The sequence below is a fragment of the Lepisosteus platostomus genome, chromosome 2 (genome assembly GCF_059453375.1).
Source record: "Lepisosteus platostomus isolate fLepPlt1 chromosome 2, fLepPlt1.hap1, whole genome shotgun sequence".
Taxonomy (NCBI): domain Eukaryota; kingdom Metazoa; phylum Chordata; class Actinopteri; order Semionotiformes; family Lepisosteidae; genus Lepisosteus; species Lepisosteus platostomus.
In genome coordinates, this window is record NC_142612.1 from 58,662,871 (window position 1) to 58,734,959 (window position 72,089).

The 72,089-nt window shown below is 36.0% G+C and overlaps 1 protein-coding gene across 4 annotated transcripts; it reads right to left on the bottom strand.

Annotated features, from left to right (window-relative positions):
- Positions 1–426: 426 nt before the first annotated feature.
- glra2 (glycine receptor, alpha 2) lies at positions 427–39,431 on the bottom strand. 4 transcript variants are annotated; one of them, XM_088609501.1, is made up of 10 exons: positions 38,868–39,431; positions 35,003–35,139; positions 27,782–27,849; positions 23,404–23,627; positions 13,704–13,786; positions 11,073–11,210; positions 10,716–10,930; positions 5,348–5,497; positions 4,251–4,364; positions 427–2,070 (listed from the first exon to the last, which is right to left on the bottom strand). In XM_088609501.1, the coding sequence occupies exons 1-10, from the start codon at positions 38,933–38,935 to the stop codon at positions 1,792–1,794; spliced, it is 1,476 nt and encodes a 491-aa protein (XP_088465627.1). In that variant the 5' UTR covers positions 38,936–39,431; the 3' UTR covers positions 427–1,791. The 4 variants fall into 4 exon arrangements, with proteins under 4 accessions (XP_088465627.1, XP_088465626.1, XP_088465632.1 ...); XM_088609500.1 differs by lacking the exon at positions 27,782–27,849 and adding an exon at positions 27,634–27,701 and having other exon boundaries at positions 38,868–39,430; XM_088609506.1 differs by lacking the exons at positions 4,251–4,364; positions 27,782–27,849 and adding an exon at positions 27,634–27,701 and having other exon boundaries at positions 38,868–39,428.
- Between the last annotated feature and the right edge of the window lie 32,658 nt (positions 39,432–72,089).

Genomic DNA, 72,089 nt, shown 5'->3' on the forward strand with positions numbered 1-72,089 from the left:
AGAGAATGATTTATTCAGCGCAGTAATGCTGAGGTTCTGCAGGGTTTCTAATTTTCTCATATTAAGTGTGAAACACTCTATATGGGCTCTCAATAGCCATGCACACATCAATTTACTGAGGACCACTTCACACTTTCACTCAACATGGCTGAAGTCCTTAGAAATCTGTACCCTAAGCTAAGCTCAGTGAAACTGTCCGACAATTATCCTCTCTTCACAGGCATGTGCAGTTATATCAGTCAGCTTTTGGTATGATGACATTTTCCAAACTATACTAAGAGATAAATGCAGTAAATAATACCATGATTGTTATCACTACTGGAATGGCCCAGCCACGGTATGCTGTCATTTACACATAATTCAGAGCAAATCTCCAGTAGGATTACAAGTTACAATATGAAATGAAATAAGTGAAACAGTCAAAAATCATGTTGCACATTTAGCTTTATTGAAGTATAACAAAGAAGAGCTGTTCAAAATAAATGCTTTAGAGAATAAAACTGTGTAACACTGTGATGTCTTTCAGGTCCCATTTACATGTTATTGTTCCCTTTCTTGTTTTCTGTGTGAAAGTCTTCAGTAAGAAATACTGTATGAAATACAACCATGTTAAACACATACTGTTGGCACTGAAGGGATTGACGTAATATGCAATCACAAAACATGATCAAATTTTAAATAGATTGATGTCTTCTTTAAAATGTTAGTTACTGAAGGAGTTATAAATCTGGAGTTTGTAAACATTGTTACACCAAATCTACCTACAAAAGCTATTAATTGCAACTACACCAATAAAAAACTATGTAGCTGGAATGCTAATCCAATGCTAGTTTGAACTGCACCACCTAAAGACATTTTAATACAGTGGTGCAAAAATGCACAGAAGGTTTTTCATTGTTTGGCACCTTTAGATGCATTGTAAAGAAAGCAAAAAAAAAAATAGAAAAAGCAAGCGCACTGATTCATAACAGAAGTTATGAATAACACGAGTAGTTTTGAAAAAAAAGTTACAGCTAAAATCCAAAATTAGGCAATTTTGTGTATTCACAAGCTACATTACACATCATCAAAAACCTTTAGGTAGTATTCTAATTTCAGACTTTAGCTATAACAAGGGTAGAGTAAGTACTGGTTAAAGAATGTAAGGTTTCATCTTAACAAAACTTCCTTCAAAACTTCAAAAACAGTCTAAATCATAAGCTCCCCTGAAATACCATATAACTGTATAAATTTATTTTTCTTCATTATTATTAAATTGATTCAATACACAAAAAGTACTCCCTGTTTAGCCTTTACTACTTACACATCAATGGAATGTAACTCAGTGAGTATGTAGTACAAAGAGAAAGGCAGTAATATCTGGTAAAATTTGGTCCATTCTTGACTATGTTTTACTTTAGATCACTAAAAACAGTTTAACATGTTGTGTCACCAAAACAATTTTGCAGCATTCAATAACAACAAAAATAGAATTAGGTTCTGAGTTAATCTTTTTGTTTCCCTTTTAACTGAGCTGTGTACTTTCGTCTGAGTCTGTGTTTCGATTTTGGAAGAACTCATTTTCCATCGAGAATGTTTGGCAAAACATATTGCACTGTCCCAGTCAATGTTTACTGATGCTTTCCATCGAGGCTGAACTTGTCTTCCAGGAGGTGGAGACCATTCGAGAAGCAATACGATCTCTGAAATTGTTCACTTATTTATGAAATGTTTGTTTGTTTGTTTGTTTGTTTGTTTGTTTGTTTTGTTTTTTGGCAATGAAAGTTCAAGAGATCCACCCAGAAAAGCCAGCTACTCTTTGTGGATATCCTCATGTCTTATTATTTTATATGTAATCCAGTAAAATATATTAAAAATTAAGAATGCTAAAGGAAAGGCAGCCCTAGATATAGTGTCGATCCTTTTAGCTCTGTCGACAAACTTCTTTTTAATTGTTTCTGTATCCTTGGGTGGAAGAGGAGTAGGGTTAGCTGGTGGTGCTTTTACCGCGGTGCCGTCTTTCACCTGCAGACAATGACCCATGCCATAACCGGAGAAGTTGAAACGGCTCTCGCGCACCACGTCGTCGTCCTAGCAATGCAACCAGAAAGAAAAACAAGCATGAGCTCAGCAGCTGTACAGTTAGTGTACTGCAATCTTTCGTTTGTGTTTTCTAAGGCAGCTTTACCCAACCGAAATCTGAGGACCCCTGGTGGTCTAGTGAAGCTACTACATGGACTCTGCGGAAAACAATAACGTAATTTGGAATCAAATTCAAGTCGGAACCTGTCATCCCAGCAGCCTGACATCCCATCTTGGTACTCTTCGAAGCATGACTGGACCTCTCATGAAGGTACTTAATATACATCTGTACAGGCATGGCTGAGCTTCGCAAATATATTTTCTGAGATAATGAATACAAATTTCCTTGCTAATCTGGCTACATGACAAATGTTTACAGATTATTCCTTTGATACCATGTTAAATTCCATATATAATAGAGTGTAACTAACAGATCTTAGTGTGTGGTGGTCTGCCAAATGTCTGGAAATTGAAAAGGGCTAACACTCTTCAAAAAAGGCTGGGGACTGCTAACCTGGAAGTCGCAAGCCAGTTTGCGCAGGACCCACTGCAGAAAAAGCTCTTAGAATTTAATGGAACAATGTTTAATCTCGCGACCTGACATTTCCCCATATAATGTACCATATTCATAATGCTAGTGGATTAGTTGTAGTGGGATTTTCTTATTTAAGCACTGCTGAGCTTAACACGACTTTGTTAATCTAACCAAAAACGCCTTTTACGGATTTCCTATGCTGTAGGTACCAAAGCACAGTGCTTTCACTATTGCTGCGATTAGAATATGTCTTAGGATGCAAACTTTACAATACTGTGTACTCTGAGCACTTGGAACAAGCCCGCCTTTTTTATTTTGCATTATACGCAGTTTAATATTCAGGGCAGTTGTATAATAGAGTGATAATGGTGAGTGCGCCACAATGCCACTATGTGTTGCTTCAAAGACAGTGAAAACTGCACAAATTAACTTTCGAGTCATTAAATCCTAATTACCCTCCCATCCCCATCTCTTAAAGATGTCCTTCAATGTCCTCCTAAAGGAAGGCTGGCCCAATGCAGGCATTAGACTTGGATATTTTCTGAAAAGGGAATTCAAGCTGCTGTATAGTAAAGTATCTGATTTTCAGAACTCAGGGGCATTGAAAATGCATCATAATCAGTGCTTCCAAGCCTTTCGCGGGTTTTGGGGGGGAAATAAAAAAATGGCAATATATACAGCATATTGGTTAGAAATGACTAGTTTTTCAGGGAAAAAATGGCAATAAATAAAGCATATTGGTTAGAAATATTAAAGTAAGAGACTGCGGCATTCAAATTTAACCAGCGGCGGAGCACTCAGTGGAGATCGGAAAAAAAAAGATGGCATTTAAGTGTAAACGAGTTCAGCATCTTTTCAAGGAGTGTTTTTAAGTGATGTTAAAATTTTCTCATCACTTGGTCTCCTGGTGCCTGGACGCCTGTCCCTGAATGAGACGTCTCTACCCGATGAGCTTCAGAGCCCTCGTTTTGAGCGGCTTGATCTGAGTTAACATTAGCCATACAGTACATCTGTTCATCCCTTCACTGAAGCCTCAGTGAACAGACTCTGCCAATGCCCTGACATGACCTGTTGTGCTTTAGATAATCTAGGAAGAGAAAAAGGAAAGGTTATAGGGTCTTCATAAGAGTGTGTAATGCAATTACAATTCTTCATTGCTCATGTTGTATACTGTAGGCACAGAAAACTGTTTTTCCTGTTTATAGTTGTCGACACTGTGAAAGAGTTTTACAATCCTTCAAATATATTGGAATATAATTTCTGCAGGTCTTCAGTTTGAATCGAACTGGTTTTGGAAAACTAAAACTGCCAACCCCCCCCCAATGTTTTGTGAAATAAATTAATTCACAGTGTTCGTTTCAGCATGCACTTCATTGAAACTGTGCCCAGAACTGCGTGCTGAGGCTGCTTGGACATTTAATAGGAAAAGGAAAGACTTCCCGGTGCCAGGGTGCATTGACAGAGCACGTGGGAATAAAACAGGGTAAATAAACGATGAATGTAAAAGAGGACACAAAAATGATAAACTCTTAGGGATAGCAGTTGCTGTGCGACACTCATCCACAAGACATGACACGGATCAGCCCAATGCCATAGCCAGCAAGCTTGGGCTACATGGCATCATGCGGTGTGCCGTGTGTTTCAGTGCTTTTACCCTTGAGCTTGCATTGCAGATTTGATTCAAAGCTCCACAGGTCGACGGCTCTTTGCTCTGCAAACCGTTCGTGCGGCGTACAGATTGAACGCTCTCATTGCCAACAACCAATTCCTGTCCCCAGAATTGCAGACCAGACAGCAGCCGAGAGATTGAGAACAGCAAATTGATTAAACAAAAAAAAAATGAGCTAGTTAGAGTGAAAGAGAGAGAGCATGCAAAATAATAATATAAGGATACAGTAAAAGAGTAATGGAAGGTGGAATTTATGGAAAAGAGATGGCTTAGCTGTAATTTTGTTGTTGTTTTTTTTAAAACGTGTCAGAGCAGGACACTTGCATGTTTCCAGTGTTTTGTCCCTCTACTCTTTATACAAGAGAAAAATATTAAGGTTTACAATGAGTTAGAAAATCGCAACTGCTCTATTATAGCATTGGCAATAAACACATAATTTTAAAAATAAATGTAAATCTGTCTGCTTCATAGCTCTTAAAATATTTGCAGTGTACAGTATTTATTAACCTCTTATAAGGAGTGATCAAACTCTGATTTGGTCATGTCTTTTACAGTGTAGTATGTTTGTCATCAAAACGTGAAAATGGTGTGAGTGTTTATACCTTTTGATTTTTCAATTTAAATTATGTATCTTCAATTCCCCAATGTCATTTTCAATACATTATACTGTTTTGCTTTATTAATTAATTTTATTGCTTTAGTTCAGAGGAAACTAGGTGTGATTTAAACAAAGAGGGCTTAATTGTAAATTAGATATCAGGAAAACTTCACTACAAAACAGTTTCTGAAGAGCAACAGTAAGTACTGGATTTATAAAATATAATACATTTTGCCTAGTGAAAGAAACTTCATCAGTGACTGTTCTAGAGAAAAATTCAGTTGAATTAAGTTTGGTTGAAATTTTAACATAAACTTGTAATGTCTAACTTTACCACTTATGTTCATCAGTGTTGTCTTTCATTTACTATCAACACACAAAAGGAATGGACATGAAAATGATTAAAAACCAAATTTTTGTCCAGACAGCAAAACCATTTTCCAAAGTATGAGCTGCCCCAACAGCTCACGCTTTGCACAATCACCTTGTTCTGTCTTCTCTGTCTTCTTCTGAGACGGAGGAACTCTTTCTGTTGCCTTGAGACAAAGTTGACTCCAGCATATTCCAGCAAGGCAGCAAACACAAACAGCAGGCACACGGCCATCCAAATGTCGATGGCCTTCACGTAGGAAACCTGAGCAGAAAACAGAATGATAACCCTTTCCAGGAGTAGGGATTAAAAGAAATATTACTTAATGCTTAATGCTTCACTACAGTTCCAAATCACATGGATAGAAGGGTTACATGTCTGGGCCTATCAAAATAAATTCCAAATTCAAACATCAAGGTTGAACCAACATAATGTTTTCATAGTAGTACAGGTTTCTTATACTAAGAAATGGACAGTTTAGTCCAGTGGGAAGAGTGCTACCTACAAGCTCACCAGCTCCACCACATACACTAGATTCCTCTAATTATGGTTATTAAATTTACTTTCCATTGTTCTTAAGTATAGATCACTGTTTTACCATTAAAATATTTAGAAGTTAATGTAGGGAATTGATTTCCCATGTCAGTTCAATATCTAATACCACATCTTTGGGGGTTTGGGTACTCTTTTTAATTTACATATTGCTGAAGAGTTTTCTCTGTAGTACAGATCATGGCTGCTACCCAGGGGTTTTCTCCTCAGTAACTAAGACAGAATACAGATTTGCTAAATTGGCACATCTCAGCGGACACACTTTCCCTAAGGGCACATGACACAGCATTGAATCAGACATTCTCTGAAGAAGTATGTCAAGTTGGATTGACAGAGAATGAAGTCTGTATTTAAATAATTCAGTCTCTCTCTGCTTATTTCCAGTTCGAGAAGAGGAAGAAAAAAAGTCCACAATCACATATTGTAATACATGAGATGATATCTATTGCAAAACATAAGCTTGGATCTTCCATCCATCAGGCACTGATAGGAGCCAGTACATAACCTTTCTTTAATAAACTTTCTTCATGTCCCTAGTCAGAAATTAATTCTAGGTGGTATCCTGTTATCTGCTGTTTCTCTGTGTCTTGCATATCTACAGTAGATGGCCAGACAGATAGACTAAGTTTGCAATAAAAAAGCTTTTTAACTTCAGCTAATATCTAAAATGAGCTAGTGTTTGTCTGGTAATATTTTTTACACTTTCTTAAAAATATATTAATTGAAATAAACAGCATCTGAATTCATTTCAGTACTGGCTTCACAGATCCTGATTAGCACTAATCTAGGACAACTTAATAATTGTTAAGTCAGATGATATAGAATTAGCGTCATTCAGGATAGATGAAATAAGGCCTTCCTGTAAATGCTCCATACTACCAGTCACAATATTGTCTTCCTAATATTACTGTATGCAAGCACTTCTGAGTGGCTCCACCACTATATGCTTGTTTGGATTTTGTGTTGAATCCTGTGGTCCACACGGGCTACATAATCAAGATGGTGCTGTTTAATGGTGAAGTCTGGCATATATCTCTCCTGTTTATCACGAGCTGACTCTGACCGGGATTCCCTGGTAGAGTGGCCAAGCACTGGCAGGCCTGGGGAGGATTGAGTTGACATGGGTTTGGCACTCAGCAGAGACTCCTGTCACTTTCAAGCTTGCAGTGCTGTCGGTGAGGGTTGTGGTGGTCAACATGTTGGCCACTCTGTCCTTGTGAGGCGCTGTGGAGCTTGCAGTATTTCAATGACAAATGGCTCTGACAGGTAGGCTGTCTACAGCTCCTCTCTCCCCCAGTGAAGTGATTCTCCCTGTACATTGGAAGGGTTGTAGTGCTAAGAGGAACTGGTTAACCACATTGGAAGAGAGTCAACACACGAAAACAATTTAATTCCAGTTTTATGCTGTACGTGCAGTACATGAAGAATAGACATATTACCAAGTGTAAAAAGGAAATATGTTAGAGAGGGACAAAGCCCAGAGCCCACCAATCTCCTGCTCCGAAGGAACAAATACTGTATGGCATGGCCTATTTGTCTTCCCAGAGTTTCAGCTCAAGTGCTAATACTGCTGCCGATGCAGTAGCCCTCTGGCTCTTGTCATAGAGGGGTTCCAGGTGCCCTGTCCACATGTCCAAATCTTCCCTTCCGGCCTCATTCCATTTACCTCAAGTGTATTGCTTGTTGGGGTTTTTACACATATCCTAAATTAACCTCTTCACTCACGTTGACTCAGATTTAACTCTCTTTGCCTGAATTGAAATATATTAAACCTTGACAAAATCTTAAAATGTTTCTATCTCTGGAGGGTTTGCAATTCCTTGCAAGCATGAGAACCTCTCTCCTCGTGATCCTTAGCAACCCTGTGAACGCTATGGTGGAATTTTAATTAGGACCTTCTGCAAAATGATCATCACATCTCACGGGTGAGGAATGTGTCCGAGCATACTGTACATACAATATGTACTGTACATGTCTTGCTGTGGATCAGAATGTTGATGTTGAAAGCATTATCGGTTTTTGCTTTTATTCATTGTGTTTTCATAATTAGTAAAGTAACAATCTCTCCTAAATTAAAATCTGATGTTATGCATTTTTTTTAATTATCGCTCGGAGAAAAGAATCTCTACGACTTAATTTCAAGACGCAGATAATATTAAAAGTAAAGTTCTTCTTTCTGTCCCACATTTGAATTTTCTTTCTGTGGGATAATTCTTATTAGAAAGACTGAAGAGCACTTTACCAAATTACCACTTCTTGAATGCAAGCGAAGACTGAGGCATCAATGTGACATAATTATTTTAGAAAAGATGTGTTGTTTACAAAGAATGTAGTCAGTAATTTATGTCAGTAATTAAAGAGGTTTATGAATCCCTTACAAGCAATTTAACATGACTACGGAGCTTATTACCATCTAATCTAAATAAACTTTGAACACAATCTCTTTGAAAGTTTGAAAGTGACTGTGAGAGAATAATAACATCTAACTACATTAAAGCACAAGCACCAAATTATTTGAAAATATTACATGAAAAAATAAAATTGAGCTTGCAATAAAAGCAGCATCCCTCCCACAGCACAGTTGAAATAAAAGCTTATTTTTCTCATTAATGAGATTGAGGTGTAAATGCAGAAACAGTCACTTCGAATTAGGGTTCATTTGAAGTGCTTTAACGGTTTTAATCAACGTTCTTTGATGATAATAACGTAAGTGAATTGAATGAGTAAATAAAAGCTCAAAATCAAACTGCATCTTTATAGCTCCCTGGGTATCAAATAAAGTCACACAAATATTATTTCTTTAACTTTGTACAGTGTCTTTGATTTTATATCCACTGGGCATTAAGTAGAATAGGAAAATATATCCCCAATAGAATGGAAAAGCAAAATTGTATTCGGTTTTTAGATTCTTACAGTAAATATAATGCAAAACATCTTTATTTAAATGAATTATTGATGTTTGTGGTGTGAGTGATGTGAATTTTAAAGCTTAAAAGTTGATTATTATTTAACTTAAAGATGTTTAAATCCCCCAAAACTCAAGTGGGAAAAAGCTGGAACATTTCCTCTGATAATTAAAATAATCATCCTTGTAAACAGTTTCTGTTTTGTAGCATCTCATTTGAAGAAAAAATATTGGCCCATTGATCAAGTGCCCAAGAATGATTCAAAGTTACTGAGGTTTTCCACAAAGTGCTTGTACGTTTCATGGGTCAGTTATGTCACATTAGCCTTATCAATACATGTTGCAATTAAATAATTTACGATACTATTACAGTTTAATTCAGTGGTGCTGTTTGCTATTTGAGCACTATTGGAGCAGTAATTCGTCTCATTACAGGAGCAAACAGTAAGGAGATTTATAGAGTGAGCTGAAAGCCTCTGAACTTCCAGGTGTCAGAACCTCATTTCCCCACAGGTACTCATGAATTGAACAGGGGTATTTAAATATATGAAATAAAAACTTTGAATAATCTGAAACTCAATGGGCAACAAAACATATTCATACTGCAAATTCTTGTATGGCCTGAAGCATGTGTTTAAACAAACAAAAAAACAACCTTTCAGCTGAATGGTTTAACATCCCTCTCTTACTCTAATTATAGTAAGGTGCACTGATTACAAAAAAAGCATTACCACAGGCAATAGATTAAATGAAAAATAAAAGTGAAAATCAAGCTGAGAGTCTGCCTGCTGTTGTGCTTCAAGAAATGCAAACATACTAGACATTTTGCAGAAGGTGACATAGCGTCTAGATAAATTAAATTTCTTGCATATATCATTTTGGACCTTACAGAGATCATTATAACACATATTAAGGATTTCGCAAGGGGTAGAAAGTCCAATATAAGCAAAGTCTAAGATGAAAGACAGACAGACAGGGATAAGCCTAGGTCATCTGCTACATTTGCACTCCATGTTACTAAGGGTAAATAATCAAGATTCACTAGATCACTACTGAAAAAAAATTAAAATTCATAGCGTTAAAATTAATAGTCTGTCCCATGTTATAACAGGGTGATGCAGTGAATTGTGTGAGCTGAAAGTTAGACTATTAGACCAGTTGAATGCATTCAAACAAACAGTATGGACAACAGTACACCTCATGCAACAGGTATATGAAAAATTATTTATTCCCTTGGATCTTTCAGTAAATCACTTTGTAGTTTTGAGTTGTTTTGTGTTGTTTTTAATAAGTTTTATACGGGGGAGAAAAAGACACAAGGCCATGACTCTGAATGAATCCATTCCGAGTTTCACAAGATAATATCATCTGCACATCAGACACGACAAGCCGTGCAGAACAAAAGGCTGTGGACCCAGGCTGTCACATTCGCTGTCCCTAAGGAGACTGCTGCCAGAGCAGCCTGCTGCTGGAAGCTACTTTAATGAAAACCCTCAGCAAAGACGTCACGCTGTAAGGTGTCTTTTGCCATGGCAACCCCCGTTCTCAGAATGCATTTATCTGCACTTTGAATTAGGCAGTATTGACAAAAACAGTAAAAATCAGAGGTGAATGTTTATCGCAGCTAAATTTTAAAGACTAATTTCATGGTTTCTGACTGCGCTTGAATTTTTGACTGTTTACCCAGTGTATAAAAGGTCAAATTAAAGTCATTAAAGCTCTCTATATTATAAAATCTGATTTAACTTAAAAAAATCTATTTTTTTCCTGCCATTCAGAAGCTGAAGATATACAGTAAAATATTGCCTTCATTCCATGCATCCCTTAAGCACTTAGTGCAGTGAAAAAGGTCCTTCCTAATCGGACGTTTGCCTTTGTTTTTTTTTTTTGACATATCAGACCAGAACTAGACCTAAGAAAAACAATAAATGAGAAGGAGGGAGTCCATGCAGCTGTCACAGGAGTGCCCCTGGTCATGTGAAATTGCTTCCTTTAACAAATGAACCCAGCCGCAGCCACTTCTACCTTTGGAAGCGATGCTCTGGAGCCTGAGCTCTGCGTGGTCATGGTGAGTACAGTGGTGATGCCCAGAGCCACTCTAGCTGGTGCTGCATCCATGTTGATCCAGAAAGACACCCAGGACAGAATGACGATCAGCAGGCTGGGAATGTACATTTGGATCAAATAGTAACCCATCTGTCGCTCGAGGTGAAACTTGACTTCAATGCAAGTAAACTTTCCTGAAATAAAAAACAATATATAAACTGTACATGTACAACAGGGAGTTAAAACAGTGTCGCAGTTTCGTGCAAGCAGCCTTTTTTTCCAACCTGCCAATATGATTTTTTCACATGAGGGGAAAAACTGACGAGTGTCCTGTACCTGTATTGTAATGCTTTGTGCAGTACCCAAGCTCTTTTTCGTCCTTCAGAATGAACTGAGGCAGGGTTAACCCATCCGCCACCTGCACAGGACCTTCATTCAGCCACTCAAAGATCAAATCATTCATTGTGTAGCCGACTGCAAGAAATAAAAAAGGGCAGAACTCTTCTTTTTTTTTATTCTGCATTTTTGAAATCCAATAAATCCAGTAAAAATGAGACCATGACAGAGCACAACGAAACCAGCGGAAATCATCAGTGTTAGAAATGAAGATATGATGTCGCCCCTGTAAAATACATTAAAAAGTCATTGTTTAAGACATTAGTGTGTAATTAGTACCGGCAACCTACATTTGCTGCAATTGAATAGTCTGCGATTAGAAGCCCTGCTTCAGTCACAAAGATCTCCATTGTTAGTGATCGCCCCATGACAAGCCCAGAAAATCACAGCAAGGTCCAGCTGTCACACAGGCCTTAATGGGAGCCAGCTGCCCTTATGGAAACTGGTAAACATGAATGTGCCTTTCAGGAGGACTAAAACATCCACAGATGATGAAATAGTGAAGCCATCACATGGTTTCACATGGGTCTCATATGGTGAGGTACTATTTCTGTAACATTCTGTAGTGGGTGTTTTCTGTCACTCCTTGTGTGTCTGGTACCCCGGGGCTGGAGGGCTTAGTTTAGTAGCTGGGTACTGAGTACCTCTCCACAGAATGTGAATCGGCTGCCACTGTCACTGGCCCTACCGTTTGGTATCTTCTTTGTAAACATGAGTCTGTGCACAAACAGGATTGAGCAGAATTCCACAGGTCTGCTTATTTGCTTGACATCTACTGTACAGTGCTCAAATATTTTATTATCATTAAAAGATTATCAGCAGATGGAGACAAGTGTCCGGGGTCTTTAAAGATATGGATACTAAGTGACAAGAGTCAGAGGAATAAGTACAGATTAAAAAAACTGATGTTCCTAATGTACTTATGCATCATTGGCAAAAACGTGTAGCCTTCTTTGGTGTATTATGCTAGAGTTACAGTACATCAAACTCTAATGTAAGGCGCACCACATTACTAAAAGATGAAAAAAGTCATGCAGAATTATTAAGACCCTTCAAATATTCATATCTTGTATTTGAAATCTGAATCAGCAAAATGTAAGTTTTTCTTCTTCATAAATTGACTTCTTTCTTATGCTTTTTTCAGAGCCTTGACATTTCTGAATAGCTGGATAGCTTTACATTTTGACCTTTTATTTCAGTGTCTGTGTCAGTGTCAGTGGATTAGATTTTGGATCCCACATTTTATTTAAATTCACACTAATCTGCATACCAGCACCCTTATTCCAAAACTGAAAACAATTGCAAGAGGGCAGTTCAAATAAAATCTTAAAGGAAGCAAAAAAAAACAACAAAAAACAATAAAAAAAATAAAGAAAAACAATTTTAAAACAATTTGCTACTAATATAAACATAATCATGTCTCGAGCTAATTCATATATAATGATTCTGAATGTTGAGTATGAGCTTGTGGGTAAATTATCCATAATTCATTGATTGTGGAGTGGATAGTTTTCCATGGCATGCAGAAAACAAGGACCTGTGTGATGTGGATATTATAATGTTTTTTTTAAGAAACAAAGGTGAGTGATTGTTAAAGAGCAAGTTACCACAGCTGACTACTGTCGATCACTGAATATCTTATCTTGATGCAGAGAAAACACAGCAGCTTTTCTTGACCTTTGTAATGATCAGGAACTAAATTAGCCACTGCTGGAGTCCAGGCTTAATCTGCCTGAGAAGATAATATTTCTGCTGTGTTCACTTTGAGATTGAGTTAAGAACACTTTGGCCTACAGTAATTTTACAGACCTAGTGTTTCTTTAAACAACCAATAAATCTTTGAGAAGACACTTGTCAGTAGATGATGAATTCTGCTTTTACTGCTTTCACACATCAACAAAATGTTCTCATTAAACACAAATGTTCTCCTACTCATGATTAAAGGCTGATTGTTGACAATTGTTAAGTGTGGCAATTTTGTAAGTGGGACAAGTGAAAATAAATGACAGATTTGGGTCCCTTAACATCTATTGTGACCATATAAATAGTAAGAAATTCCCTCTGACATTGTTAAGTGTATTGTATATTTTCTAAGATGAATGATAGGAAGAGACTGGAACCTCATAATTAGCAATGACAGTATGATCTCCCAGACTAATATTCGGTTGCAGATGGAACATTCAAGAGAAAGAACAGCATTAAAAATAAAGCAAAAGCAGTTCTGTATTTTACTGCTCATTAAATGTCCATCTTATTGCTTGTCAATTACTTCTACATACTGTTAATACGATTATGGTTGTCTTTGATTTAAAGCATTATTTTATATTATGCATCAACAATGATTAATACTAGTATGTGTCTGTCTGTATGTGTCTGTCTATCACATTTCATTTCCCATTGAGCAGTTTACAGTCTTCATGAGACAATGATGGAATACACAAAGATGATATGAAGTGCTGTATTCAAAATAACAGAACTACTAAAACAAAAGTTTAAATTTCAACTGTCTTGGCCCTTCTTTTACATTTTTCTGACTATAACAAAAAGCAAAAAAAAATGGTAATAGCTTACAGCTCTCTAGTTGCATTGCACAGGTCTGAACATCCATCGGGAAGTTTTTCAAGTCCATTGGACAAGACAGGATAAGAGTCAACCTTAAAAAAGTCCAATCATAAATACTGTGTTAACAAACTATATAGAGAATTGCAGTTAATCAGAGCATTGAACATCCTTAAACAAGAATGGAACTGTTAACACATCATTATCACACACATTATTTTACATAACAAAAAGATCCACAATGGAAACACATTTCTGTACATGATAATCAAAAACTCAGCTAGCATGTAAAACCTGCTGATCCCTACAGTATATTCAATTCAGTCAAAACATTATTAACTACTACATGTTAGAGTGGTTTTTAGAAACACATTTTTTATTTAAATGCCCAAGGCATTTTACAGGGAAGATACCATTAATGGAACAAGTAATAGGTTTATTCCACGCTGAAAAGAGAAGAAAGAAAACACAACGTCTGCTCACGCCTGAAGAAGGCTCCAAGGCCAAAACATTGTGTTTTCTTTCTTCTCTTTTCAGCAAGGAATAAACCTATTACTTGTTCCTTTGCAGCCTACGCATGCTGACGCAACTACCCACCTGAGCTACAGATACCACTCATTATTGCTTTGAATTAAATATACAGTCTGTGGAAATCTAAAACAAAAACTGACTGGATTTAGTTTTTGTCGGCGCAACAGTGTTCCTAAGGTTCAAGTTCTGAATATGTAACTGGAAGGTGGGGCTCTCCAGTTATACTCTTGAACTTTACTCAGATGGTAGCAGTAAAGTGTTCAGTTGTACACAGTACATGAACACATATGTAAACTGCTGGATACAAAAGTGTCTGCTGAATAAAAAAAAAACAATAATTACTTTCAGAAAAATAGAAGGATAGAATACTTGTCACATCAATGTACTGCAACAGCTCTGAACTCAAATGATGAAATTCAGAAATGTCATAGACTGTAAACATACAGTAACTCCAACAGTGACACCTAACAGAGGTATAACCCGTTTGTTTAAGAAATTTTTAAAGCACAGGGAAAAGAGACAACAAGTAGTAAGTGAATAGTCATCACAGTGAAGTGCAGTACCACTGACATCTGATTTACAGTAGGATCACTAATCTTCAGAATTTGTGTCAGTTATGTACTGTATACATAGCATTTTCAGGGGTAATGAAACAAATATGAGTGAATCTTGTTACACACAGCATATTCCCCATTAGAGTTCACAACCATGTAAGGCAAAGCTCCCAATTCAAGGTTTTCCAGGGTTATCTTTAATAAACCTCATTTTCTCCCCTGAAATATTTATCCTTATATCACATTTATTTCCTTTAGTGAGATGGGGCAGGTTATTTTCACAGGTGGAAAGTAGCCACTATATCTGAAGCTAGCATAGTTGTTCATTCCAGTTTCCTCATTCCTCTTTTTTCTAAATAAAGAAAGAAAAAAAATCACACTGAAAATATATTGTAGATTATCAGTGGATAGCCTTTAATATAAATAAGAGTGATCATGTAGGACCAAGTACTGTTGCTTTATTTCACAAAAAAAAGGCAAAGTTAAAATTCAAGAATTGTTTAAAATACAAGTCACAAACATTTATGAAGATGGGGAATTGTGTCCAATATGCTAATATAAATCATAGACAAATACCTACACAATGCTGCTGTTTAACCAGAACTATCCTCTTATTTGCCTGCAGGACTCCTGACAATTTAAAAGACTACACCAAAACAAACATATGATTTACTAGCCAAGAAAAATGGATGCATGTGCCAAACAACAAGTGAAATAAGGATCTCAGTGTTAGCATAGAGACAAATGTTTGAAAGATGTGTTTTTCAATTTGTTCTAATACTGTCTCCACTTCAAGCACAACAAGTCTAATAAATACAAGTGATAATTGCACACATCCTCCAGTAATACAAATCCAGCCATTGTGGCTTGGACGTTTGGACACATAGCTGGCAATCTGGTCTGCAGAATTCCAGTCTTCACACATTTGCCTAACCAGTGATTATTGATGAGAACTGATTCCCTATATCCACCCATCAGAAATCCACAACTACAATTACCCCACTCCAGTACAAAACAGTAATATGAATTAGTTTAAAAAAACACATAATCAATACTTAATTTAGCTACAGAACATGAATCTTTTGAAAGACTAGTATGTTTGAAAGGATTTCAACATACTCTATAATGAAAAAATGAACACCGAAATAATATCTAACAACCTTGTTTCAGATGTCATGTTTATACCTTTTATTCTTCTCATATGCAATTATATATTGATTCATTCAGTCATATACTGTAGCAACCAACAAAATCAATATCATCCCATGCTTGCAATGTCACTGAATTGATTCCCTGTTTATAAAATAACTAATTATACAGAGCTTTTTTAGTTAGTTTAGAACAAGTCTTTATTTTAATAGCATTTAAAAAATATGCATTCCATAATAAGCTGAAATAACCAATGAATTGAACAAAACTTTTTACAGTATGCTTGATTTCTTGATTTAGACTGTTAACAATTATGCTGGCTGAATTTTACTGTACCATTGATGTATCTAATTAATAAAGGGAAGCATATTCATCCCTGATTAGAAAATCAGATGTATAGCCACTAGTAGAGCTTCTAATTTCACCTGCTTCCAAAAATAAAACAGTATTTGGAATTAATACTACCTCCTAACTCACTGGTCACAGAGGGAACGGAGAACAAACAAATTGAAGGTACTGTAAAAACAGTCACCAAAGACTTATCTTGGTTGGGATTCATTCTCCTGGCCTCTTTCTTATGTACTAACCTGTATGTGATGTACAGTAGATCAGCGGATTTGGTTCCATTTAACCAACCGGTTCCATTAAATTAATGGGAGCTAAGCATTTTTTTCCCATTCTTAATCACAATAGAGAATTAACGGACAAAAATTTGATTTGAACAGATCAATGCAAACAATTAATTACATATGTAAAACAAGACATATATTTTGAAATATTTTATCCAGCACACAAAATCTGATATTCAGATTTAATCATCTGATATGTCAGCGTGCATTCACTAGTATCCAATGCTATTAAAAAAGAATCTTGAAAAGCAACAAAACAGAAGATAAAAAAACACAGCCACTGTATTTAAGCCAAAATAATTTGTCTTCATACCACGGTTCTTGCGAAGCCTTGATTTCATGGGAATAGCCCTCGCTGGCATAAGCTGACAGGTAAACAGTATAAAAATATTGCAGCCACATCTCCTACAGATAGTGACATTCTTTCTGGGAAATTGCCCAGTGTTGCCCACAATTTTTGTTCCTCACTAGTTTTACAATGCAGACCTCTTCATCCCAGAAGTGATTGAATCTATTAGACTGGGAGACAGTTTTATTGTTGTTACCAGAGCAGCCTTTTCATTCTTTCCATACAAATGCTCCAGACTGACTTAGTCCTTGACTAAAAACAAGACTGCTGCTCAGGTGCAGAAGTGGTTCTGTTCAGATTGCAATAATCCTTTCAAGGCTGAGCTCTTGAGAAGGGAAGTCTTTGATGAGGGAGTGCTTCTTTTGAAACACTAAAAATCCTATCATAAAACTGAAGGTACTATATACTTTGGAGGGTACAGTAAAGTGGTTGCTTTAGCACATGTCTGCTAATCTAAACACTGTTTTTCTGTATTACAAATTAACTGAAACTTGTACACATTGGGGTCCATGCTTCCCAGGAATGCAGTTCTTTTTGATTCAGCAGGTTATTAATAATGCAGCAAAGAAGTATAGAAATCAATAACTTTGTTACATTTTTTGTGCCTCTAGGGATGCTCTGTGCAGTGGTGGAAAAGCTGCTTTGTGTTTTTAGATATCCCTCTAACTGCAGCTTTAATATTTCATTTTAAACTAAGCAAGATACTGCACATTAGAACAGAAACACATGGCAAATATAAAATTAACTCTCCTCATACTGTTGAACAATTGCCATAAGAAGCACTCTCAAGAATTTTCTCCATATACCCAGAAATAAAATTGATCTTTTTAACCTCTTTTTAAAACAATAAAATGCTAAAAAAAAGGCCAAAGGAACCTTGTTCTTAGATTAGTTAGGCAACAGATCCAGTTGTAAACAGAAAGAAAGTGCTCTAGCTTGTAAGAAGGGAAAATAAAAAATAAGCCAGTGTTTCCCTTGTCAAAGAAATAACACTTTCTAATGTAACAGCAGTCCTAAGGAACAACTCAGCTTGGAGACCTGTGAGTCACAGAATTGCCAGGGATAGAACCAAATAAAAGGTGTAGATATTTAATTCAGACCACACAGCCAGCTTTTCAGACACTCTTCAGTCTTCACTGAAAAGAGTTAACATATATTAAAGCAAGCTTTCTTGGTTTTACTCATAGATGGTTTTTCATCTCTTCTTGCCTTCTGACTATGCTCTAAACCATTGTTCTTCCAGAATGATTTGAAGGGCACAAGCAAACTTTTTGAATAGACCTTTATTAGCAATTTGTCTTCTGGTACATTTCACATGGTTCTACCACACAGTAAGAGTAAGATTATTTTGATTACATTACACATGATGATCTTCCCACCTTCCCAGTTCCTGATGATGAGAAGCATAACTATAACATAATGCTAACACCACTGTGGTTGACAGTAAGGATGGTGTTGACTGAGTGATTAACTATGTTTGGTTTGTGACAGATGCAACATTTTGCATTTGCATCCAATTTAGACCTCTCTGACCACAAACTGTTGTGTTAAATATTTGCAATATCACTTAAATTCTTTGTTGCAAACTCCATGGGGGGTGTGAGATTGGTTTTCCACTCTGCCATACTGCCTCCTTTCTGGAGTGACTGGCAAATTGTTCTCCTCTGAATATTTTCTCTCATCTAAGTGGCTGAACTCTGGGATTCTTTCAAAGTCGTTGTTCTCGTGGTGGTATTCCCAAGCTGTTTCCTTCTTGTCTGGCTGCTCAGGCTGGAGGGACAGCCTGATCTAGACATTGTCAGCACGTCTTCCACTTCTTACTGATGGACTTCACATGCTCAAGGAGATATTAAGGGTCTTTTATACCCTTCTCCTGGTCAGTGCCTTTATACAACTTTACCCCTGGGTTTTTCTGAAAGCTCCTTGGTCTTCATGATTGAATCTTTGCTAGAAATTCATGACCTGACTAAGGGGACTTACAAAGACCTGTGTATTTATTCTGAAATCATGTGAATCACTATTATTGCACACAGAAGCCACACAGTTGTATGACTTGTTAAGGTAATGTTGTGCGCCTGAATTATTTTAGTTTTGCCACATTGAAGGATTTGAATGCTAATGTAACTTTTACTTTTTTACTTTTCTTTCATACTATTTATTTGTTTACTATTTTTTAGTTTTCTACTTTTAATGTCGCATGTGGGTTGTGTATATGAGAAATATCAATGGCTACTTTAAATTTGAAAGCCTTAAAGCAACAAATTGTGAAAACTGTGCAAGGGTCTTGAAGTTTTTTGCAAGACATAGCATGTAAACAGATATGGAACTTGGCCAGGCTCCAGCTACTGTGTGTTGTAAAACTGCAGTTTACAGAAATTGCTCTAAATATGTTGGCCAGTTTCCAGTCTCGCCATCATTATGTTAATGAATGTGAAGAAAAGGGTGGCACATTGGTACAGTTGTTAGCAGTGCTGGGGTTCAATCCCTGAGCTATTATCTGTGGTCCCATGGTTTCCTCAGGGTTCTCCGGCTTCCTCCCTCAATCCACAAATATACTGATAGGTAAATACTTCTAGGAAAATTAGCCCTAGGTGTGCATGTCTGTTTCTGCGTGTCTGCCCTGTGATTGACTAGCATCCAGAGTGTATCTCTTACTGGGATGGACTCTAGCTCCTCCAGGACCCTGAATTTTACGAAGCAGTTAGAAAATAGATGGAGAAGAAAGGCAATTGGTCATTGATCCATCACTGACAGCAAACCTTCCCTTTGCTGATTCAACCAACTGAATTTAATTTTCTGAGGTATTGTTTTAGATTTTTAACACACATTTTTTTAGGATTGATCAAATAACAAGTTTCTTATTCACTTGCCTAAAACCAGTCTTCAGTGTTTCATTGAAAAATAATTGAACTCCAGACATTTAGTATAAATAGTGGATGTACAGGCAATTTGTACAGCAGTACTTCAGCACTAGAGTTTCAGTAGTCATACACTTTGAGAGAAATAAGTGTAGTTGCAGTGAAATTGACTTAATTCACCTTAGTGCTCTTCTGGAGCCTTTTCTGAATTAAAATATACATGAGGAAATATCTTGTCAGAAGCTTGTAAATTGTCTTTAATGGTATAACATCTTACCACAGCAATTGATTTAACTAACACCAACTCAAAATAGCTTAAGTGCTCTCGATATAAATACTGTATTCATCATACGGTTATTACTTCATTATATAGAAGGTACTTCATATTAGCTGTAGGTTTCACTTTAATATTTCAATACTTATAATCATTTTACAAATGCAACAAAATTCTTAAGCTACATTCTTATTCTACAAGCCAGACAGTTGTGCCTTTATCAGTGCTGCCACAAACAGCTGAGAGATCTGTGTCACGATTCATAGATTCTCCCGTAAGCGCCCTGGCATTCCCACGCGTACTAAATTCCACACACGCTCATCCAGGAACTAATTATCTGACCATGTCTCTCTCTCTTCAATAATTAAACACTCTTCACAGGCTTACCTACCTTCACTATTGAAAAGTCTTCCACAGCTTTCTCTTGAGCGCGCTACTATTCTCGACCTGACTCCTTTGATTACCCACCTGGTTCTCCTACTTTTTACTTCGTTCTTGCCTAACGACTTGGATTTGGAATATTGGATTTACTTTTGCTCGTACTACCTTCCTCATGGCTTTGCACAGGGGTCCAACAACTCACCTCTTTCAGAAATCCTGATAATCTGTACCTGTGAACTATGACCATTTAGCACACTCTCAGACAAAGCCTAATGGTTTTGTACTGGACAAATGCATAAAGTGCTTTTAAACAACCACATTCAAGAAAAAATATCTTCTCTGCACTACATCTGTGTAAGTGGCATTTTTATTGCCCTTCACACACCCTTGACTGCACTCATTTGCTTGTTGGTTTTTGTAGTAAATTAGACTGGCTTCAAACACATTCTTCTAAACATCCTGTATTTTGAAATTGGCAAAACATAGTGTTAGGGGAAATTACTTTAAAAAAGGAATCCACTAGAGTTGCTTGGGTAACGTTTTTAATTAAAAGGAAGCTGGGAGGAATTACTTTTAAGAGGAAATGTCTTATTATGTACTGTAGTTGTTGTGCACACATTACATTGATCTCTTTTACATGGGTGAAGTTTTAAAATATTTTAACCCAAATTCTTGTTAATTTTCAAAAAAAATCTCTTCCACAAGTAATATGTAACAGTAATGGATCACATTTCAAAAGTTGCTTTCCCAAACAGAGATACATGATTCATGAGGGAGAAGGCACATGTGGCACATGTACAGTAACTGATAAATGTACTTTCGCTTAATATATGAAGAAAAATGTCACAGGTCATGAAAACTGGCCCAAAATTATATTATGTAATTGAAACCTATTTAGATTCTGCTAAAGGTGTGGTCAGTTTTGGTTCAGTTACAATCAAAGGAGAAGTAAAGCAGCAGTGTCTTTACCTGCAGTGTACCTGCAGTTACCTACCAGTGGTTGTGGTCCTACGTTTTGGCCTGTGGTGTATGAAAGGTATGGACCTCTCTCTGAGGTGACTACATACTGTAACTACTGTACATGCCAGTGAACATGTCCTTTCAACAGGACGAGTCTCTGTCTTACTGCTTACACCATCCCTAAATCTGAAAAATACTGCAATGCAACTGTAACGATGTATTGGCCATCAAAGCCAACACCTGTCCCAGTGACTATTTGAGATTCATTGTGTTAACTATTGCATACAGTATTAACAAAGTCACGGGTGGGTGAGCAGAAGCCAAACGCTGCTTCACATTAATTGGAATCTTCCAAAACTCATGATCACAACATCTCAAACTGTCTGAGCAGCCCACCGGAAGTGTTGTAGTAGCTATCCCATCCTGATTACCAATCAAATCTAATTGACGACTCATTGTTAGGTGTTGCTCATGATTAACGTTATTTTGTGCTCTTGACACATCCCTAAAAAGCTAAAAAAGTATGTTTTGTTCTAGATTTCTACAGATAACTACAAAAATAATTTGTAGTGATTTGTAGAAAAATGAAGAACAGAAAGTATTTCGATCACATTGACATAAACCAAAATGACTAAAAGATCCTAGAATACAGTATATGACTATAGAATTGTTTTTTAATAGAAGAAGTAGGAACAGAACGATATAGAATATATTTACATGGCTGTGCAATACAGAATATAATAAGCAGAATTGGATAACATAGGTTGTGTCATCACAGTGATTTCTCAAACAAGAGTGCTTCCTTACAATTGAACAGTGGCCTTGGAGTGCAGCACACACTTTAAGAAGGAGCACACACGGTGCACCTCTTTTTTCTAGTGTGCGTTCTTTTTTATAGTTTGGGCTGTACTTCAAGGCCACCGTACAATTTTAAGGTAGGTGTATTAAATGCTCAATTCATTATTTTTTTCAATATATAGTATAGAGCATTTAATTTTGAAATGTAAGGAAAATAGAAGCATGGTCACCATTATCCTAACAGTTTTTCACACTACAGAAGTCACTTATTTGGTAGTTTGTTACTGTGACTCCTGGTTTTTGACACAAGACGGAAATCAAGGAAAGAAGAAACACATTTCAGTGGCTCATACAGAAAACTATCATTCACCTGCAGAGAATGTTCAGAAGAAGGTACCCAACAGGGAATAACTACATGTGCAGTAGTTGTATAAAAAAATCTTCTTAATTTATTTACACGGATAAACACTTAGCCTACAACATGTCAACATGTTTTTTAATCTGAAATATGTATGCCGCATCCAACTTCAAATGTATACATTATCTGGATACTTTCATTTTGACATACAGTATGTACCATACTATTTTTTTTTACAGAACTGTACATTTAATAGTCATATTCTGACAACTTTTGTTTTTCTCATGCAGTGGACAGATCCTTTCTGTACCTTCTAATACACTGTTGCTGCACTTTGTAATTGTAAATTCACACAGAAAGTACAGCCATTCAGGTATACCATTAGCTACCTACAGTACGAACCATGTCCAACAAAAATGTAACATTGTGTCTAGGAAAATCTGCAAGAGATTAGACAGATTTTATAGATGTATGATATCTAAAAATCCCATTATTATTTGTAACAGTATTGTACTGTTGATTTGTGCATATTCCAGTCACTGTTTATAAACCCAAATCATCCATATACACTTCCATCTAGCTTGAATTTTCAGTGCAACAATCAGATATTCTCATCAATACAATTTTCTTACATTAAAACAAGTAAGAAATTTTTTGCAAATGGAATTGTAAGAAGCATTATCTATACATGACAGAACAGCAACTTCAACAGTGCATTTGCATTGACATCTCATTTACAACATAGTGCTTAATTACTGCATGCAGCAGAACAGCACCTGTCCAGTCAGCATGCAAAAAAAGAAAAAAAACTCTCAAGTCTTAGACCATTTTGAATTTGCTCAAGGATTTCACAGCAGAACACATTGCTCACCTGATGCTGTACAGAACATTGCCATCCTTGAAAATCCTCAGTAGCTTGTTGTCTGTTGTAACATCATGGAAGTTGGCCCCTTTCTCATTGGCAAAGAACAAGTCTGGCTTCCAAATAGAGTCTAGCATAGAGGGGTCCAGATCCAGAGAGTCATCGGGGTATTCACTGTAGGCCAAGCGTGGGTCATTCCACTGCTGCCTCAAGAATATGTTCACCCGGTAATCCTGGGAATATATCAAGCATTACATCGACTGTCCTGACTCTCAGCAGCACAAAGAGATTCTCAGTGTGCAAACAGAAAACTGAATTTTAGACTGAGGGTGAAAAATGACTTTAGTCAAACATATTGCACAAGCACTTCAGATTATAACTGTATATATGTGTAGTTATATCTCAGATGTAATTATATATCAGATTAGCCAGGCACTTTTTTTTCATCAAGGTATTCTTATACTTTAGATGAGGGATTCCCAACAAAATATGAGCTACTCCCAATCTGAGTTTCCTGACCTAGGGTCTACTAACTTTCATTCCAGCTGAGCTATCAAATACAGAACCAATCCCTTAATTAAACAAATACCCTGAATCATTTGAACTCTTTGTTTCCGGCTCTTACAGAGCCTCTGATTTCAAATGATCCGTTAGATTTTCTAAGACCTATGTATGTGCTGCTTTTAAGCAGTTAATAAGAGTATGTTCCGGGTAAGACAAATTCTAACTGGTACAAAGACCAGCAAATGTTGGGGTCATAAAAAACATTGAGAAATACAGTCTCTACTGAGAATCATGATTTCTAGACTGCCTTTATTCAGCAAGACATTGCAAACAACAAGTACTGCAACTAAGGAGGTGACCTTTGCCTTGTGATATACAATGAATAAGAGAAAAGACTGAATGGTACTTTAGTTATCTAATCTTGGACAGAAGGGACATAGTGGATTCTAGTCTCTTCATATCAAAAGCTGTAGCATGCATTGCATAGCCCACATCAAATGGTGCTCTTTAACAGTCTTTTTTCAAATTTTCACTTCAAATTGCCTTGTTTTTCTAACCGGAAGAAGTTACTCTGCATTATTTTGTAGAAACAATAATTTCCATATGTTTGTTAAGAGCAAAGGTCATCACAGTAAAAACAAGCATTTTGTTCAGATTTCAAGAGAAAACCTTTTTTGTGTTTTGAAATGCACTTTCATCTCTACAAAGTGCACTTCACATCATTAAATGACGTGTGCAAAAGTGCAATATGTAGCCAATTCCATTCAGAATGCTAAATGTAGTTTTATTTCATGTTGAACACACTGATAATGTTTCATGGCTACTTCAAACATACAAGTGGAACAGAATGGTATGCAAAACATTGAAGTAATGAACAACAAATTAATATTAGTGCTTATATGTTTTAATATTGCCTGTGAGTAGTTAAAATCCTTAAAATGATTTTGTAACATTTAGTTGTAACTTGTAAACTTTGTAAAAATATTGCAAGTATAGAAACAAAAAAAAATGTTATCCAATATCCGAGAAAAACACTGGCTGGTCTGAAGACAGGGATTAAGTGTGCAAACATTTCTGAAGATTGAAAAAATGATTCAGAGAATCCAGCCCTGTGGAATACTGTACCTTTCAGTGCACAGTGACAAGATTAATGTCAATTTTAAAAAAGCAATTTTCTCCTGGAATAAGCCCTGCTGGTCTACCTTGTGAAAAAGCATGTACTGTAAGCAAAGTGTAAAATTATAAGAAATAATTACTTAGTGCTGGAAGTGCTTAGTGTTAATTTATTTTCGTTGCGTTATTTCTTAATTATTTAGAATTGTTCCTAGGTACGGTATCAAAAAATAAAATGTCAGTCATTTCTAGATTTCTTTTCTTTTTAATCTTTAAATGAATTATTTTGGAAAAAAAGAAACAATGTCCTAATCAAAAACAGGAATGTCTTTTAAATGTTAAATACATTTAGGAAGTGTTAATGCTGTATTGGTCAGCTGCTATAATCAACTCGTAACAGCAAGTGAAACTGCATAAATTTCCACATGAATACTGTATATACCCTAGATTTGATCCATCTGTGTTCTGGAAAGTAAATACATTTTTTTAATTCACTATATCCCGGAGTTGAATTAAAAATGTATTAACTATAACATATATTTTTAGGAAACAATCGTCTATTTAAGAAAGATTACAGTCCAACCGAGAGGATGCCATTTGGTCAAGTTAATTCCTAGTAGCTAAATGGTGAGAGGATCTCATCCAAACATTTCTTGACAGAAGTCAGGCTTCAACAATTTGGCTGGGCAGCCTGTCCCACATTCCCACCAATGATTGTATAAAGACGTTCTTCCTGTTCTCAGTTTTAAATACACAAGAAATATAATTTTCACCATAAAAAGTAAACCTCTTATGGATGTCAGATTACCACAATTACCAAAAAGCCTTAATATTACAATCATTGCCAAAATGCAGATATTGTGACAGTCCAGCTTGTGACTAACTATGGAAAGAGGGGCAATATGTATTTTTCCTGTGATTTTAAAATTGAAAGTTGAGTTGGAAATTGTTTGGAGACAGAAAAGTGTGAGAATTGTTTGTGCTCAGAAAAGGTTAGACTGACTTAACCGTGGTAACTGCAGAGCTGTGTTTTGAAGGACTGATTGTTTTAAATTGTTTTAAAACCTCTCTTTATGTTCGGAGACAAAATCAGTTTTTTCCTATTCAGTTCTTCAGCCAGAGATGTGTAAGGCCTCAATTTATGCCTCCAGGTTTGTGATTTCCCTCATGTTCTCACATGGTCACCCTCTGCAGTGAACTGACCAAATATAACAATTGTTCCCAGGTCTTAAAATGTGCTTTACAAAATGTACTTTGTTAAAATAAAATGCCCCAAAAGTAGGCACATTGCTAATTTTCTTTATTTTATATTTATAAGCAAACCTATGAATAAGATAAAATAAGCAACATTAAATTGGTTTTAAAAGCTTTTAAACCACGTTGTTCATGTGTTCTCTACAAGCAGGCTGTCAAAGGACTTCTGAAACAGAGAGCTCTGTAATTATTTCACTGAACTAGTAGGATTTGCTAAATAATTGAGGGAGTACTGGAATTCCCACAGAGGAACGATCAGTGTGTTCTGCTTGTTGAGACCTATAACGTAAAATAGACCTATAACGTAAAATTATTATTATTCTAAAATAATAAAATTAAAAACGTTATTGGCTAAATTGTGCTTCCTAAAATGGGAACAACGGTCACTTTTTAATTTAATTATTCTGTTATACATGAGAAAAAAAATCTTTTGAAAAATTATATCACATAAATATATTCGAATGCAACTGGTAATTGGACAATGGAATGTCTTTAATTTCGGTTGTTTTATTACTGTGTTCTGTAAAGGAACTAAAAAACAATTAACTTTGCTTCATAAATAACTCAAAATAGACCAGAGATTTCTATTGCAGTTCTAATAAAGCAAGTGGAGATTTATCATAGTATTATGCCCAAAAGATAAATATTCTTTCATTATTAGTTAGTGTGTAGATGTGAAGAAATAGGTTTTGAAATGCAGTTAGTATTGATTCGTGCAGGTGGTTTTATTGAGATCCATTATATGAAGCCTGTAGTGTTTCCCAGAAACCACTGCCTTTTCAAATCATCTTACAGTTCAATCACACAGTTTATTGGAAGCTCCAATTGATTGTTTAAACTGAGCAAATATAACACACTCATTTGATTTGGGCATTTCTGTAGTGAGTTTCTTGAAGGTTCAGGGAGTAATCTTTTCAGGGATCTGAATGTTGGCTTTTCAAGTTGGTGGTAGTTACTGCATTCATAATGCTGGTTTGATAGTATTTTAGATCAATTCTACTTTGAGTTACAGTTTCCCATACTGAAACATATGTACTTAGTATTTAAATTACAACCCTTACTCAAAGATGGTAACAACTACAGGAGAGACAAATTAACTGACAAAATGTATAGTGTAATCTGTGCCCATATGTTAATTCTTAGTGGCATGACTATTAATTCTCAGTAGCCGAATATTTTGTCAACCACTGAACAGTGACGTATACAGTAGTTCCATACCAGCCATAAGGCATAGTGCAGCCAATAAACTGTTACAGTGTCCTAAGGTTAAACTTTTAAAATTTATATGCTGTTTTTTTTTAATTTGTTGGTAATCTGGGAAAGACAGCAGACCTTCATATAATGGTCTGCATGACATGTCCAACTCACCATTGTAGTTTCAGCTATTGAACCAAAGCTGTTGATAAATATGTTGCAGGTAACATTAACAGGAGGACCTGAAAGTTGAACAATAAATAACACATTTATGTTTTTCATAATACACAAGAAAAAGTGCCAGTGGCATCACAACACTTACCATTGTTGTCTCTGTGACAGATCCAAAACTGTTGATAAAAATATTGCAAGTAACGTTTACTGGAGGACCTGTGGAATGCAATGAGAATGTTGCAAGATGTGTTGGAGAAAAGTGACATTTGCATTTGAACTGCAATATCAGATATATACACTATACAGTATAGTATAGCAAGAGGTGCTTTTATAAATTTAATTAAAATTCAATAATGGCATTTTGGCTAAACAGCATTAATTTCTGGATAGTCCTGTATGAATTTTCCCCTTTTTTCAAGGTATAGCAGGTCCACACCATTTGAGTACTGCAATTAAGGACTTTCTCTTTAAAAAACACTAAATCAAACAACAGTGAATGTAACGTATAAAATCCTGTTATTTTACATGCTTTGTTCCTTCTCAAAATTGAAAACTTGCAAACAACTTTACATTAAATGATCAAATTTCTTATTAATTGATAACTTTAAAGAATGTGTTCAGGAAAATACGTTGATAGATTTGAGAGTTGCTGAAAATTTTTAGTTTCTCATGTATATATTGTATAATTATAGATACATAGTAACTAGAACATTAATTGAAAAGTTAATATTTTTGTTTTTTTTATTTAATCTACACTGACTCACAGCATTTATAGCAATGCTTACCGAATGCCAAATAATGTCTCAGAATAACCGGTGCACTGATGCAAAATGCTCTTATATGGCTGAATAAAATGAAGTGGCCAATGAAAATGAATCATAATATAATACAAGCTGTACAGTATAAATAATAAGAGGTCAAATGTACAGTACATACAGGAATCCTGCAATTTCCCTCACAGGATTAATAAAGTTTCTATCTAAAAAAATATTTGTATCTAAACATTGAACCTTTCACCTGCATTCTTTTTTGCCCATTTTCAACTAGTTGAGACCTTTTTTTATGGATTGAAAGCCAAATTGCCAAAACATCTCTGGAGACTTAGATCTAGTCTCTAGGTAATGTACAAGCTATTCTGAAAAGTCACACCTTCCACAAAATCATATTTTCTGATCAATCTGTGTAATCCCTGCCAGAGGAGCATTTGCAGAATACTAACTACAATGGTGTGAATACGTCTGATGCTTGGATTTTTTAGACATTAATTGAGATCAATGTCTTAAAAATGTCTGTAAATCTTTCTGTTATTTTGTTTATTTTTCCTGTTTTATCAGGGTATGGATACATTTGAAGTGCATTGTATTTGCTTCAGTTTTGTCAAGTCTTTTATGAGTGGCTGTGTATTACCCTCTGTTATGCAGTATTTAATGGTTTTTACCCCTATACAGTTAGTAGAATACCATTCAGGCCCTGAAGAGTTTATCTTAGATGCTTCTAATACCTGTATCACAGTTTCATCTAAGCTAATATTATTTAATACAGAAGTGTGTCTTTCCTTGGCCTGAGGCATGTTATTGATTTCTTCCTTAGAAAACGTGAGTCAAATATTAATTTACCATAGTACATCAGCCATTTCCCTTTTCTTGTCTTGAAGTTTCCCATCTTTATTGGTGAAATGCTTTACTTCATATTTTATTGTTCTTCTGGTGTTGTAATATTGAAGAAAAATATTTTATTGATTTTAGCTGCCACTACAATCTTATTCTTTACTTCTCTCTTGGCTTTTCTAATATTGCTTTTTACCCATGCTTGCAGTTCATTATATTCCTTTTCTTTAACTGGATTCTGCTTTTTTTTACAGATGTCTAACTTATTATAAATAGATTCATACCTGGAATGTGAGGAAAGGTTTTTTGGGGGGATAAAAGTCAAGTAGAGAAATAAAAATATAGTTTTCAGTAATATTAAAAAGCTTATAGTTTTTGATCTCCAAGATTTGTTTGCATTAGTTCAATATCCTTTTGAAAACAACACTGTCATCAAAAACAAGACTGATCTTTTTAAAAAAAAATACAAAATAATTATAAAGTTAAATTTCCTGTGCAGTTCTGATATTCTGATTCTTAATGAAATATAAGGAAGTATACAGTAAAGGAAACATTTAGTTTAACATAGTTTAAAATTCTTGCTACAGTCTTAAGTTCTGAAGTTGTATCACTCCATTTCATGAACACTGATTGAATGTCCATCACAATCAAAATTAACAGAAATAAAGCACTGTGCTGTTGAAAAATATGTTTGTTAAGATGTGTTTGATTCACATTTTTATCAACATTTTATGCTATTTAAACAAATTTACTAGAATTTGTGTCCACATTTCTATTTAATGCCAAAAGAAAACAGTGTAAAACAGAATGTCTGTACAATGTACTGTTGAATATAGGTCCTTCTCCGAAGCTGCAGTGATTGCTTCAGTTCTTACAATTGAGTGGCTCCTTGTACTCTGCATTCAGAGAGCCCTTTATCTCCTGTGAGAAGGTAAGAGCAAGACCAGGACTTCTATAAACTTCACTGGCAACTGAACTTTGTAAGAGCCTGGATGTTCACAAAATGCAAAATAAATTCCTTCATAAAAAAGTGATGTACATATGTGAGTATGAAATGTACTGATTATTTCAGTTTTAGCTTTTCACTTATTTTCACTAGTGAAAGTACAGTACAATGGCAAATAAAAAAAACTCATCGTAATAGGATCTTAGTTTAAGATACTGTACAAAACTCAAAAATATACTTGAAGCACAAAATATTTTGCCACGCTCAAGGAATGAAACATATTGCAAGATTTAAACTATTCTGAAAAGGAGGTACGGTAACCCTGGTTCAAACGCCATTTGCCTTCATCTTAACTTGATATTTCAACCATCCTGTAAATACTGGATGTACATTTTTTTGATAACATAATCTCATTATGACAGCATGTATCTTGCTCCAAACAACTGCTGTTCAATACATCTAGTAATATAATAAAAATCTAGTAAAAATACTTTAAAAAAATCTTTATCCAATAATTAGAATTTTTATCTTCATAAATACTTTTTTATGATTTGATTATGTTTGACAATACACATCTTATTCATGGATTTTAATAAAACTCCTCATGGCAAAAAATCTAAAAGAAAAGTTTGAGTTTATTTGATAGATTCAGCATCCTGAAGGATGTCACACTTTTATAAGTCTGTGTATTTTTACACACGAGGAAAAATAATTATGTGGTACAACTTACTGTATCATGGCCATAAAAATTGTTGGAAAACAGACTTTGACCTTTTTCATTGCTGCAGGCAAGATTTGATCAGATACATTTAAGACATTAATTGTGCTTACAGGCCTACAGTAATGGGAAGGACAGTGATTTCATCTTTGCATTTGCCTCTTATTAGCAATATTATGGCAATTGCTAAAGTATAAATTGTACTGGCAAATCCTGCCCTAATTTTCTCTTTAGTATTCTAGTACCTGATTGTTCCTCAAATGCATGAGTGCAGAAAGAAAACTATAACAGTCGGTAATCCAGCCTTTAAGTGAACAGATTCTTCATGGATTACAGTTACCAGGATTTATATTAATGACCAACAGGGCAGAAAATCCACTTGAAGTTTCAAGTTCACTTTTCATTTTCACTTTTTCTTCCATACGCAGTTGACAATTATTTGGTCTATGAATTGATCAAATTGCCTTTTTTTCTTCTTTATCCACCATTATTCCCAGGCTACTTCACCTCTGACTGTTCATGACACACCTTTGAAACTGCGTAATTTGATTCTGTAGGTCCTCCAAGGAGCATTTCAGTAACAATATCTCACCTGTGAATGGGCAATGTGTGTTACTTTCTCTGGGTTTTGCCTAGAAGATCTCTCAGTATGAATAAACCATTTGAATAACTAAAGAAAGACAGAACAGTGAAAGACATCATATGATTCCCCCAGGCACTGTGCTAAATTTAACCCTTCTGAGAACACCAAGTGATCCCAAAGTACTAAACATAGGATTCTTGTCTCAAGCTTAGTCACATAACCTTATCTGAATATAAAGGAATGTTACTCAGTGTTTCAGGCTTATATCAGTATCAGAGGCCCTGTGAAGACACTGTGCTTCATCCTACTGTAAATTGCTAAATGAAAAAAATGCTTTTTGGGAGGTTTTTCATTTTATCTTACCGATGGTAAATCTTCTAGGCAAACCAACACAGAGGTTACAACTGATAGTAAGCAGAAAAGAAACATAAATACATCATTTTGAAAAATAATACATGTAAACAAATCAGAAAATTAATTAATTGGATGATAGAATGAGCTGTAGTGAGAATTTCTTGATCATTGAATATTGCTTTTAGTTAGAAAATCCAGAATAACTGAAGCATAAATTATATCAAGGAAGAGAGCATCAGTGAATGCACTTGTCTTGTCTATCTCATACTGCCCTAGGAAGCAGTCAGGTCTTTATCTCAGGATTATGGCCACACCACCAGGTGAAATGAATATTCTTTGAAAGAAAAACTGGTGAAGTGAAACAGTTTCACTACACTGGCATTGACACAGCCAGGATACCTACAAAATCATCAGAGATCCCTGTGCTTCTGTTAATTTTTTTATGAACTAAAGCTGAGTAACTTTTTCATTTTGAGAAACGTAATAAGGAGGCTTTGCATATACTGTAGGGACTAAATTAACAAAATACTTCTATCTTATGAAACCAAGGGAAAAAAATAGTTTTTACAAGTGTCTTCACAGTAAAATTGTTTCTCTTACTAGTGTTATTAATGTTCCTCAAAGAAAAGTTGTTTAATTTCAATATTATCAAATTAAAGATGCTGAACTACAGATTAAAAAAACATGAAATTTCTTAATGTACATTCCTAGCTGAATCAAAGATCCATTTTTATCCACACCAGATGCTTTACAATTACATTTAAAGGTGTTGAAATCATGACGTAATTGTGTTAATAATCAATTAACCCAGCAGGACATGTCTGTCACTCTCTTGCAATTATGGCTTTTTATTTTTATAATCATTTTGAATTCAACGATTGTTGAACAATTAAAAATGGTATCCCTTACCTCTCCAACCTTTGTAATTGCATCACCATATATCCCTTGTCCACAGTGTATACAGTATATGCAAAGAATAGAGAATTCCCTAGCCGTTCCCTGTTGGTAATGCACCATCAATATCAAAATGTCAATTTCCTCAAGGCTTAGGCTAAGCTTTGTTGATCAGGCTGACTCCCATATCGCATATGCACAGTGTTATCATCACAGGGGTCAGTAGGCTGGAAGAGTGCCTTTGCTATTCCTTTAACTCATCAGGCCTTGCTGTCTGATTGCATTACTTGTTTCAGAATGTTTAACAGTTTTGTATTCTACTCCATTGTGCTCACAACAGTGGCTTCAGTTTCAACCCCAACAATTTGTCTAGTAGACAACAGGACAAAAGAGACCACAAAAGACAAATTAAAATCACATTGTTATTTAAAATTAATAACTTTGGCACTTTCACTGAAAATGTTATATCAGCTTATTAGTTCTATGAACACTTGTAAACTTGTTTGTTAAAAAATCCTCATTCCACTTTATTATAATTTGAATAGCTCAGTATACATGATTTCTCAGAAAGTATAAATTCATTCCTTCACTTGCTAGAATAATAGCAGATGGAGATAATGAAAAGGATCAAATAAAACCCTAAATCTAAAATATATAAGAAAAAAAATTAAAACAAATTTACTCATTAAAACCTTCCATGGCTAGATTAATTCTCAGTTACCAAGAGACAATACCCTTTAGAAAACTACATCCATTAGTATTTCAGTAGCTTGGTCAAATTCTAATAATGATGAAACACGTCAGGCTGAGCTCATTCTGGCTGAGAAAATGACAGAGCTGGCAGAAGATCAGCATTGTCACACACCCTCAGAGTTGTGAGGAATGAACCAGGGTGGCAGCTGTAAGGGTGAAGCTGGAGTGGAGGAAGGGGGGGTAGAACAGATGTGCAGGGTTGTGGGAAGCCAGGGATCGTTTATACTGTACAGTATATGAGGGTGTGGAAACGTGACATTAGAATTTGACCTCCTCCCGATCTTGTGTTAAAAAAACACCATTAAATGTGACATTCTCAGGTTCACAAAAAGGTTAGAAAAACTGCACATGTAATGAAATGTGTCAAATCGCCTGTTCATGTAATAAGTCTAGTTGCTGGCCTAAATGAAATTTGACAACAGCAGGCAATATCTGTTTTCATTATCAAGACGTCATCAAAGCTGTGTACATTGAATGTTGCAGTATAATTTGAAGAAGGCAAAAGGAAATGCCTTGGTTATGTACCAGCGTCTCTGTGGTGTATATTTCTTATCCTATCAGATGGTCAGATATTAAATTCTGAAGGCATTGGAAATCTGAAGGCATTGGAAACCTCTTTGACAATGGCTGTAACGAGACAAGAACGATTGTCTCTCTCTTGTCTAACATGATTAACAGACAACTTTTATTCAAAGTTTGTGGGCAAGAATTAATCACAAATGAGTCATTTAGCAGTAATGCATACAGTACAGTATATAACTGTCATTGTTCTACTTGTGATTTGGGATGGCTAAGTATACCTATGATTTCTGCCTATTTTGTGGCACTTACTGACAAATAAAAAATAATGGCTGTACAAAATATTTTCCATATCAGTAATTTAAAGATTTCATAATTTTCAGTGTTAAGATTATAGTGATATTATTTCTTGGTTATTGACATTTTTTTGGGAATTGATTTGAATGTTTATAAAAAGTTTGCGTTTATAGATTATAGATTTTATATATATACTGTAGATTAGTCTCATAATGACAAAGGTTATCTTCCTTAAGACTACACTGATATTGCCTAATTTATTTTCTTGATAACCAATGTAGATTCTGGTCACACTGTGCAATTATATTTAAATTTTCAACAGTGAAGAGTAACAGAATTGAATTTAATAATGCATTACATTTAATTTAATATCATATCAGTATTTGTTTAAAACATGTAATAGGTTTATTCCATGCTGAAAAAAAGAAGAGGAAAACACAACATTTCGGCCGTGGAGCCTTCTTCAGGTGTGAGCACCTGAACCTGAAGCTCACACCTGAAGAAGGCTCCATGGCTGAAATGTTGTGTTTTCTCTCTTCTTTTTTTCAGCATGGAATAAACCTATTACTTTTTCCTTTGCAGCCTACGCATGCTGACGCAGCTACCCACCTGAACTACTTTGTTTAAAACATGACTATTTTCTTGCATTTAGTTGCATCTTGCAACTAAAAAAAACATTAAAAAAAAAAATTAGTTACCTTTAAAGTTTGGTCGTATTCTTGCATCATAACCTGAAGTTCTACCCATTAATTTGTCCAAAAAATCAGAAGGAGACATGGCTGAGGAGGAGCTTTTTCCTGATGGTCTTGAATCATGCTCCTTAGCAACTGCCACTCTGAAGAGAAAGGAAAAACAAGACAGGATTTTATCATTTTCTTACCTTGAGTATGTACTGTTAATATTTATGAAGCTGGATTATAAGATTTCTGAGACTCAGGTCATATATTCTTACACTTGGCTAATATTTAAACTGTAATAATTAAGAACATGGATATCTGATGAGTGGTACTAATAAAGCAGAGCTTAGTTAGATGTTTGAAATTACCATGAATAAATAAACTTGATTTTCACTGTTACACTGAGATAAGTAAATCAATAAACAGTCAACAAATTGCAATGTCAAGAGATCCTTTTGTGTCATGTCTGTGTAGTCCTGTGGAAACCACACAGAAGCACTCTCATCATAAACATTACATAAGAAATAAGGTCTGGAGATCACTGATGTTACTGTTCTATTGTATGAAACCTTCAAATCTCTCTCTTGTAAGTGTGAGAGTTCTGGCCACACTGAGTTTCGTTCAATCATCATCATGTATAACACTCCAACAAGTTGTATTCTTATTAAATTACACCGGCTCCTCCTAAAGACAGCAGGCAGCTGCCTAGCTGAGGCTTAAATGGCTTCAGGACTGTGGTAGCAGAATGTTCCCCTACATCCAGTTAATATATTTAATTCTCCTTTAATTTGAACAAACCTCTACAAATGGCTGAAGGGAAAGACTTCACAAATCCCAGCACACACCTTCTTGTACAACTGGATTAGTAGATACTAGTTGGGCTTGCAGTTTGAGCTTACTTTGTCCATATTCTTGGTTCCTACAAACTACCCATTATATATAGTAAGTATATGTAATGGAGATAAACGCGATATACATGTGTAAATGTGCAAAGAAACAAGTAATAGATTTATTCAATGCTGAAAAAAAGAAAGAAAACTAAACGTTTCGGCTGCGGAGCCTTCTTTGGCTGTTTATATACAGTATATACTGTATCATATACAGTTCTAATACTGCTTAATGATGATAATAATAATAATTATTTTATATGGCGCCTTTAAAGGTGGCTTCTCAAAGTGCTTTACAGGATGACAACAACAATAAATAAGAAGAATACACAAGATAAAACACAATTACAAGATATAGAGGAGACCATGGAGGGTGGTATTAAAAAAAGCAGAGGGGTGAAGAATGGAACCAGTTAAGTAAAGGCTTTTCTGAAGAAGAGGGTTTTGAGTCTGGATTTGAAGGAGTTTAGAGAAGGTGACTCTCTGATATCCTTGGGGAGAGAGTTCCAGAGCTTGGGGGCATAACAGGAGAAAGCCCTGTCACCCATACAATGTAGTCGGGCTTGGGGGACAGTAAGGAGAGCAGAATTAGAAGAGTGAAGGTTGCGAGGTGGGGAATAGGGTGATAATAGTTCAGACAGGTACTGAGGTGCCAAGCCATGCAGAGCCTTATAGGTGAGCATGAGGATTTTAAAGTCTACACGGAATTTGACCGGAAGCCAGTGCAAGGACTCTAGGATAGGAGTAATGTGAACACTTGCACTAGACCTGGTCAGGATTCTGGATGCTGAATTTTGGACATACTGCAGTTTGTTCAGAGTAGATTTAGATACCCCAGCGCGTAGAGCATTACAGTAGTAAATTTGAGAGAACACAAATGTGTTGATCAGCTTTTCAGCCACAGTTAATGATAGCATAGGGCGTAGTCTAGCGATATTTCTAAGGTGAAAAAAAGATATTTTGACAGTATGCTGAACATCTGGGTCGAATGTTAAGCCAGAATCGAATATAACCCCAAGGTTTTTCAATTTTGATTGAAACTCAAGTACAGAACCATCTACAGATAGGGTTACAGGACTGGCTTTACTTAGATGATGGGGGGTGCCTATATGCATGACTTCAGTCTTGTTGCAGTTAAGATGAAGGAAGTTTTGAGTCATCCAAATTTTTATGTCAGAGATGCAATTAGATAGAATAGAGACAGCCACATCAGTGTCAGGTTTGGTATGGATGTATATTTGAGTATCGTCAGCGTAAAAATGAAAGCTTAGGCCATGTGATCTTAAAAGCTGACCAAGTCGGAACATGTAAATGCTGAAGAGCAAGGGGCCCAGTATTGAGCCCTGAGGAACACCAGACTTAACAAGACCAATTTCAGATCTGTACCCATTAAGAGAGACAAAGTGACAGCAATCAGTGAGGTAAGATTTGAACCATTTGAGAGCAGTGTCAGAAACTCCAGAAAGTCAGATGTTATGGTCAACAGTGTCAAAAGCAGCACTGAGATGAAAAAGGATGAGACTCACATTTAAAATGAAAGTGCTACAAAAAAGGGTTTATTTTGCATGTACCAAATCTCTATCATTCATTCACTTTGACAAGTTGTGTTCCTCTTGATCAGAGACTCTAGCATAATGTTAAGATCAGAAGAAGCAAAAATACATATGGTGACCTCAGGTGCTTCAGGTGCTTTGTCAACAAAATGATCAGACATCCTTAATGATATGCAGAAAAAAAAACATTATTACTCTCTTCTGTTGTAAACAATAGATAAATCAATCTGTATTCCTGGAAGAAAATATTCAGTATATCTTTCAGTGTCTCCATTTGTTCTTTTATACTTAAGACTATTCTGATTTTGAGGCAACTCAAGGTGTTGCTACAACTACATCAACATAAAAAAATTGAATCTACAGTATATCCAGTGCAAATCATGTTACAGCACAGTAAACATCATGCTGGCATGGGAAAATCATGATTTTAAAGGCTTTTCAAAATTTATAAGGGAAATATTTTGCAACATTTGTTTTTCATTTGACATCTTTGGGTTCTGTTATGGGTTTAAAATGACAATAAATAATCAAAACTAATTAGAACTTATTAATGTATTGTACTATATGAAGTATGACTGAAACATATTAGGTTTGACTTAAAAAGCACTACATTATTTTAGCACATACATTACTTTATTTCCCGTATGTAATACATTTTACGTATAATTGCTCCGTGTAAGAACTGCTAAAGCAAAGCAGCGCTTTAACATCGACATTCTTTCACTATAGTAAACTCCTGATGGACACAACACTCAGCTCCATTCGTATTTTAATCGCCTTACAAACAATGCTGTCAGAAAGACTTTCATCCGGAATGTACCTAGGTGCATAAGAGAGTCAATTAAATCAATCAAACTAAATCAGAAATCAAACTAAATGCAAACAGAATGCCAGAAGGCGCAAGTTAATTGACCGTGTATTCGGTAGGAAACGATGATATCGTTTCCTACCTTAAAAAGGTCGTGTGTTTCTCTGTTACGACAAACAGCTAATGCATTTTATAACAAAGCGCTTTACCATTGTTGCCAGCTTTGTACATCGATTCCAAACGCATTTCCAAAATTATTGTTAACCGACTCATTGAGAATAAAACGTTTAGACATCCTGGACTGTTTGAATAAACATAAAAACAATTTCGGCTGCATCTAAGAGAAGCGAGCTCTCTCCCTTAACCCTGTACAAACAACGTTCCCTTAAGCCAGTGCCAGAAAGCACTGAGCTTGTCCAAAAGGCTCCTTATAAACACCTATACGTATGTATACGTATGTATCGCTTTTATGTGATATCAAGTTATCCCGCACATGTGTTCGTATTATGAATCAAGAAAACCAATGCAAAACAAAAATCATTTTGCACGTAGAATTTCGTGCCTAAAGGTACGCTGCTGTGCGACACAAAGGAAAATAAATCTAAACTTCCGAACAGACTACTTTAAGATCAACATACCTGAAGTTGTTGGTGTCTAAGAAACATGCAAATAAGGTCGTCAGGATTTTGACAAGCGGACGATTCATTCCTCTTGATTTCTGTGATTGTTTGCACACTTCTCTGAATTATTCCATGGGAGAATGTTGATCAAACGCAAGATCCACAAGCCAAAATTGCTTTCTTTAAAATCAAAAGGCAGTAAGACTTTTTTGTGAGCGGCAAATAATGAGCAGGAAATAATATGCCAGTCCTTAGAATCATAGTTCTGTTTAGAGGAAGACTGATACCCACGTAAAGTATGGGGAGAAAAAAATATGAACACACACATGAATTGAGAGAACTGAATTCTCTCCTCCAAAAGGATTTTTAGCACATGGTGAATGCAATTGATCATTTAACTGAAGAATTATAAATAATTAGCCATCAGCTTTTTTCCACTCAAGTAGCATTATTATTTTTTGAAAAAAAAATCAAAAGATGGAGTGTAAAGCCCAAGAATCTTTGTTTCAAAAGATGATCATCTACTGCTGGAATGAGCGACGTGCGCTCAGCTCCGCTGATTAATTTCAGCACTTGGACAGCTCCGGCTTTTTGGTCCACGCAGGCGCAAAGACACTGGTGCCGACGACGTGAGCCGATTTTTAATATGGAAATATAAAACTGCCATGAGCCGTTACTCCAACTACAAATATTCCACTTTTTTTCGACTATAAAACGGAAGTTATTGTGTTAAAAAATCCAGCTGGGCCTGGTACAAAAAACGGTCAGAATTATATGAAACACTTCAGTACTTCTATAACACTACGTTTTATACATGAAAAGCAACAGAGATCTTATTGTTAATCGAGGGACATATTTTGTCCAGTATCATGCTTGCAAGAATGTATAATAATTTATATTCTGGGGAAAGAAAAGTTTTAAACTACCTCCAAAATAATGTAAGCTAGTTGCCTGTTTTGGCAAAGTATTAATTGTTGCAAATTTGAATACTGTACGTGCACGTACTGTATCATGAAAACATCATGATTTTGAGATAAAAATTAAACAACGTAGTACAGTATATTATTATTATCCGGTTTCCCAAACCATATTAGTTGAAAAACAATATTCCAAAGTAGTCTGCGTGCTTCCAAGTAGTTTTGCTTCTCTGTTAACAGCTTACAGTTAGAGAAGAGATTTTCAGCTGAACAAAAGTTGAGCAACAATTGAGCACTTCACTCAGAGATTTAACTGCTCTTCATCACATTTACTGCAAATACATACTGTAAGAAGATTGTTAAAGTTCGGAATCTGACAAGGTAAAAAACAACATAAATTCTGCATATAAACTTTACAATATAAATCTGAATGTACTGTAAATTACACATTTAAAAAGTGTACAATTGTTTTAAAAAATCTTTAATTTTTAATTATTGTGGATTCACAATATTCTAATCATGAGATAGAATCTCTGTAAATATTTATTTACACATATTATAAATGATAAAATATGTTATTGGTATATATAAGATGTGTATCATAAAACTGAAAGCAATATCTAGAATTAATTTATAGTATGTCCCTGAAATGTTACTAAGAGGTTTTTTTTTCTATTTTGGGATTTAATTTATATAAACAAAGAAAATAATTGTGAGATATCTTTAGTAGTGTGACTGCTTCTCCGGTTGCCCTGGAAACAGGCATACTAACCACATCATTGAGCACACTGAACACTTACACCCTAAAGGAAAGCCTGGGATGACTGTGAGTCTGACAGCACAATACTACTTCAATTGAGAAGGGCTGCCACTTGACATAACAGGGTAGTAAACATACCCTGATGCTGCATTAAAATTCTTTAGCAGCAGACCTACGAATATTCTTTAAAGAACCAAAAAGAGGGTTTTATTATACTAGGTATATATTCACATGAATTGAATGTATTCATATGAATTGTATGTACACATATGCACATATAAGCAAAGACACATATACATAAAGATGTTAGTAAAGAGAAAATATACAGTTAGCAAGATGTATATCTACGCAAAACTTTGCAAGTTTCAGACATCTTAAACATGTTTTTGTTCTAAAAACCTTCAACAATTTCATGAAAGCTTCCACTAATGTTTTCTGTTATCATCTGTATATACTGTATATTGTATAGTGTGCAAAGTTTGACTGGTATTAAAATGGTTCCATTTGGGTGAAAAAATACGATTCTGTTTTTAGTTTACAACATGATCACATCTCAAAGTAAACTATACATGAGCTGCCAGTATGAAACACTGGGCCAGTCAATCAAGTCTAATAGAGTCATCATAATTACTTCATCATAAACATCATGTGTTTTTCTCCTCACGCCCATAAAGTTTAAAACTCAGCATCTAATATTTCAATAGAAGGCCACTGCAGAATTATCTATATTACATAAAGAAGAAAATAGAAAAATTAAAATAGCAGGAAAATGCAGAACTCTCTTTTGCAGATTATAACTATACATATCCAGTCAGGAAGGAATCAAGTAGAATCCTGAGCCACCTTGTATTGTATACATAACAACCCCTCTTCCACTGTCCTCACTCTTCATCAAATTGCACGCAAAGGCATTTCATTCAAAACGTAGCAGGGTTTTATACAGTAGATGGTTGTGATGTATTTTGTCCTTTTAACCTTCGTTTATAGACACGTTATATGGAGAGCTGAAGAAATGTCACCTCTTTGGCATCAAGACATTGCTAAACCAAAGCCTTGTTCTTTGGGTGAAAAAAACCTTTATTGTAAAATTTACTTTCATTACTGATTGTATTGCCTCATCTAGTAATGAGTCAACTTAGAATTAAAAACATTTGTTCTAAAAAAAGATAAACATCTTAATAAAAGGCTTTTTTTGCTCAAATAAAGAATTTAGGTGATTGCAAGAAACAAATCAAACTTCAGAGTTAATTTTCATCCTCTCTATGCTGTGAACAAAATACACATTTTCTTTTTCATACATGTACATGTTAATTTAATCAGAGTCAGGTCAATTGAGAACAAATCTACGTTTCCAATGGCAACCTGGAGGGTACTTTGTTTGTACTTATGGGAACTTATTGAAGCTCTCTGAGGGAAGCACCTTATTCAAATGTGTCACTCACCAGCTTTGAGACTCTGTCCTCTTAGTTTGGAGTCCAAAGCCTCTATTTCACATTAAACGTTTTCTGAATGTGTTACAGCTCTAAACAAACGCTAGTTGCATTATCCTGGGGTGTTCCAGTAATTTGTATTAACCTTATCATTTCTTTGTACAAGAAAGTGAAAAATTTCACTCATTTATAAGCTCAGCAAAAAATAAATGAAATTTTAGGTTTGCAGAATTCTGGAGGGACTAATTATACTGCAAAGGTGCAATAAGCATCTGTTCAGGTACAACAACAAAAAAACTTAACTGCTTAATGGCAAAACTCTTTTGCTTCATCTGTAGTGTAAATTAGCTTGCTAAGTGTGTACAGTATATACAGTATTGCATTGGAATCGTGCTAGCTCAGACATCAAGGGTGTCTAGTAATATGCCTTTATGTCCTGGAAAGGGACCTACTTACTTACAGTATTGCCTCTAAAGGCATGCATTTTCAATTACTGTAATTCAAGTTAAAATTGCCTGGGTTAAGAATAATAATCTTTTTAGTACACACATTATATTTAAATTGTTTCCCCAGAAGGGATCTTTTTCCCTCAAAACCAATTTAATTCAAGCAACATGGGACTGTCCTAGTGCTGAAGTGGGGACATGGAAATGGAGCAGGCTCTGTAGCCCATGGCTGTACTACTGATTTCATTTTTACTGTGCTGTGCTTTCAGCATGCACTTTTTTTTAAAGAAAAGGAGCAAAGGATCCACTTGTCATTGTATCTGTAAGGTAATTTACGCTCTGGTTATTCTGTTATGCAAAATTAAATTCATTTTTTTAAAAACTTCTGAGCAATATTGCTGTTAAATCATATAATGTGTAAGAAACCATCTTTAGGCCAATTTTAAGACATTATTCCCATTATTTCAGCTATAAGTCTCAATGGATATTTTTCTTTTGAATCTATGAGTTAAGTACTCATTTTACCTTGCCAATATCAGTGAAGCACACAAAATTATTGCCCAATAAGTATAACTCCTCTCAAAAATAGCATCAAATGTTGCTAAAACTTTTTTTTGGCTTCAAATCTGAGAAGATAAAGAGTCCTTAATACATACGCAATTGTTTATTTATACTTGCTGGTTTCTTCAATGTGTATAAGAATTTTTTTCTCCAGTGCTTTAAAGATGAATTTGTGCTGTCAGTGTCAAAAGTCAGGAAAGAGATGCAGGACAGACAAGGTTTTGTGAATAATTTTTATTGTAATCAAAGCCCGATTACCAGAATTGTAGATTGAGCAGTATTACTATTGTAGTAAAAAATTGTATTCAATTTAATTTATTATTTTCCACTTTTCCACTACTTATCCAAACTCTCCCGTTTATATAGGTATTTACACTTAATTTCTGTTCATAATACGCTGTTTTTCCTTGTGTCTCCTTGTGTCTTAAAGCCACCCCATTTTGAGCATTCTAACTTTATCTGTAGTCTCCATATTGCTTCCCTGTAGTATATAGTAGACAAAAATGATTTGTATTCTTTAACACCAAAGTCTTTTTCATAAGCCTTTCTGCATGCAATGCCCTGTACTTGTCTTCATTAAATGTCATCTGCCAGGTGTTTGTAAAATCCTGAATTTTCATCTTAGTCTCTTCTAATTCCATTTTTGGCTTCTGCACTGCTTGTTAATCCTTCTATTTTGGTATCATCTACAAATTTGATTCTTAACTGACGTTACCAGAATCTAAATCATTGATATAAATTAGGAAGAGCAATAGTCCTAACACAAACTCTTTCCCTGAATCCTTCCACTATATAACAGCACACCCCAGTTTTAGTATTTATCCCTTAGCAATACTTTTTGTTTACTGCCTGTGAAATGATTCTTAATCCAGGTATTACCTATGATTTATCTTTGATTGCCTACAGCCTACATTTTGAGAATTTAATCTTTCAAGAGAATTGTAATCAAAAGCTTCTGAAATTCTAAATATGGTATATCACACATTGAGTTAATATTAAATTTTATTATTGCTTGTTCAAAGAAGCCTAATTTAAGCAAGACCTGCTTTTCTTAATCCAAGCTGATGAAGTTCTAGAATCTTACTGCCATACAGATGAACACCTAGTTACAGTATTTCTAATGATTGTTTCCAGTGAGTCAAGGAAGCAGACAGCCGCAGTATCAGAATCCAAGAGCACACATCATGGACACAAGCGTTCATCCCAGCTAATTATGGTTGTCTGGTCCGGAGCTGAGTCCTGGATCAGGCCAGACAAGCAGTAAGAAGCATCAGACAGAGAAAGGTCCTGCCTGGGTATGTGAGCCACAAAACACTTTGCAGGAGACATCATAATGAAACAAGTTAGAAAAACTCAAGTTCTGATAGATCTAGTAAACAAAATTAAAAATAAACCAGAGACAGATTATAGTGCAAAAACTAAAACTATTGATTGAAACTATTAATTGGAAAAGAGCTCATTAAACCAAAAACAGCAGCTGTCTAGATGCATCAGCATATTCTCATAACTAATAGCTATTTATTGAATATACTGTTTGTAGTTTTGCCCCCAATATCTCTATCACTTCTTCATAAAAATATGAGAAGGTTTAGAATTTAGAGTAAAGTAGAGTACAACTCAACTATATTTGCTGCTCTTCCCTTGTTGCAGGTGGAAAAAAACCTTAAGATACCTCATTATTTTAAGGTGACATTGAATCAATGGACTGACCAATATGTCAGAGGCCCTGAAATATATATTTGCAGATATTTGTGATAGAACCAGACAAAGAAACATTCTTCCTGATCCCAGTGGGGATGCTTAGAAGCTGTCACATTCAACTATGACCCCAGATCAATTTTGTTTTTCCTCTTAACAAAAGCATTTTAATCTTGAAAATGGCTGTATTTTGACATTGAGTAATTCCTCACGTGATGCTACATAAAGACATGATAAATTGCCAGACATGTCTCACTCCTGCTAGGTAAAGCTGAGCTCGGCTGTCTGTGATACACAGAAAACCTTTTATCAACCTTCTACATCCAATGAAATGCACATAACGCAGGCTACACACAGTATACACTTTTATTTTTCCTTTTGTTGTCCAAAATGTGGTAACACTTCATGCAACCGATTCATGAATTCTCCAATTCAATTTTTATTTTTTAACAAAATAAGTAGAACTTGACATGCCTTATTTTGTGCTGTGTCATGGCAGTTTACTTTTGGCCCAGAGGAAGTAGAGAAAGAGAAAGTAGTCACAAGCATTTGTCTATATTTGCACTGTCTGTAAACTGACTTCTTTATCGAGTACAGGATAGTGGGGGAACCAGAGCTCTCCCTTGACCCCCCCCCCAGGGATACCCACATAAACATGGAGAATATATACAAACTCCATACAGACTGCCCAGACACTATTCATATTAATCTATAGCTAACAGTACATTAATATATGGTAGATGTCCGACTGAGAAGGGATTTCTTCAACAGTGATAAATTCACAATACCCATGCAACACATTTTTCTTTATAATTTAGACCTTTATTTATTCTGTCACATCTCCATATATATGATTGTTCGGCCTTTCTGGGTCAGCCTTCTAATTTACTTTCAATTCAACTGCAACTTCATCCACAACAAAGCAGTCTCCAAAAATGAGACATTTACGTTCACCTTTTGTCCCATTACCCTAGTTAAATGTTCCCTCAAAGGAAAGGTTTACCTGAATATAATACACTGTTATTCCATTTAGAAAAACATACAGTCTAAAACTGGGATTAATGGATTAACTAGGTATTAATGGATATTCATGATTTAAATTGTAAGATTATTCATGGTTATTTTTTTTAATAGCTGAATGCTTCCTATTGTAACACATCAGGTAATCGTCCACTGAGGGTCCCACTGGTAATTGCTGCTGCACCAGGAGGATTGTTATTGGAAAAACAGATTTGCATGCATGTAATGTGCCTGTGGGTTGAGTGAGGGCTGCTCAGTGAGTTCTGTGGAAGTGTGTGGAGAGAATGAGAATTCCCCAGCTGCCGGGACATGAGCATTTATTCACCCCAGAGAGCTGTGAGAGAGCTGCCGATCCTTGTAGAATCCTGAAGCAGCAAAAGAGTCTGAAGGCTGGGGGACACCACTGTTCACAGTGAGCAATTGCTGTGCCGGACTCCAACTGCGAGACAGGGAAAGCTGCTACTTGCTGTGTGTTGCTTTCTAAAACACTGTATTACAAAACCAAGCGTGCTGTCTGTGTTGAAATACACTGGCATTGAACTCTAAATCTAGCTGACATCTGCTACATCCTGATTTCTGTACTACTTCATCCCTTGTAACAGTTGTTCTCACTGGTGTTTCCAGGTTACGACCTATTGACCCCAAACTCACAAGGCTTACAAGAATAATGTCTTGTGTTCATTTAGATCTAGAACTGTTGACCCAATTATAAGAATGCAATTAAGAAAAAATAAACTAAATTACTAAAGAAATCTTTTTCAGAAGGAAGATGTCATCACTAGTCTGAAACAACAATGAATAGGATATCTGAAACTTTACTGCCCATGTACAGTATATTTCTGCAACTGCTTTTCTGTTACTAATTCAGTTTTAATGAATACATACAGTATTTTACAAAACAAAAAAGCAATTGCTTGGTGACATTTCACATTCACTGTTTTATGCTATTATTAAAAACACTAATTTTCTTCATGCCTGCTTAAGCTTATCCTCTAGCTTAAGAAAAATTGTGCAAATGTGTGAAATATTCTCAGAATTTATAGCCTTTCCTCTGTGTCTCTTTACATATAATCCTAGCTCTAGGACAGCTAGTATCAGCGAAAACGCTGTTCCAAGCATTAACATTTTTAAACTGTGGTTTAATTACACAGATATATTCCATTAACAAATTTCTTCTTGTTATGTAGAAATAGGCTATTAAGGGATCTGAGCCTTTCTTGTCATACATTGGATAACATGTACAACAAGAACATCCTTCTCCCCAATGCAATCATTTAGAATATCATTACCATCAGACCATCATTAATATCATTACAAGTCTATCACAGATTTTTGTTAACTTCATGCTTACCTGCAGTTAATACTAAAATTATGCTCACTCTTACCTTAATTATACTGTATGTGTTTCTTTGAAGTTTGAAATTTGGATCAAAGTAAATGTCTGCATAATATAAAAAACTCAATTCACAGTGGGTAGTTAAGCACCTTTTTTTCCTTGAAAATGATTAAAACAAAATCATATCTTTCGCCTTTAACTTGATGCTTTCTGTTTGCTTGTGAAGGACTACTTACATTGACTCATCTGTCTGTTGGCTATATTAGACATTCAAGAGATATTGCCTAGGAAGCATTGCTGAAGGACTGTCTCCAGCACCTTGAGGTTTCTCTGATATGTCTTCCACATTTCAGTTCTATAGAATAGTGTGGGAATTGAAAATTTCTGCGAGACTGTTAGCTTGGATTCAGATCAGAATAAGATTAATATGAACTTTCTCGGGTAATTAAATACTGTACATAAATCTTTGAAACAAAGGAGGACTTGTTGCTCATGGCTGCTGTTTAAGAGTGACTTCTCAAATAAGCCCATCCCTTGATTTACAAATGTAACTCATTCCTAGAAATGGTTCAGAACAGTGAAAATTCATAAATCAAAAATGAAGCTACCATTACTTAAATGTAAAACCTTTTGTTCTAATATGAGGTTTAGAAATCACCCAATACTATTTTTGTTGCCTACCAGAGCACTGCATTGTCAAAGTAAGAACACGACTGCTTGTTTTTTATATATTTAATTACCCTATTTCCCTTTGTACAATAGTTAACATGATACACAGACAAGATAAAACATGTCAGGATTCTATGGACACAGACACTGAGAGAAACTGTGTTTTTGGAGATTGTAGTGGAAGGTCACACTTTTAAGGTGGCTTCTTCCATTCAGCTATGAAGGACGTGCCTTCATTGCAGCTCTTCAGAACTGCAAAAAATAGAGATGAAAGGGCACACTCTATTATATTTGTAAATTGAGGGATGGGTTACAATAAAATTCTCCAAGTTTTTGAGTTTCCCCGTGAATCTCAAATGCTGGAGTTGGAGACTGCTCATTGGAGCTTCTTAGTGGAGAACCTTAGTCTTCTGAGTGTAAAGCACTAATCCCACTTTCTTACATGCCTCAGTAAAGATTTGTGCAATTGCCTGATCTGCTTCCAAGCATACAGTACATTATAGCATTGTTGCCATTCTGGAGCTCAGTGACTGAAGTGAGGACAGACTTCTTTCTGGTTCAGGGTCAGTTGAGGTTAAAGACCTTATTTTCATGTTGAAAGCTTAGCTCTGTTCCAGCTGGGTGCTTGCTGGTGGTCAAAAGAACCATTGAGGTGAGGGATATTGCTCAGGGATAGAAAGGAATACTGGTACAGTATGAAATACTGAAAACAGTTTTTAGGCAATGGTGGAGCCATGCTTGCCTACTGATCTAATTACAAAGGGTCTTGTGAGGGATCCACTATTAAGAATCACCCCAGATGAATGTATCATATCATCTGGAGACATTTAGCTTTCTTGTTCAAACTAGTAATTGCCATACAGTATCTCAGTAAGTGTTTAGTGATACATCTGAGTTAAAATATTTTTTAAATAAAATTATTGACCAGATTTTTTTAATTGTGATAGTTTTTGACAAAGATCAATTCTATCAAATTCAAATTGCAAGAAAAAGGTTCAAATTATGCTTAAAAATGTGTTTGAAAATTAAAGTATATGTTATTTGCCAAAATTCCATGTGATGCAAACTAGAAATATCAAAGTAATTGCACTTTTACTAGAAAAATGTAACATGCCAATATCAATGAATGCCAAATGAAAAAATAGGGACTGTTTTTCTCAAGCTTAGAAAACTATCTAAGGCTTAAGAGACATTCCTGAAACAGCTTTGAATTTATCCAGGGATCCCCTCAAAAGGATGTTTTGTGCATGGTTGCCAGTGCAGCTAAAAAGCTAGCATGGCACATTTACTCTTTACAATAACCGGCTCCTTCTCCACAGAGGACATTCGAAAAGAGCTGGATGAAAGGCATGAAAAAGCACCAAAGCTACAGGCAAACACAAAGGGTTGAAAAAAGCTATTTCATATTCGAGACAGTTTCAAGGGTGTATTTGCCAAGAAATAAATGCACCTCCCAATGACCTTGTTTAAAACAAGTGGGTGTGAAGCTCAGTGGGTTTTCAGGGGCTGTGTTAACCTTCCGTCTCAGCCCTAAACTGCAGCGTACAGTGTTCAAACCCCTCATTCCCCCTCTCTCCAGCAGAACTCAAACATGTGCTGCTTCTGGTCAAACACTTGCCTCACAGATTCTTTGGCTGTTTAAAAAACCTTTCACCCAGTAAAAATATTCACAGCAGGAGATAGCTGCCCAGTGGTGTATGGTCCAAAAAGAACTCGACCTTGTCTTCAATAGAGCACACAAGGAAAACAGGCTTGGTGAAAGGCTCCAGTTATCACGAACACGGACTGAAATCCGTGTCAGATCTTATAGAAGACCCTATGCGATGCGGTAAGAGCTGGAGAAAACAGGAGGCGTGGTAAAAGGGGAACACACTGGGGTTTAATAGTGCGCAAAATAATAGTGACAATCCGTGAGACAGTGTACGGGGAAGACAAACCGGCATCCAAATCCAAACGGGTCCAAGGGCAGGTCAAAGCACAGTCCAAGAGTCCATCAACAAGAAATCCATCCTGGGACGCGACAAAGATAAAATCCCCAGGAGGGGGGAGCACACGGACAAACAAAACATGGAGGTCCAAGGGTGACGGGGCGAGATCCTCCAGACCCCGGGCTCAGGTAGCGGGAGGTGTCGGGGATGAGGCCTATGCCCTCAGGAGATGGACATAGGGTTTCCTATAAAAAGTCTGACCTGCAGAGTTTGTGTGTTCCCCACATATTCATATGGGTTTCCTCTAGGTGGTCCATTTTCCTCCCACAGTCCTAAAGCATACTGATAGATTAACTGGCTTATAGAACTTTTGGCTCTAGGTGTAAGTGTATGTGTGTGTGTCCATGTCAGTTTTTGTGTCTGTGTATGTGCCTAGATATGAACTGGTGTCCCGGCCTGGGTGTATCCTGGCTTGTGCCGGCTTGTTCCGGCTCCCCCAAAACCTTAAATTGGAAGAAGAAGACAAGACATGGATGGATGTTTCAGTTTGGTAAGTATCAGTTTCATGTCCACCTCTGAAAGATTCACCCTCGCTTTACCCTTCCTTTGAAGCACAACGCATGTATAAATGGGGAGTGTCTTTATAATTTATTTCTGACAGACATTTGGGTGTTTACTAATGTAGTGTCCTCTCTGAAGGCACCAGTTCTGTAGGGTTTGGGCATTTACTGGAACAATTATTAATTGTAGCCGTAAATCACAAAATGATTCTTTTGATGGCCTTAGAATCCAACCATGCGATATAACTCAAACAACGCACACACACAGGTACTAATACACGAGGATACATTTATTAATACATAGAATATGCATGTAAACCTAACAGATCTTATCGTGAGGGTTATCAGAATACAAAAGGTATATATTCAGTCAGTTACGAAGAGTTACATATATCAAGAGGACATACTTTCAGTATATCATTCATTTAGACCGTTTCGTAATTGAACTTGGTTACAACTTCTACATTAGATACTCAAAACAAGTACATAACTCTTAGGAATTAAATTGATATCAACTGGTTGGAATAACAATTGAATTCTCGAGCTGTAGTGCATTGAAGTTGAATACTCATCCAATCTCTGGGGATTCAGATCTCCTGTGGGCTCTCTGGCTCCGTGCCAGGCTGTGCTCTGCTGCTTGCGACGGTGCGCTGCTGATGCTCACTGACCGGCTAGTTAGTGTTGGCTTTAACTAGCACAGTTTGTGCACAGGAGAAAAGATGACTGTGGGTCCCAGCAAGTCAGGAAGAGGACCGGTTCGTTCCTGATGAAGCGCTAGTTCTGAATAGTGATTCAGCTGTCCACAGTTCCGACCTGTCCACGAGGCTTGCTGCTGGTGCTAACCTCGGGTGGATCCTCTGGTTACTCTCTGGCAACCTCTGCTCTAGACTCTTAGAACAAAGGAAAGTTCTGGCACTCGGACACACTGGCCGTTCCGTGGTTGTCCGGGCTGAGTCTCAGGATGGTCAGGAGGCGCGCTGCGAGAATGTCCTGCCCTTGGGAGCCTTCTGCTCCTGGGCCGTCCTGCCCTGGAATTCTCCTTTGAATTCCCTTTACAATTGTCCGAAAAAGTCTCCCAGGCCCTCTGTGTTGCCTGTTTTTACCTGGAGGAACTTCAGCTCGTTCATTGGCTGAAAGTTCCATGGGCATCAGAGTCCCACGTGGGTTACTCGGCCCTACCAGTCCCTGATTGGTTGATCAAGGTGAGATATGAGTCACTTACTCCTGACACTTAGGAATGCAGTCCAGATGTCCATCTGGCGCTCCCTAGACAGATAGGCGCCAATGGATGACCATTGATCATGATAGCCAGGCTTACCTAAGTGCATCCCCATTTGGGAGCTGTCCCTTATCAAAAGAAAACATCTTTAAATCAGCCTGCATGAATAGTTTCTCTGTGGCTGCACCACAGAGATGAACAGAGAGATGAGGCCTCATTTGGGAAAGCACAGCAACACTTAATTCTGTCTTATTAACAAGCATTGCCGCTACACTAATAATTGTGGAGGATGACGTATTTAGAATGGTGAATAATGCATACTAATCTAATGAAATGAAACTAATCTAAAAAGAATCTTCTATGGAAAATCTTTATCAAAAGAATTCAGAAAATGTACCACAATTTGTAACAATAATATTCTTAAAAACATGTTCTAAACATAACACTACACAGGATTCTTACATGATAAGAAGATATATACTGTACGTCATTCAGTTCTAGAGTCCTGTATCTTATAGACATAGCACATTCCAGAATTTCATCCTTAAAAGGTAAACACAACAAAACAGACTGAAGAACCCTTGGCCATAAGAAAAGAAGCTAAAGAAGGGGGTAATAAACTTAATCACAACCAGGACTAAATCTCTCTAAATAGATGCTCAAAAAGGAATGGGAAGAAATTTACTTGTTCTAACAAAGCATCACTAAAAACAAGGGATATGTTTTGAGCAGGAAAAAAAAGAAATCAGAATTTCCAGATACATAAGATTTTCTTATATAATACAGCTCAGTGTCTGGTGCTCTTTCAGCATCCAGATTACCTGGACCCTATCTGGCTTTGAGTCTGATTGGAAGCCGGAGGTCTCTTATGGCACAGCTTCTGATGATGACCCTTCTTTCCTCCTGTTCTTCCTTCTGTGTCTAGTTCTATATTTACAGTATGCTTATGCGATGGCTCGTCCCTAAGGAAACTAGATTAATAGCCCCACTAGGAACGGTCTGTTCTCTGTTGAATATTTAGCCTATAATATGGCAGTAAACTTAATTAACCTGAGTAAATTATTTGGAATGCCCTTTGATCTGAATTTTGTGTTTGTTTTCATTATGTATAGAAAAATCTCTTAAAAGTACATTTAAATTAGTTTTACTTTTAGTGCATAATGCATTTCAATGCATTTTAATTTGTTTTTGCTTGTTTCGTGTCAAAGCACACTGCGTTACCATGACATTACCGTGACATTATACTCAACAATTATATACATAATTATTATACACTATATATTGTACATTATCTCTAATTTAAACTCCTTCCATGGTAACCAAAAGGTTGAATTAAACTTATCATTTCTTGATTACATTTCTTGAATACATCAAAAAAGAACAATTGCCTTCATTCCACTTTGTAGATAGTACTTCACAGGGTGGGAATTATATCTTGGCATTGGGGGGAGCTCACCTCTGGTTGGGGGGGGGGACGCAACACGTGTGAGATTTCTTCAAAAACTCATCAAAACCTACATTACTAAGGCTCCCTCTCAGACAACTGTAAATTGATTCCGCGTCTGTGCCATCCGTATTTTAGAGACCCTCCAAAATTTAGCAAATGGTCTCTTTAGGGGAGCTCGTGCCTTATTCAGGGGAGCTAAGCTGCCCTGTAATTCGCACCATGGTACATCACTAATACTGTAGCATCACTTTATTGAAAAACAATGTAAGAGCGTTATCTATTTTATATTTTAATGCTCTTCTGCTTTTTCTCATGTATTGTCAATCCTAAATTGGATATTGGATATACCATTGGTGGTGGTGGAGGGGAGTCCCCATTACCTGTAAAGCGCTTTGAGTGGAGTGTCCAGAAAAGCGCTATATAAGTGTAAGCAATTATTAATTATTATTATTATATCAATATCACTTATGACATTAATAATTATAACTTGATAATTTCAACCTGGGCTTTGCACAGATAAGTGGACATCTAGACAAAGACAATAATTTCAGCATTCCTCTGGGTTTCAATTTGATCTTCAGGAGGTGTTTTGTCTATTATTTTCTATATTAATTTAATACAAAAAAAATACTAGGTGAAAAACCCATCAGGAACATTGGGTTTTTTTAAAAATAACTTGCCCTTCTTCTTGGCAAGAATAATCTAACCAATGCATGTAGTAACTGCTGTTTCACATTCTGTGGACCCTTGTGGAAGGCACAGGTAAACAATAATTGGTCTTGCTGGTATAATACCTGTCATTAAATGCACAATACAGAAATGAAATACTAATGTTTATACTTCATTTGTACATCAAACATAGATAGATGTGGTTGTGATATGACATTAAAAAGTTAGAAATAGTAATCATCGGATATCTGGGTCATTTTGATTCATAGCATTACTTCAGTAACATGAGCTGGGAAAGCAGAATAAGCCACCAAGATGACTCAGAAAACCGAAGCACAAAGAATGCAGCTTGTCCTTCAGAATTATTTCTTGAGAAGCAGCACAACTTATAGCATGTTTCTAATTGACAACCGAATCATGGTCTTCAAAATACAGATCAGGACTTTCTTGTGTGTGTGTCAGCACCAGTCAGTATGAATTGTGAGGATTAATAAAAACCAAGGCTTGCCAGCATCTCTGAAGGGAACGCACATCAAACCTATTTTATTTGTCAAGTACTGTAGTCATTAAGCTTGTGTCTAAACATTGAAACGCGACTTGCATTCCACTCCAGCAGATTGGTTTTAAAATGTAACATCTGTATTTTCTCAGAAACACTGTCAAACAGAGTAGGTGTTTGTATGTAGCTAATCTAATATTCTGATGTGAATACAAAATTTTCCCAAAAAAAGGCAATTTATTTTTCTTAACTTTGAGAACAATTCTATTTCATTATAGAATTTCATTCTATTTCATTTCATCTTTTCACAGAACATACCTAAGGAGTGGAGAGTTTTTTTTTGTTCAGAAGAAATAACAGATTCTGACAGAATGAGTTTATTAATGAGTAGAGGAGAAAGGGATATTTGTATAAAGAGGCACAAACAAACGTATAAAATACTTCTATAAATAGAAAATTCTATGTCTTTTGATGTGCCATCAATCACTGTTAATCAAATGTTGAACAGCAATGTTGCCTGATTTATTAGGTTATTGTGTTTGACTGAAAAGTCTAATTATATGATTGAGTATACAGTAGTTGCAACACATGCCTCAGATCAATTATTTAGACCAGGGTACTTCAAACAAAACCAGAGGTAAAGTAATTACACTTGAGGGACACCAGCACTAATTGTTGACAATGCAGTTTTGGGCCTTGCATTCTTTTACCCAGGCCTTTCATTTAATCCTATTGAGATGAGATCAGAAGATAAGATCTGAGGTCAAACAGCTGCAATAAGAATTTTGGTTCTGTATACAGTATGTCATTGAGAGTTTGTAATGGTTTAAATAGAGCAAGAACCTAAAAGCCACATGTAAGGCCAACACCGACAAAAAAAAACTTACAGTAAATACCTATTTGAAAATAGTTTGCAACACCCGTACTAGACAATGACTATCAAATTGTTCATATATTTCAAAAACATAGTGAAACAGATGGTCTCCTGTGTTTTGGAGGTGTTATTTTGCACCTATGTGTCCAGGAGCCCTTGTCAATGCGGGGAAACTCATTAACTTCAACATCTACCAGGACCTTTTGGCCAGAACCCAGGGTCGTTCCTCAAAAACCTCATGCTTGTCTGAAAAAGGACATTCCAGCATGACAATGATCCAATGCAAACATACAAATTAACAAAACAATGGTTAACTGTAACAAAAAATAAATCTCAACTTTGTGAAAAATGTTCAGAAATTTTCTCTGAACTGTCTTATGAATGTCAAAGCACAATACAGTGTCACAAACTCACATTCGTGTTCCCACGAATAGCAAAGTGATGTGATCCTTCTTGCTCACTAGTCACCGTAATGGCTAATGTAATGTGATGTACGAGTGAATAAGTACAGGTTGTGCAGCAGACATTTTATCTCAGAAATGTTCCAACATGAGTTAACAAGTAAGTAGTAGTTGTCAGCAAAACCATCTTGAAATTAAAAGTAATATTTTATTGGATTAAAAGAGATGTATTCACAAGTCTGCTTGTTTACAGTGTAATAAGACCACGCATGTCACCATAAGTTATGTTCCCAGTTTCTGAATCACAGTACGTGGCGCTGCGCATACCTGGGAATTTTGTCAATTTTGTGATGCAAATTGGAGGTTACAATTTACTGTGTTCATTTGACTTTTATTGTGGTTTGATATGCACTCATCAACGCTTAATCCTTCTAACCCTGAAATATAAAAATAGCATAGCAGTTCCCCTTTAACTACTGTACAAAGGTATGACTAAATGACCCTTTTTATTTTGGACTAAGATGACTTTGCTCTGTGAAATGCTGGTATCGTTACTGATTAACACATTTTAGATGTTTTTAAGCAAGAGGCATGATATAATCTGTACATCATTGTTGTGTGATGTTTATTTTTCCTATTTCATCAGGGGTTTGCATACATTTGGAGGGCACTATATTTTTTCCATTCACAACTGAGTTGCAACGTGCTGCTGTACAAAACCCATTATTGAATGTCATTGTAAACTGAACACCCTCCTCAAAGCAACTCAGGAAGGCAAACAATCTACAGCACATAAACTCCTCCCCCAGCCTGCCCATGCACAATTGCGAGCTGAAAGCTAAGAAGTCGTCTGGGTTACTTCAAAGAGGCAGGTATATTGACGGATGAAAGGAAGATGCTTGCGGCAGGAAAGGTGACAAAAGATGATTTATGACAAAGCAGCAAAGTTTAAAATTAATTGTTTCAAGTTACACAAAGAAAAAAGTACACAAAGGAAATCAATGAAACTTCCAGCCTTAGATCAGACCCACATATATCACGTGTGCAGAAAATAGTGGACTTTACAGTCACAAGAGAACCCACATCCAAAATAAACTGAGGTGAATCATAAACCTACTGTATATTATTGGCAGTGGTGGACAACCAAAGCCTTCCGTTCTAGAATTTTACGGAACCTTCATGTCACAGACTTGTGCCGGTTTTGCACAGTCGTTTTTTGACACAGTTGGCAATAGCATGTTATTATGGCATGTTTAAAACATATTCGGGTAAAGATGCAATGTTTGATGCACAAGTGGAATGTGGAATATGTGACAAGTATGGAGAAAAATTGAAATGGACAATACAAAACGTGCAGGATAATCTACCACATCTGATAAGCAAATAAAGCAATAAAAGCAAACACCGCTGATGTTTGTTGGAGATTGGTTTCAAATAAACAATTAAGCATTTAGGGAATAAATTCTTCTGATATTTTTTAAATTAATAAGTTAACCAAAGTCAATGAATGGTCACAGGCCCAAGGGATTCTAGATACATAGTTTCTTTGCATTAATTAGGTAGGTTAATGAAAACACAAATTATTAAAAATATATTACAGTATTTATTCACTTCTGCAGTTTTTAAATTTGTGATTAAAGAGTGATTAAAGAGTGACAAAAAAAAGTTGCTTAGAGAAGATTAAATTTAAACTTCTTCCTCCTTCATAGGACTTAGGAAATGGCACCAATGGAATCATTGCTGAACTTGGATTGTATACAAGATAGGTGGAAAGCACCAGGAAGGCATTCAATTCACAAAATGGACTTAGGCAAAGAATTCTTAATTTTAATTATTTGAATACTAATAGTTTCCATATAAGGAGAGCACTGAAGTCAGAAGATTAAGTGCAAGCTGTATGGTATTATTGTTACATACTTCACCTAAAGTATTGGTAAAAAAGCTCTTCTTCTTTGTTTCATTGTGGAACATGTTCCCTCATTAGAGTCCTACCATGAAAGCTGATAATCAGAACTACCAGTGACAGAAATCAATATGCACTGGTTGTGAGGCTGAATATACAGAAAATAAATAGTTTTTTTCACATCATTATTTTGTTAGACTAATGGACTAGTTCATGTTGTTACAAAACCCATTTACAATGCCCACCAGATTTATTTATACTCGTAATGAAATAGAAACAAAAAGCTTCATGTTACAAAAACATTTATGGATTAAATAATGTGTCCTGCTCAAAACAAAATACATGTCATACTGCAAGTTTAATGGTATTGAACAGCACAAAGACCACATTTGTCCTAAATAATGAAATCCAGAAAACTCAAGCATTATTTCTTTTTACAAAACTAAAGAAAGACAATGGAGAATGGGGTAATGATGTTGTTCTGGTGTACATGAACTTCCGGCAAGTCTAGATGCAGTAGGTAAAAAACCACCAGAAGTATTTTATTTGGCGAATGGATTTTCAAATTGATCCTATAAAGTCATTTTAAAAACACAATAGAATATTATAGTTTATTTTACTGAAACAAGCTTTTGAAAGCAGGATGAAGTCTCCCCTGGATTTATTGCAGTGGAAAAATGTCACTTATGGGGTGTTTAATAATGTCAGTATAGTCGTGTTGTTATTCCAGCAAAGCACACGCCTGACATTTCAGATTCCTTTATTTCTTGATTTGGCTTATTCCTTTAGCTAAAGCCTCACAAAGTCACTAAGGAATATGGCCAAGGCACCATCTGAGCAATATGATCAAATAAAGACAAGGATTACAATGCAAATGCTTGAAAAGCAAACTGAAATAAAAGGATAAGCGGCATAATCGTCAATCTGAGACTGCGCAGCCAAGGAAGAGTTTAAGAAAAGATGACCGTGACATGTTCTTCAGACTGTCAAACAGCACAACGCTGGTGATAGAAATATTGTAGCTCAACAGCAGAGACAGGGAAACTGTATAATATACAAGTGCGGTATGAATAAATCATGATTAGGAACATTAGATTAAAGTGCTACATAGCATTTTGGAACAGTTCTAGCTTAGCATTTAAGATTCAAACATTTCAATATAACTGGATAGCTACAACAGCGGGTATTTACTGAAAATGTCTCATGTAAACAGTGTTGCATGGTCATTTTGTGAGGGAAATCAAACACTGGAAATAAAGTCTTATACTTGAGTTATTTACCTGAGAGTATAATAGTGTAAATGTGTACCTACTGTATGAGTTATATTTCGTGAATGGATCTAAATTGTACTGAGGATTCCTGAGACACACAAGCACTAAACACACCTGTTTGAAGGATCTGATGAAAACCTGCAGTTTAGGTGTCATTGATCTGTGTCTGTGCTACTGTACTTGTCTCTAACTGACTGTGACCAGCATTTCCCTGGAGAGGCTTCACAACTTTCCATATCGAGTATCCTTGGTCTCACCAGCCCAAATATTTTTTTCATTGCATGTAACCAACCTTTTTAAGGGAGGATCTTTCAATCCTGCACATTTCAAGAGCATAGGTCTTGCATCAGTTCAAATAAAAGTGAATATGAACCTCTTTTAAGCAGTCTTGATCTTTTCTCACATCTTCAGTGATCATCACCTGGCCAGGTGCGGTGAGATTTGTAGCCTAGAGCTCATTGATCCTCATGTCAGGGCTGCTCAAGACCTATGATCTTAGCTGGAGACATAGAGCAAGTGCTGCCCTGGAGCACTCAGTCCCACAAGGGAGGTAAGATAAACTAACTGAAGTCATTTTGGCCCACAATACCACATGATTGCCAATCTGAGCATTGTCCTTCAGGGAATTTAATGTGTCAATAGTCATAGCCTCTTATTCTAAGGCTATGAACACAAGACACAAGTGAGAAGAGAAATGTTCTCCAGACTAAAACAGGGATACAGTAGCTCTGTCATTCTCATGAGTTTTCAGTTTACAACTTAAACATACTGTAATTGGTGCGTTAAAGAGATCACACTTGTTTTAATCAATGGACTGCTTGCTTGGATTAATTTTATGTGTAAGCATGAGACTCACTGCTTTTTTAACTCTGGCATAGCCTTTATTCATTTGTTTTGAATCCATGGTCCTTAGAGTTTATTTAAGTTTATTTCACATTTGGAGCTCTTTTGTATTTACACTATATTCAGAGTCCATACTTTATCAATTTATATAATAGCGATATCTTTAAGGTGGCACTATTGAATCTCCAATACTGTTTATATCCAGCATGAAATCACATAATTCCTTGCTGGCAAAGATCCCAAAGTGTTTCACATGCAGGAGGTGACCAATTTCATCCACCCCTGAAGTGTAGTTTTGAAGTACTATGGAAAAGGGAGGAAAGGTGCAAGAGAAGAATTACAGAACATTTTGTGCAGGCGATTAAAATCCCTTTTTACATTTTTAATAATGTTCATCCAGCTCTGACAGAGTTTAAAATATTTCATCTGGCAATTACTGTTGAAAGCAGCAGAACAATTCCTTTTTTATATAAGAAATCCTTAATCCAGTTAGAGTCTAGTAATGTTATCGTATTTATTTATTTTTTATCTTGGGAACTAAACAGTTTACATGTCCTCGACAGAGGAAGTAGATTATTGCAACACCAGTTGCGTTTTAAGTGTGCTCAGTCAGATACACTTAATGAAAGGAAAAACAATTCATTCTGTAACTGTACACAGTATATTCAGACCTTTAAGGCAATATCAATATAATAAAATGAAGGCAATATACAGTTTTTTATTTTTACCTACTGAAGTCATCTTTTTAAAAACTCTATTAGGCATCTCTGAGGTTTGTGGAATAAAACAATTAACCTGAATGAACCTGACATTTAGTTCGATTCACATATTAAAACTTAATTCAATGCAACTAACCAAATATTTAGAATATTTTAAACTACAATATTTAAAATAAACACATTCAGCGGAAATTTTACCGTGGTACTGAATTACCTTATTCTTTCACTGAGGAATGAAAACCCTTCTACTGTAACTAAATAGTACAGTATAAATGGTTTTAGCCAGTGAAAGGTGGTACTTGTTAACTATGAACTCTATTACTCTTACTACTAGTCAGTAAAACGCTGACCAAAACCTAACCTGCACACACACTCTAAAAGTGCAAGAAATAATTTATCCACAGGTCTTCACCACAGTATAGCATTAAGTATTTTGTAGTTACTACTCATGCCATACTAATTTTCCTAAACTCCCAACTGCTGCATCAAATTATGACTTAAATACATAATCATTCCTCTAAATGGAAGCAGATTTGTCCTAAAATCTGTACTGAATTCAGTCTGCAACAAATTCAAAAATGCTTCTTGTATTCAAACAGGATTAATAATTAGCAGTTTTCCATATTTGCTATAGTATGCTTGTTAATTACATGTGCTTGGTTTTTTGCAACAACAAGGAAAAGCAGATGCAGTATCTATGCTTTAAACTGCAATTATATTAGTCTTGCCACTCTAATGCAATCGTTGTTAATTATATTTACTCAACTGTTTGTCCTCACATAATTTAAACGTATTTCAGATTAGTCTCAGCAAGGGAATGCTACCATATCAAATGCTTATAATTGCATGGCTATTGTAATTGCCTTGTGATTTTCTCATAACCTAAATCCCAGGAGGGCACTTCTTTATTAAGATTTAATATTCTGCAGAGCAGAGAAAATATTACAATTAACCTCTAAAAATATTTTTGAAAAGTACTCAGGTAATTTTCTTCAGCTTCACTTTTGGACTCACCACACTGATACTGTAGCTCAAAGTAAAATGATAGCTTTAATTGATTAATAAATTATTGTACAAAATAATTAACACAACTAGAATATAACAGTGGGCTCTTTAAGACTTCAAAGACAGATGTATTGTGAATACTAGAGTGCTGTAAAATGAAGCGGTGAGAAAAAAGACAAAAAGTCAAATTCGCTGACTAACAGTAGAAATTGTGTTTTATGGCAAGTGTTTATTTTAATATTTCTTTAATTTGTTGGAAAATAATAAAAGAAGACCACTGAATTCAAACTGATGATCTTCTAGTTTCAAACACATGTACAACCCTTCAACATATAATTCAAGTGTCCAAAATCTTCAAAAGAATGGAAAATGTAAAACTGAAAACACTGGTAACACTACTTGATTCTTGCTGCATAGTGGCCTCATCAACCTTTCATAACTGCTACACAAGATGTTATACAATAATCATATGCATAACACTATTAAGACATGTACAAATGACACAATGTGCACAGACATCAGACACTGACACACACACACACACTCTCGGCAGGGCTAGTTTTCCCAGAGGCCAATTCACCTGCCAGTATGTCTCTGTACTGTTGGAGGAAACCAGAGCACCTGGAGGAAACCCATGCGCACAGGGGAAAACATACAAACTCCACAGAGCTAGCAACCCAGGAATTAATCCCAGGACCCAAGGACTGCAAGGCAGCAATGCTAACCACTGCACACCATTCCGTCCTCCAGACAGCCATCTGAGCCCAAATCGAATTCCAGTTCCTGGAGCTATGAGGTAACTGCATTAACTGCAACACTACTGTGCTGCCCCCTAAATATCACAGGAGAGAAATTCTATGAATGTTTTTTTTTCCTTAATAATAATTTGTATTTATGAACTAATTATGGGCAGTACCATACGTACACATGAGCAGTGCCATATGACATTTAAAGTTATGGTGTTGCAAAATCATTGCAGTCTATGAATAATACTTGTTAATAGCCTGCCTCTATTTTTTATTGAAACTCAATAACATATTTATTAATAATCGATTAAATACATAACATTAGACATTTCTTGGCCGGCACCTTTTACAATAGCGCTTCAATAAAAAGTCACATCAGGTCCCGTAGCACTGCATTTTATGGAAATAGCCACAGGCATAACCAATAATAAGGGCATAATACACATTTCTTTACCACAAAGACCCCAGAACCTTTCAGGCATATGTCCCACTGTGATACCAATACTTTGAATACAGTGCAGCATAGTTCTATGCCAGACTCCTGGGACCTAGACTGAACTGCCTGCCGCACTTTTGTGTGTTGAAGTGTTTCAAGACAAATGCTGGACAATGACTTCACAGTCTTCTATCTAGTTAAACACTCCAGGTAAATTCCTGCTCAACCATCACAGATTTTGTTCTTTCTTTTTTTAAATGCAATATTGCTTTTATTTGTGGAGAAAAATAATAAACATGTAGACCGTTATATGTTTTTTTTTACAAAAAAATTATGCCTGTCTTAAAGGTGTTATTGAACAACTTCTTTTGCTAATTTTAGTTTCTGAAGGGAGTGCTGTGTCTTTTGATCTCAGTGTGACATATATTAGTCAATAATCATTGGACAGTATTTCTCTTGTAATACAAAAGATGTTCTGGTATATATTAGAATAATGGTTTAAACTCTGCATTTGTGGGCAGTTTTTCAAAATGATTAGACATCATGCTGTAGTTTTCACAATCCTCCTGTGGCAATCTGCCCCTGGATAATGAATACTGCAAGAAATCAATTCCAAAATGAAGCTGCATAATTGCTCTCTATGTAAAAGTGTTTCCAGATTGTAGCAATGTGATACAATTAAAGAAATAGGACCAATTATCTACATTCTTACTTGTATGTAACACATTCTGTTCATGTATAAAACATGTATGAAACAGTAGCTGAAAAGTTTTATGCTGAGCCTTCATTTAGAAGCAACATGTCTATGATTGAAAATGATTTTAAGATAAAGTAACAGGACAGCAAAGCCAATGGACAACCAATCAATCAAATCGCATTTTTAAGATGTTATGCCTTTGTTGTGAATTTCTTTTAACGCTGAGTTATGCAGAAATTACAAATCCCTACATGGGAGCATAGGTGAGGGGCTCATTGATGGGAGAAGTTGCTCAAGTCATTTTTGTAACCGTAATAACATATCTAATCCATTGAAGGTGCTGAGGGTGTCCCTTCAGTAATTTGCCCCAAAGACTTACAAGAGGAACAGACTTCCCAAGGTTCAAAGACCCATAATCGGTCTCATAAGAACATGAGAAAGGTACGTAACAAACACCTGTTCTTGGTTTTAAAAGTCTCAGTAAAAAAGTGATGCAAAGGATGATATACAGTATGTCTCTATTGGCCCTTTTACTAGGAACCAAAAAGGTCTGATGAGTCTTGTATTTGTAACCAGTATGTTTTAAATAGTAGTTAAAAAAATGCACTACTACTGTTCAATAAACACAGTTTGCAGCATTTAAGGCAACTGTGTCTGTGTCTTTTATTCAAAAAATCATATGTGCTTATGGCTTACTTTAAAATTATTTTTCAGGTATGCAGGAATGATTTCTGCTATTTAGAGTACAGTGTGCTGTAAGCGTGAGGCTGTATCAGAAGGCTTCTGCACATGGAATTGATCCTGTGTGACTTGGGCAGACTGTCATTAAGAACAGATTCACCGGAAAGGTTCATGACCCTTCCCATCTGGTTTTCTGCAGCAGTCGATATTGATTTCGGCATATTCAAGGTACATCATTTCATTTAGTGTTACACAATTTAAAAAAAAAGCTTTTCAATGGCCACTGTCTGTTCCAAATAAAGGATCAATGACAACTGTAACAAAAGAAAGTAAAACAAATTCTGTATTTAACTTTTGGTATGTGTATTTCTGTCACATTCTTATACCAAACTGCGTGAAATTTCCAGTAAAGGTTGCACTTCTCTAATTAATCTACAGTAATAAACCAAATTGTTCAATTATTTTATTCTATGCTGTTTTACCAAGATTTCTTTAGCCACACCCAGTGAATTCACAGTTTGACATAATAAGACAATTTCACAGCCCGATGAGCAGACAAAACTCCTGCAGACAGAAATGTTTGCCGGAAAATGAAATCCAAAAACTCAGCACAGATCATCAGGCTTACACCACAGACAAATAACGTCATTACAAAGATGGGAAATTCCATAAATAAACATAAGTTTGTTCTGTCTAAATCCCCAAACAACAAAATACTATACAATCTCTTTCAGTTGAGGAGACGTCACTCTGGAAGTGACATGAACAAAGATCGTTGTCTGCCTTTAATCAAAAGATCCTCATTTGACTAAACAATTGTGAAATACTGCTGTTCTAAAGCCTCACAGGCATAATGCTTATGAGTCACTATATTGTGAGAAGAATACTACATTCTAACATGTTACTGAAAATAAAATACTCCTGGCAGGCACTTATTCAAACCTGGGTGTGTTGTGGGATGAAGTACACTGAGAAACCATGAGAATCTGGGTGTGTCAGTAGCTGTACATGACATCAGTCTGGTTTTGAGCTGAAGTATTTAATTGTATTCCTGTGGTCTGTATGGTCTAGATATCCACTAAATCAGTTACTGTTAGGGTATGTTATGTCACGCCCCCGAGAACTCTAACTCTAACTAATCAGACACACCTTCTTCCACCTGCCTACTTAAACAAGCCTGACACACCACTCCTTGCTTAGTGTTGTTTGCTCCCTAAGATTTCTAGGTTTTCTGGCTCTGACCTCCTGGCTTTGTCTCTGACTTTGTCTTGTGGATCTTGACTTGGTTCTTGTGGATTTACTGGTTTTTGGCCCTGGCCTGACCTCCTGACCCACGGTTTTGATACTTTTGTGTTGAGAGGATTCTGCTTAGGGTACTTCTTCTGCACCGTAATGGGGTAGGGAATGCCTTCTCAAGCCTAACCTATGAATATAAATTGCACCAGAGTGAATAAAGAAGCTCAGGTTCAGAGGAAGGGTATTGCATGTCTTTAAAAATATTATAATTCATGGCAACCAATATCCCATTCCAGGATTTGCAGTATGATTTACTCTTCTGGATTGGATAGGCAAAACCTCCACTAGAAATCCGGATACTCCATACTCGCACAACAGCCCATCAACCCTGTAATGTCCTTACATTACATTACATTGATTTTCAGATATGTTAAATGGAACAGTTTTGTTTGAAGCGGTTAAAATATTCTCACTATGTTTCACAGCATGATGGATTCCAACAAATATAGAAACCTTGCCCAGTTTCTGTTTTCATCCATATGGAATAATTACATAAGTTATATACTGAAATTCAGGAGGAAGGATGCATCCTGATCTCGCACACTTCTCCATGCCTATGTACAGTCTCGCACCCAGGACTTCCCTTTGAAGGACTTCCTTCTCTCACATCCCTCCCACCTCCACATCTACACCCCTGCAGCAACTCCCTAATTGGAGCTGACCAATAGTGAGGAGGAGAGAGGGGTTTGGGCAGCCTATCCAGTCTCAGATAGGCTGCCATTCCCTTAGCTAGGCAAACCTTGCCAGATACTTTATATATATTTTTATTTCTCCTGCATTCACTAGGATCTAACTGAGCTGCTGAAATTACTGTAATATCCATTGGGCTATTTTTGTAACTATTATAGTATATCCTATTATAAAACAAAAATCCTTACAGTTGTATTTTCCCATAGATCCTATTATTTCAAAGCCTAATTTGATTGCCTAGACTTTGGTAGTGCCCCATCTGAAGTCCTGCATTGAAAACAACTCCTTATGTACCGTACAGTAAAACCCAATCTTGTGATGGTGAGTTTGTGGTCATAGGTATTCATTGAAGTACATTTCAGATTGAGAAAAATATCAATGTGATGCACCCTTTCCTAATTCTTTTGAAATGTACATCTAGTAGATATTGGTTGACACGATTAAAAACTGGCAAACAAAACCATAGTCTTATCACATTATTTTGTCTCAGGTTCTTATGATTTACTGTTTTTCCTGCCATTTCTATGCTGCTAGTCTTCTATCTGTAACACTATGGCACTTTTCGTGTTTTAACCAACATTTTTGTAGCCCAGTGCTTTTCATTTACTTTTCCCTTAGTTGTATTGTAAGTACCACACCCCTGAGTTGTAATGCTAAAACTTATATTGAAAGGTGTGTTCAATACATATTTAGTGTACAGTGTGTAAGTGATATAACCATGCACAGAATATAGAATAAGAAGAAAACTGTTCACTTGTGAATATTTAGTGCTTCTAAACATCACCTTCCTCATTGCATTTATAAAATCCCTTCTAATTTATTTTTAAATGTGCATAATTTACATTTTTGTAACATAAGTTCGTGCCATCAAGGACAATTACTGTACTACAGTATATTATAGATGTACAGGGCTATTTCCTAATAAGAATATTTATATGATGGAAATAATCTTGTCACATACTGTTTTGCGTCAAAACAGCATTTGACATTTATACTGCAAGTTTAACAAATTTCATGTGGCAGTTGTTTTTTACTGTTTGATTGGGATGACTAGTAGAGATCAAATAGGTAAAAAGGTAAGGAATAAAAAATCCATTTTGACAGCCATTTATCCATCTAAACTCCATGTATTTATTGTGACTTAAATAAAATCAATGATTAAATCTCGCATTGAAATGACTTACTTTGGGATACAGACATCCATAATGTTCGTACACAGTGGCATAGGTGAGAACATGAATAGACCATTCTCAATAAAAAAAATTGATTTCATTTCAAGAAAATTGAAATAAATTGATTTTTCTCACAGTTTTTAGCTGTCAATTGCAACAGTCTCATAATATCTCATTATTGTAACGTAATTCAAGACATTATGAAATATGTGACATTGTCATTTTCATAGTACTTTTGCTGATGAGCAATCTTTTTATGTACTGTAACATATTTCTACAGTAGGTACCTGATGAAATATTTTCAGACAAACTCTCAATGCCAGTTTATAGAGCTATCCGTACAGCACATCTTTAACTCAAATGATCAGTCTTTTTATGGTTTCTAACACCAAACAAGCTGCAATGTTTTATGTAACTTTCATTAGACACTGACACTGTCAGTGAATACACTCTACATACATTTTGCTGTTTCATTCACTGGTGAATTTTTCAGGGAAGTCAATGACAAGTGCTAATCAGTAAACTGTATGACATCCCACCTTAATTGCATTTCTGACTGAGACAGCACTTGCTCAATCTGCTTTCAGACTTCTCTCCAATTCTTTGCTTTGAAAAGTTGTCACTGTGTTTTATCTTTTGTCTTTCACAATTCACAAATCAGTTATTAAATCCAACAGCCTGATGTGCTCTGTATGATCTCAACCCCTATTGTTGCTGCAGGTTCTGTGAAGCTCTCTTCCTTTTAAGTAAAAACAGTTGGGTCTCATTTGCCTCCTGCACAGTCAGTCTTTGTCACCATGATCTAAATGAGTTTAGAGTACCTGATTCTTCGAATTGACTATACACGTTGCAAACATACAGTAGCAGCATTTCTTTTTACTTTCTTATCAATAATAAGGATGAACTATCTACTGTATTTTTCCATTGTCAAAAGCAGAAAAGTTGTAGAACCCCATTATATTTAATAATAATAATTGCTTACACTTATATAAAACATTTCTGGACACCCCCTTCAAAGCGTTTTCAGGTGATGGGGACTCCCCTCCACCACCAGCAATGTGCAGCATCCATCTGGATGATGTGACGGCAGCCATAGTGCACCAGAACGCTCACCACACATCAGCTATCAGCTATAATGGAGCCAATTCATAGATGGGGATTACTAAGAGGTAAAGGCCAATGAGAAATCTGATCAGGATGCTGGGGTAACTCCCTTACTCTTTTCAATAAATGTTTTGGGATTTTTAATGACCACAGAAAGTCAGGACCTTGGTTTTGCAGCTCATCCAAAGGATGGCGACTTTTTTACAATATAGTGTCCCCGTAACCATTCTGGGGCATTAGGACCCACACAGACTGCAGGGTGAGTGCCCCCTTGTGGCCTCACTAACAACACATCCATCAGCAACTTTGGTTTTTCCCAGGAGGTCTCCCATCCAGGTACTGCCCTGGCTCAGACCTTCTTAGCATCAGTGGGCTGCTAGTTGTGAGCTGCAGGGTGATATGGCTGCTGGCAAGGCATATCCAATTTTCTTTTTTACCATTTCTAGGTCCTGTGTAGATTAACAGCTCTTATGCAATTTGAATCAGCAAATACATGTATGTGGTAAACCCACAACATATCCATAATTCAGAATAGATAGGGCAGAACTGTGCACATTGCAGATTCCAGAAAATCATTTTTTATTGGAAAGTCCTTATATCTAAGGTTATTTTACTTTATCTGATTAAATCTTAGCTAGAGACAGATGGCTTCTCTGAAGGTTTTGGGACAACTGTTTTCCTATTTTTAGAAAAAGTGATATACATGACCATCTTTGACTGAACACTTATAAGTTGAAGGAGGGAAATTTCACATTTCTTTGTTCAATTTTCTCAGAAGGTGTTGCTATGGTAACATTTTGGTAGTGAAACCCAGCCTATGATGATAAAATGTTCTGAAATAAATACTGTATGAGCATTTCTATGCAAATACAATGACTTTGTAACATCTTATTATCGAAAAACATCCCAGAAGATGAAGGATTAATTTAAATAAATTATCCTTTTTTTTGTATTGATGAGCAGCTACATACAGTACCACAGAGACAAGAACAATTTCATGAGAAATTCCAAGGGAATAAGCAACAAATCTATTTATAAAATGGGAGATTGAAAAGCAGATGTGATTTACTTATATTTTAAAGAAATGTATGAAAAGTGACATAACCATATCAGCTACTACATTCCCTGCAGGAAGCATCACTCACAGAGAATTGATTTACTTAAACTCCTGGGTATCAAGAGAGTAAAGACACAAAAACACGTGCTACCTTACTGTGCTCTTTACACAAAGTGTAAATATTCTCTTTAAAATATCAAAATACCCCATGCATAACTGTGGTTCTCAGAAACCTTTCAGATTTAATTCTTGTTTATGTCCCATTAGTGTTAAATAGATGCATTTAAATGTGAAGCATTGCTCATACTATAATATGCGTGACAATACAATGCTGCTTAAGAACTTCATCCGAACACATGGACCGCCAGCACAGCATCTGTATCAGTGTCTGTAAAAAAAAAAGACAAGGTGGAGGCAGTTCTCTTTCCCTTGAACTGCAAAAACTGGGTTGCAGTGGAAAGACACTTGGGAAGGTTAGAGATACAGCCTTTTAAATATGAGCATGTTTCCACCTTCTTTCCATGTATTTATGTGTATTAAAGTGTGTGCTTAGGCGCATGGGCTGCACAAACAGGGCCTTCCAAAGGAATACCCCCTCCCGATGATTTCACAGTTTGATGATATATTCTGTGTATGTAATATGTATACTGCATGTGTTTTCCAAATGAACTTTCTTTATTCTGAAGAGTAATGCTCAAACTGAACACTTATATGACACTTATACTGTATGTGAGGAAGGCTGAAGATTTTAAACACCTGTAAAGAAGATAAACAAAGTGAAATTTACTGATTGCATAATGTTTAAGCTCTCTAAGTCAGTACTTGGTTGAAAAACTGTCTGAAAAAGAGCTGTTCCACTCACTTGTCAAATGACCTCTAATGAGGTCTCTCAAAACTTATTTTCCTGCTACAGTACCTTTCACATCCTAGAACTAAAGGACATTATATCTTTGTATTTGTTTTACTTTATGTGATTGTGAAAACGTATTGTTGATTGAATTTACAGTTTTTATTGTTTGTTTTAATTTTCATCTTACCTGTTATGGATCCTCACTTTTGTCTTTGGCTGTTCCACCATTTTGCTTACAGTACATTTTGTGTTATTACATGGCCTGGATAATTGTAGGCCTGATATTCAAACCTGCTAGCAGGGAACTCCTTAGAGAAACTGCAGTTTATTACTTTTGTTGCACCAGAGCATTTTTAGTAAACCAACACTTTTTGGACTTTTCTTATATCTGGCCTGCATTTACTGAATTGTGCGACTGCCTCTGAACTCACTGTACAGTAGCTACAGTAGTTTAGTCATAAGTTACTGGTGACTATTTTTGGGCAAATCTGTATAAGCTTGGTACTGTGAGAAGGTGTAACATTGTCCATTCTTCCTGCTCCAGTTTTGTGAATTTTGCTGGGGATTGTAGTTAATGGACTAAAATCAAGACTTACCATTCCTTTTCTTTTGGAGTCAATTCAGAACTTTGAGCGAGACCACTCAACAATTTTCACTCTCCTCCTGTGAGATCATTTCAGTGTGTCTTTGGTCTTGTTTCCTGCTGAAATGTGAATTGTGACCCAGTTTTAGAATCTTGGGTGACAAAAAACGGAATATCAATTACTCATCCTGTATTTTTCCCTCAGTCCTGAAACCTTCCCAGTCCCTGCTCGTGAGAAGCAGCCCCATAATATAATGCTGCCACCACAGCTGGGATAGTGCTGACTAAATGATGGGCTGTGTTGGGTTTGTGCCAGATAAACTTCAATTTTTATCTCATTTGACCAAAAATTCTTCCACGTGTCTACAGTATATCTCATATGAGAGTTCAGATATTTTTTTTCCAGTAAAAACGTATTTCTTGCATCACACCCATAGAGACTGGCTTTGTGTAGGGGCCAGGATATTATGATGAACAGTATGAATAACGACTCCCATCACAGACCATAGATGTTTTCAAAATCACTGTTGACTTCATAGTGGCATCCCTAACCATGCTTCTTCACTGTACACAGTGGCATAAGTAATCCTGGTCTGAATTGTTCTTCTCTCTACCAGTTTACCCCAGGTTTGTTTAATAGATCCTTGTTCTTCATGGTTGATTTGTTCTATCACTGCGAATTGAACATTATCATGTGGAAATTACAGAGGCAAATGGACTTACTCTGAAGTCAAGTTAAACCAGTTTAATTACAAACAGACAGAGACCATTACAGTACACTAATTTTGTGACCTTTCATTTGCACCTTAACTGATTAAAGGTTGTAATATCAAATATTAATAATCTTTTTTAATATCAACCTAAACTACAGTATATGGCTATATACAGCGCTTTGCTTCAAATGGGAATGTTGTCTGAATTGCCCTACAAGCAAAACTTTTGAAATAAACTGATTTAAATATTAAAGCTCTTGCAATGGGCATTTAATGCACAGGCATATTAACAAATAATGCCAACATTCATTAGGTGTTTCTGACTCATATGCCACTTAAGCAGGGACCCATACTCATTCAACACTCCATTCAACACAAACTGTCCAATGAAAAAATACCTGACAAAAATTAATTTGGACATTCTTGATAAATTCTCTTGGTTTTGGCAAGGTTGTTTTGTCTTTTCAGATTAACATTTTGATTCAGAGAAGCAAATTATCCAATCAAATGAGTGGAAGATTGTGAAAAGTCTTTGACAAATCCCTGAACCCTAACCTAGCCAAGCCCTTAGCTAGGGTTGGGATTCTTGCAAAAGGCAGACAGTTTTTGATGGCATGGCTGTGTTTTAGGGTGGAAATAATACTTAGGAAAACAGTTATTTCAATGTTTTCTTAACATTTTTTCTAAACTAAAATTTACTTGGTTATCAAGCAAGAAACACAAGTAGAACTCAAATATTTTCAATCTTGTATAGTAATTGTTGATCTGAGAATTGTTGGAGCCCTTAATATGGATATAATTACCCTGATTAGGTTTAGATATTTGCTTAAAATGCCACTACAAAATGATTTAATAACATTATTCATAAGCCCTAAAATGTTTCTGGTATCTCAGCCAAAATTCATTCAATTCACTTTTTGTCTGCAAACCTATATTGCAGGTGCAGCCTATATTATACTCATTATGTCCATCAATAGCAGTTTCTGCAAATGTTGTTAACAGTATCCACTCAAATATAAACCTTAACTAGAGGAGAAATG

What these genes read in the sequence shown, in the direction of transcription:
- glra2 (XM_088609501.1), bottom strand. Translation starts at nt 38,935, where the DNA reads ATGAATCGTCCGCTTGTCAAAATCCTGACGACCTTATTTGCATGTTTC. An exon ending in CTGTCACAGAGACAACAATG is followed by an intron (nt 23,628 to 27,781) that starts GTAAGTGTTGTG and finishes ATATATTCCCAG; the next exon opens with GATTACCGGGTGAACATATT. An exon ending in AATGTTCTGTACAGCATCAG is followed by an intron (nt 13,787 to 23,403) that starts GTGAGCAATGTG and finishes GACTTTTTTAAG; the next exon opens with GTTGACTCTTATCCTGTCTT.